The following is a 72,089-nucleotide window of genomic DNA, read 5'->3' as shown; positions in this document are numbered from 1 at the left end:
CCTCAAGTGTCCTTGGCTAGGTTTCCTATTACTCTACTTTTCCTCTGGACACATAAAACTGATGGCATTTGAGGGACTTCTGTTAATAACTCAAGCAGCGGTGTTAAGGGCTTCTCCCCAAAAAGACTTTGGTAGGCTGGATGTAAAGAGAAGGCATCACCTTCTCTAAAAGGGTCCTATTCATTCTTTTAGCAACCCCATTCTGCTGAGGGGTTTTCCTAATTGTTCTATGTTTTAGAATGTCATGTTCAATGCAATAAGCATCAAATTCCATGTTACAGAACTCTAAGCCATTGTCTGTCCTAAGTATTTTAACCTTTTTGTCAGTTTGGTTCTCTACAAGAACCTTCTAACTCTTAAACTTACCTAATGCTTCATCCTTAGTCCTAAGTAAGAAAACCCACACCTTCCTACTGTAATCATCTACTATGGATAGAAAGTAGCTACTACCCCTATGTGATTTTACCCTTTCAGGTCCCCACAAGTCGGCATGCAAATATTCTAAACAGTTGGTAGCCAGGTGAGTTCCCTTATGGCCTGTGTTGCTTACCCATGATACATGTCTCACGAAACTCAAGGGGTACAATGGGATTCTTACCAAACAGGCCCTGCTTTTATAGGATGTCAAGGCCCTTCTGGCTCATGTGACCTAGCCTTAAGTGCCATTTTTCTGTAGCATTCAGGTTAGTAAAAAACAGTGCAGAATTTAAACAATCAGTGTAATAATTTCCACACAGAATATACAGTCCATTTCTTTTTACACCCTTAAGCAATACACTGTTATTTTTATAGACATTAAGGCACCCATTTTCAGCTTTATAACAACATCCAGGTTCATCTAAAGTACCTAATGAAATTAGATTTCTCTTTAATTCTGGAATGTACCTAACCTTAGTTAACTTGACAGTTTTTCCAATGTCTAGTCTTAGGGTTACACTGCCTATTTCTTGGACTTTACACGCATTGTTATTACCCATGTACACAGTTTCTGACCTATTCTCCTCAAAGTCAAAAAACCATTCTTTATTAGGGCTTATATGAAATGAGCACCCAGAATCCAAAACCCAATCATTTATCTTTTCAGTTTTGGAAACTGTTAGAACTTTAGATTCTTCTATATTAGACTTAGAGATTGCTAGGTTACTTTTAGTGTTCTCTTGTTTCTGTCTCTTAAGCCATGCATAGCAATTCTTTTTTAGATGACCAGTTTTGTTACAGAAGAAACACTTCCTAGTTTCTCCCTAGGTTTTACAGTTCAATTTTCCCTTTTTCTTGTTCCTAGGGCCACTATCAGACTGAACAGTTTTGCCTAACTGGTTTAGTTCACCTTTTCCCTTAACAAACAGAGTACTACCAGTTCTCCTATGTACCTTAAGCTCTAACTCTCTAGCTTTTAATCCTGAAACTATTAAGTCCATGCTTGGGATAGTACTAGTGTATTGTAGGGCATTTTTTACAACCTGGTAATCCTCGGTCAGGGAATTAAATAAAATCATAGCTAAACTAGAGTCCCCAAGTTCTTGATCTGTACCCTTCAACACTTGGGTTAGTTTCAAGAACTCGTCAAGATTTTCATCAATGGTCCCAGAGCTCTCTATTTTATATGCAAACAAAACACCTTTTAAGTAAGCTAAGTTTGGTGCAGATTGTAAAGCATAAAGGGATTCGAGTTTACCCCATATCGCAGTCGGAGTTTCATACCTGTCTACTTTCTGCAGGACACCATCGGAGAGATTCATAATGATTAGGTTGTACGCTTTCTCCTCCAACTCTGCTTTCTTTTTCAGTTTCTCCTATGACCATTTGGTTACATCCTTTTCCAGTGTGATGGCTACCTTATTATGTGATAATAAGGCTTTCATTTTTTTCTTCCAACTGCTGAAATCAATTTTCCCATCGAATTGGGTGATTTCAACTCGTGTAGTAGTCATAGTGTTTGGATTTAGGGTTGACACAGAAGAAACCCTAATCTGTTTAGGATCGAATTGGAGTCAATTACAAGAAATTGACATGACAATCTAAGGTTTTCCTAGCCATAGGATCCTAATTTGATTGATTTTCAAGAAACCCCCAATTTGTATAACCCTAGGTTACACGAACAATCAAGACAGAACAAGAAAACCCAATACTCGCTCTGATACCACTGTTAATCTTCAATCAAACACAAACCTAACCTGTTCATCTATCAAACACAAACAACACACAGATCCACTACACAAATCAACCAAGAACAAGAAAAACACAAAGAAGATAGCCAAGATTTATCGTGGTTCGTTTATTCTAATGGAATAAACTACATCCACATTGAGTTCAAAGTAATTTGAGACTCTCTACACTATGAGGATTGAATTCATTACAGATTACAACAAGAAATCTCAATAACCCCAAATCTCTCCTCTCACACAACCCCTCAATCTACCCGTAATCAACACAACCAAGACAACTCAAAACAAGCGTCTAGACCAGAAGAATATACAGCTTCTTTTACCCACAATTCTAACAAAAACTGTGACCTGATTACAACTTGAAGGAATCAATACTAAGCACCCAGCACTGACGAAAACGCGAGAGAGAGAGTGAGTTTTCAATCTGATTTCTACAGTGAATTTCAGCTTTAAATAGGTTGACCATCTGGGCTAATTTCCACCGTTGGATTAGGCTGAGATTAATGGCTAAGATCTATCACTTAACACCTTCTTAAAACTTCAGTGTATTGGAGCTTCACTTAATAAAGAATTAAGTTGAAATTCTAAATAATGTTAGGCTATCCAATTTCTTGTAAATGCATTACAAAAGCACTATAATATAGGTCAGTTCTTGTTGTTTCCACCAAGAAATAAATTGCAAGGCTAAACTAATTTCAGCAGGTCTTACTACGTTATTCGTAACATGTAAAGAATAATTCATATGAAATATATGATTTAGTCTAGGTTTCCGGATTGGATATTATGTATGTTCTTGACCGTGGGATAAGTTAATTAAAAGCCTATGAGCTTTGAAAAATGATTATTAAAAAAATCAATGCTAACAGTTGGTACTGCAAAGACTACGTCATTACCTGGCATTTTAAATTCTCTTTGCTAATTAAACATACTTTATAGTTGGTCTTAAATATAATATTGTTTAGGTCTGTGGTTAACAATTGATAATTAAATAGGCAAATGTGAGCCTATTCCTCTTGAAAGTCCATAAAAATTGGACGAGGCCATCTCATAGTTGATGGATGCATATGGATCAGACATAACCATAATCTGCATTCTCAAAAGGAATCTTGTGCTGAGGATTCCTTAAATAAATGGAGGAATCCTAATATATGTATGACAATGAACATTATAAATTTCCATTGTCACTAGATGGATAAATGTAGGGGGAAATTTTTATTCAATTAATATTTTATGATTAGAAGACAATTCTGTAATACTTTCTCTCTGGCTAGTATATTCGAAAAATAAACAGTATTATAAGAAAATATATAAATATATAAAATTATATATTCATAGATGAGTATGAAATAATGGGCCCATATCTAATTTTTCTTTATATACAAATCTTTACATAATATAATAAAGTCACAAAACAGTAACTCGATAGTGTTGCCAAACCCTTCCGCTTCTTGATGTTCAAGCAACCGCATCGCACCTACTACTTGCAAAAAAAATTGAAAACAATGGAGTGAGCACTAATTGCTTAGTAAGTAAACCCGCTATGCTACCCTTCTCTCTCCTTTGCTTAAATTCTGAATTTCTTTCCTTACATCACACTTCTCTATTTTCTCTGTTCTTTCTCTATTCTTTCTCTGTTTTTTTTTTTTAATTTCTCACTACTCATGATAATAGGCATGGTATCGTGCAGAGATATGATGCAAATGCACAAATGCATAGGATGTGCATTTTCTTTTCTGTTTTTCTACTTTTCTTATTCTTATTCTGTTTCTTTTTTCTTTCTTTCTTTCTTTCTATTCTTTTCTTTCTATTCTATTCTTTGTTTTCTTTTCTTTTCTATTCTTTCTTTCTTTCTTTCTATTCTTTCTATTCTTTCTTTTCTTTTCTTTTCTTTCTATTCTTTCTTTTCTTTTCTTTTCTTTCTATTCTTTCTTTCTTTTCTTTATTTCTATTCTTTCTTTTCTTTTCTTTTCTTTCTATTCTTTCTTTCTTTCTTGCCGATTGGACTCAGTTGAGGCATGGATTTGGAACCCTAGCCGTGTGAGTGTATTCTCTAATTCTGGGTACAGTCCTCATCCACATGCACTTCTAATGGATTATACAATTCTTTTTTTATTTGAATTCTAAGGCCGCTCACTAAAGGCGGCGTGCATGTGGGGCTATGTCACTCATGGGTTTCCCATCGCAACAACCTTCTCTTCTTTTATCTTTTTACACTTCTTAAAATAAAATTTCAGATTTGAACTTCTTTAATATTCTTATTTCTTTCTATTTGCTCTTTAATGTTCTTTAATGCTTTTTATGTATGCATGTAGATGGACTCATGCTTATTATTCTATCTAAATTCACATGTTTGGATGCAATAATGTAATATGGAGTGTAAACATGTCATTCTCTACCATCTACAAACTCATCTCAAGATAACAAAAATCATACTCATACATGCACTTCTCTTTGACATTTCATCAAACAATTTATGTGCACACACAAGCTCTAAATTGGCTACACTTCTCTTCTAAGCCACCAAAATTTGGAACAAAATTCTTTAAGATTAACGCCAAACCTGTCTAGGATTTACACTCCATAAATTCTACTCCAATTCTTCCATAATTCATCCAAACTCTCATCAAACATCAAGTACACAAACACTATTTCTCATGGATAAATTCTAACCATCATTCAACATCCATTCCATCAACAATTCTTCATATATAAGCACATACATGCATAAAAGAAATTCTCTACACAATATTACTCCAATCATAACTAGGGTTGGATTTACTTACCTCAGATGTGAGCAATCCAACACTTTAGTAGTCTTCCTTGATCCAACTCTCTTTCTCTTAAATCCTATGAACACAAATTATAAGAATTCAACACTTTAAAAATTAAAACTCATATCTTAGTGCAAGGATCTTACCTAAGGATGCTTGGGATTGCAATTTCCACTAAAAATAACCCAAAATCTATGAATTTCCCTTGAAAAAGAATTGAAGAAATTGAGAGAATTTGGGGATGAAGGTGGCGTGAAAGAGGAGAAGAAATGGCTAGGGTTTCATTCTTGAACTCTTAATATAACAAAATATTATTTATAGTTTCCCATTTTACCCTTGTACTTTCTATAAAATTCCATCTATGTCCCTTAGTCAATTACCATAATGCCCTCATTTTTATTGCACGAAATTCTATCTCTTTTCACTCCCCACACTTTCAACTAATTATGAGCAAAAAGACCATTTTACCCCTAATGAATTTTTAAGGGATTTTCTACACACTTGTTCAAGATAACTTTAACAAAATTCAACTAAGGGTATAAGGGCATAAGTAAAGCTACGTACCTCGATGTGGGTGATACAAATTTGATGTAAATATTATGTAATATATTTCTTTTTTATATACTGAAGATTTCATGTTATAACATAACGGAGGAATCTTATTTCATTTTAATGTTATAACATGACGCTAATAGCTAACTTTATTCTCGCTGAACTAGGAAACTTTGATGCTCTTCTTTAGGGTTTGTCATCTACTTGAGTCACCCACTTAATTAATTAACGTCAGCCATAACTACAGTTTTTCTTTAATCTGTGAATTAGAAATTGTTAAATAGGCAACATGTGCTTTAAGAGAATATGCATGAAGCACGTCACCATGTGAATTCATGGGCATACAGCTAAAGCCTTTCATTCAGATCAGTGTAATTAAATGGTTGGTAATAAAAAAAAGCTTCCTAACTTTGGGGGCTAATCTTGCTTGCTTCCAAAATTTCTTCTGTTAAGATAATAATAATTAATATATATATATATATACACACACATACATATAGGTTGTTAGATAGCCATCACATATAATCGTCAGCAATGAATGTCCAACAACATCGTTGCTGGCACTGGTGTGATGAATAGTGAAAGGATGAAGAAGAAGTTTCTTGAATCAAGAACATAGAAAAACAGTGTAGAGAAAAACAAAGGAAGTGAAAATCAAATTGCTTTCTTTCTATAACTAACTTTTACAGAATACAAGTGATGAGTATTTAAGCAAAATGTTGCATGAAAGAGTAAACGACACAGTTAAGAGTAAACGATACCATTTTTCCTATTTGGCTAATTCCACATTTGTTCTTCATTCTAACATTCCTCCATAAACCAAACATTCTCTACTCCTCCTATACTATTTTTATCTTCATATTCCCTCTTCATCGTAACATCTTCTTGACTCTCTCACAATTCACCTATCTACAGTTCTCAACTACATTCGCATCGGTAAGCAAAATTGCACTAGGGAATGATTCATTTAAACACTCAGCAAACATAGACAACAGTAAGCAAGTAGATGTAGATAGAAAAAAGCAAACTTAATTGATTTCTTTCTGCATTCGCTTTTCCCTTCTAATGACTCTGCAACTTTTAACTTTTCCTTAGCCACTAACATTCGTGTATCGTAAGCAAAATTGCACCAGGGATTTATTCATTTAAACACTCAGCAAACATAGACAACAGTAAACAAGCAGATGTAGATAGAAAAAGACAGACTTAATTGATTTCTTTCTGCATTAGCTTTTCCCTCCTAATGACTTTGCAACTTTTAACTTTTCCTTTAGCTACTGAAATCTATGTCCAGACAAGGGTTTGGTTAGTATATCTGCCAGTTGATACTCACCCACATATTGTACACAGATTCGTTTATCAGCTACCAACTCTCGGATGTAATGCACATCTATTTCAATGTGCTTTGTTCTTGCATGGAAGACATGGTTAGATGACAAAGCCCTTGCACTCATGTTGTCACACCATAGAACATGAGTGATTGTGATTTCAATTCCAAGTTCTGTGAACAAATTCTGAATCCAAACTATTTCAGTGGCAGCTTGACACAAAGACCTATAATCTGCTTCAGTATAGGACAGAGATACTACTTTTTGCTTTTTTGAGCTCCACTGAATTAAATTACCTCCAAGAAATATTCCATATCCACTAGTTGATTTTCTATCGTTAGTGTCACTGGCCCAATCAGCATCAGCATAGCCTTCTATGACAAGTCTCTTAGCTCTGGTGAATATCAAACCATGGTGAATGGTGCTTTGGATGTATCAAAGTACTCTCTTATAGGTAGTCTAGTGAGCAACCGTAGGGGTCTGCAAGAATTGACTAAGTTTATTAACAACAAAGGGTAGATCTGGTCTAGACAAAGTTAAGTATTGTAGGCTACCCACAACTTTCTTATAAAGAGAAGGCTAATCAAATAATTCACCATTTTCTTTACTGAGTTTTGTTCCTAGAGCCATAGGAGTCTGACAAGGCTTTGAATCTGCCATGCCAGCTTTATTTAGGAGCTCCCGAGCATACCTAGTTTGAGTCAAGAGCAATGAGGAATCATTTCTAGTCACTTCAAAACCAAGAAAGTAATTGAGAGATCCCAAAGTTTTGAGAGCAAATTGTTTATTCAAATCTATCACAATTTGCTCAATAAGATGATTATCATTCCCACTGAGAAGGATATCATCTACATACACCAGTAGATAGATGACTTGGGCTTCTCTTTTGAAATAGAACAAACTGACATCGGAGGTGGAATTCTAAAAGCCCTAAGATAGTAAGACACCTTTCAACTTTTCAAACCAAGCTCTAAGAGCTTGTTTCAAGCCATACAAGGCTTTATGTAGCTTACAAACATGCTTTGGTAAATTTGGATCAGCAAAACCTTCTCGTTGATACATGTAAACAGTCTCGGTTAGTTTACATGCCTGGTGTTTGTTGAAACCCCTTTGCAACAAGCCTTGCTTTATACTTTTGCAAGGATCCATCAGAATTTAGTTTAGTTTTAAGCACCCATTTGCTGCTTACCATATTCATTCTAGGCATGCAAGGCACCAATTCCCATGTCTGATTGTTTATAAGAGCACTATATTCTGTCAGCATTGCATCCTTCCATTCTAGTGTATTTAGAGCCTCAATCGTAGATTTGAGCTTTGCTAGAATTGTCTGAGTTGATAAATAGGCATAGAGATTGGATGAATTCGATTTGCTTTTGGACTTGGTCACCATCAGATGAGCATTCTGTTTTTATGACTTAGGAAAGAAAGGTCTACTTCTAATTGAATTCCTGGACCCTCAGAAGAAGTTCTGCAATTTGGATTTGTTTTGTATGTTTCAGGTGGTTGAATAGAACATGGTGATGCAGAACTTGATTTTAGGATGAGCATTCTGTGCTTGTGACTTTGGAAAAGAGAGATCTACTTCTAACTGAATTTTTGGACCCTCAGAAGCAAGTCTATAGTTTGGATTTGTTGTGCATATGTTAGGTGGCTGATCAGTATATGATGGAGAGATGTTGAATTCAGAGCAAGAAGGCAGCATGGTAGATTGATTTCTTTGTAACATGGAGCCTGGAGTAGACACTGTTGGTGATACATTATACTGAGCTATAGAGACTGATTCACGTGGAATTGTAGGCAGCATGGCAGATTGATTTCTTTGTAATCTGGAGCCTAGAGTAGACACTGCTAATGATACATTATACTGAGCTGCAGAGACTGATTTACATGGAATTTTGGAATTATGTTGACTGGTGGTGATTGATGTTCAGGAGTTGGAACTATACAAAAATCAGTTGAACTTATGGCTGTTGAATCTGATGAGATGACAGAGCAATTTGGAAGCTGCTAGGAACTTTGGAAAATAGGAGCCTTAATCAATCCAGCAACCTTACTATCTTCACATGAAACATTCTTGAAATCAGTTTTGAATGGAAACTCACATTCATTGAACTTGGCCTGCGTAACATTATATAGTTTACCTAAAAAAGACATACACTTATAACCTTTGTGAACTAGGCTATAGCCCAAAAATACATACTTTTCAGTGTGATAAGAGAACTTTTGCTTCTGATAGGGTCTGATGAAGGGATAGCAACAACATCCAAACACCTTTAAATCATTATAGTTTGGTTCTTGACCAAATAGCATTGTGAATGGAATTGAATAATCAAGAGAAGCTGAGGGTAGTCTATTCAACAAGAAAACTGCAGTACTAAAGGATTGCCACCAAAAACAAAGTGGCATAGCAGCATGTGCACTTATGCTAGTCCAAATTCAGTAATGGCTCTATGTTTCCTCTCTACTCGACAATTTTACTGGTGTAAGTAGGGACATGGATGTCTAAATAGTATGCCATGTTGATCTAGGTACTTTGAAAATGTCTTAAACTCACCTCCCCAGTCTGTTTGCAAATATCTGATCTTATGATTCAACTATTTTTCAACCAAACAATGAAACTTTGTAAAGATAGGAAATGCTTCAGACTTAGCTTTCAACTAGTACATCTATATAAATCTGCTATAGTCATCAACAAAGATGATGTAGTATCAAAATCCTTCAGAGGATTTAACAAGGGCAGGTCCCCATAAGTCAGAATACACTAATTCAAGTGGAGCTTGTGGGTGAGAATGAGATTTAGGAAATTGTGCTTATTGCATTTTACCATATTGACAAGCCTCACAAAAGGGTGTTTTATTGCCAAAAGTAACCAGATACATTTATTTTGTTCAATACAGCTCTCAAGCTCTTCTCTTGAGGATGGCCTAACCTAGTATGCCATAACAAAGTAGTACTAAGCTTTGTATCCAGTACAAAATTGATAGAAGTACAATTATTTGCTGCCAAATCAGAATTAAGACTAGAAGGTCCAGTTTGTGAAATTGAATCTTTATTCGTTGCTACATTAAGTTGAGGAAAAAAATCTTGAACTGCAGGTAAGGAAACCATAGATGACATAGCTTTATCAAGAGATCTAGAAGATGGCATAGAAATGAGCAACTGATATAGCCCATCTTTCAGGCTCCCTTGTAGAAGTATGTCTTTAGTTGTTTTGTCCTTTATAAAATAATGTGCAGCATGAATTCAACAATAACATCATTATCCCTTGTTATTTGCGAAATGCTCAAGAAATTTTTGGCTATACTAGGAACACACAGCATATTTCTCAAATTCAACACCTTAGAAGAGATATCAGAAGGTATAAAGTTAATACCTATATGTGTAATGGGGACTATATGTCCATTACCAACCTAGACTTGAGTACGTCCTTGATAAGCTGAGTGAAGAAGCATGTTCTGAGGATCTACAATCATGTGGTTTGTAGCTCCAGAATCTACAAACCAGGTTTGATCATTCAAGGTGTGAGGAGTAATAGGTACGAAGGAACCTTGTTGCTCAGATGGACATGTGATTGCTGGATTAGAGGTAACTTGGCGTGCTATCGTAGGCACCCAGAATTAAAACCTTCCGAACCTAACTACTGAACTGTAAATAGGGTAAGCAAGGGTCGATCCCACNTAATTAGTTGTCAGCAATAATCAAAACAATAAAAACATGTCCGTTTTCTGATAAATTAGTCCCTCTCTTTCATCATTCATCTCTCTTTAAATCTTCCAAAAGAAACTTTATTCCTTGATCTTATTATTGCTACTTAAAAAATAATGTAATATTTTATGTAATCTGATCATGAACCTTTGTTGTAACTTCTGCAATCCAATGAATCGTGAGTTCCAAGAAAATTAAACTCTCTTCTGTGTCTTCTAGTTTTCCATAACATTATCCTGCAACCATGTGAAATTCAGCAGAATGGGTCCAACATTCTGTTTGCCATTTTGTAATAAACAATTAAAGGTTGAATTATCTCCTCAAATCAAATATGAATCTGTCTACTAGATATTGAGGATAGATCTGTGATTTCAGAATCACTCAACCTAATTTTATTAATCGAAATAACATGGTTTTACAAGAGATGCATCATTTGCGTAATTGATTAAGCTTTATTCTTGGTTGTATAACACTCGGACCATTGAAGTTTTGGATTTACTCAATAATACTAGCTAAACCATTAAAGTGTATCAAAGTTATACATGCATATTATAGCGACTCATAGTTTAGGACTCATGCATGTGCCAATAAAGAATCGATCCTATGTTAAAAACGCTATTAATACATGCATATATTTACATTTCACACCTTGAGGTCGTCCCAGTATATTTAAAGTTCACGCTTTTAGATAGTCTCAATGTATCTATAATTTACACTTTAAGGTCATCCCAGTTTATTTACAATTCACATCTTGAGGTCATCGTAATATATTTACAATTTATACTTTGATGTTGTCCAGTGTATTTACAATTCACACCTTGAAGTCGTTTTATTATATTTAGTTATTTATAGTTCACATCTTCAAGTTGTCCTAGTGAATTTACAGTTCACATCTTCAAGTTGTCCTAGTGAATTTATAGTTCACACGTTGAGATCGTCCATTCTAGATTAATGCTCTAGGGGAAATAATACTTTACTATTACTTGCAGAGAGAGAGAGAGAGAGAGAGAGAGAGAGAGACACCTCAAAAGCAAACAGGTTGAGGCCAAGGATTGCCACCCTGATGCAAATAAAGAAAGCCAAGGTGACCTTACGAAGCTGTTTGAATAGTCTTTGTAATCAGGCAAGTTTATTAGTTAATCCACTGAGTTGAAGCCCCTCTCTAATAGTCTTTGTATTGGTTCTTAGTTATTTTCCCATTTTCTTTCTTGTTTTAAAAAGCCACCAACACTCCATGTGCATCATCTTCCCTACCCTCCCTTCTTCCTTCTTTTTTCCAAGCAAAGAATCTCTCTTTTATCTCCAAACAGAAGAAAGAGAGTCTTGTACTTCTAATCATGGACCTTCTTCTGGCATTCCATGTGCTTCAATCACTTCACCACACTTCCCACTATTTTACTTCCCCTCCTTTTAACCATTATTTAACCTCTCCTCTTCAATATATATATAACGCCACCTTGGCACTGGTTCATTGAAAAGATATGTGCACTTTGCAAGCGAGAGTTGCATACAGGAGTTGCTATCAGCTTCAGACTCAAACAGGTTTGGAAATGGAAATGATGGATGGAAAATTCTTACTCTTGACAATGGAGTTGAAATTTCCAAAAGAAGATCAGGGTCACTTCACACTTTTAGAAGCAAGTGGCTGCTGAAATCAGTCTCTCCCCAGCAATTCATCACCGTTGCAAATGCCATAGATGTGATGATGCATTTATTGGTACAGATGCCGTTATATTCCCATTCTTGAACTGAGAACTTATATTAACAGCAGTTTCACTCTGCTTCGTAGCAAGTAATGCTGAAGCTAAGTGATCAAAAAGATTAGAGTACACATTATGTTGTCTTTCAAGTCGGATTTCTTGCTTATGAAGAAGGAATTGAGCTTCCTGTAGAGTAACTTGACTACTTGTTGCAACTAAGTTAGCTGCAACAGCATCATATTTAGGTCCTAGTCCGTCTAGTATGTACAATAACAGTTCTTCATCACTGATTAAGACTCCACTGGCTACTAACTCATCACCAAGTTCTTTCATTTTCAATACATACTCATTCATAGCAAGTGCATCTTTCTTAGTACTTTGTAAAAGACTTATCAAATGTAAAGTTCGAGCCTTAGAGGCTGAATGAAAGTGCAGTTCAAGCGTATTCCAAATATCATAAGCAGTAATACATTTCCCAACATGACGAAACATGGACTCAAAAATAGTAGAATTTAACCAGCTCACTAAGAACTGATTAGTTCGTAGTTAGGGTTACCTCTTTTCTTTGGTTGCTCAGATCCATCTATCTTGTCCATTATAAATATCGGAGGACAAACTTTCTCTCTCGTGATATGGCCTTCAAGTCCATGGCCAGTGAGAGCTGGAAGAATTTGAGACTTCCAGTAATTATAATTTTTGTCACTCAACTTGGCAGAGATTGAAGGAAGTGTTGGCGGTGTAATTGGATTCTCCATTTGAACTGAGGTATTTTCCATCTATTTTTCACAGAGAGGTTTTCGCAAACAGAGACTTGAATTGAACAGAAAACGAAAAACACAGGATCAAATCTTTTTCCAAAGACGTGTGTCTATGGCTCTGATACCATGAAAGGATGAAGAAGAATCTTCTTCTACAAGCTCAAGAAAACTAACAAAGTAGAGAAAGAAAAACAGAGAGCACAAAACTGAAAAACTGAAATGATTCTTTTTCTAACTAACTATACAAGATACACGTGATGTGCTTATAAGCAAACATTGCATGACAAGAGTAAACGACATCATTTTTACAATCAGCTTTTCTCATTTAGTTAATTTCCACTTTTGTCCTTCATTCTATCATTCTCCCATAAACCAAACATTCTCTACTTCTCCTCTTATCTTCATATTCCCTCTTCATCGTAACACTCACTGCACTTTCTTCACATCTCATCTGCAATTCTGTTCTTCACAACTTGTACTGATTTCTTTCTCCATCAAACAACAACTTTAACTGACTTCTTTCTTCATTAGTTTTTCTCTCCTACTAATTCTGCAACTTTTAATAATGAATCCGCAACGAGCTAATGAAGTTAGCGAGCTAATTAAGCGAACAACAGCTGATGAAGCGAACAACAATAGCGAACTGATGAAGTGAACAACAACTGATGAAGCGAACAACAGTTGATGAAACAAACAACAACAACGAACTGATGAAGCGAACAGGACAACAGCTTTTAACCATTACAAAACGAATCTGCAACGAGATGATGAAACGAACAATAACAGCGAACTCAAACAGCTCCTCTAACTTTGATCATTTTCAATTTTTAGCCTTTCTCAGTAAACAACAACTTTAACTAACTTCTTTCTTCATTAGGTTTTCTCTCCTACTAATTCTGCAACTTTTAATAACGAATTTGCAACTTTTAACTTTTCCCTAGCAAAAAGGAAGAAGAATGTTACTTCTTCGTCACGTACGTTATTGAGATTAACTTCTCCCGTAAACATCTAGTTGACACAAGATGTGGTACTCACATTTGATTGATGTGTAGGAACTACGGCAAAGTACATTGCTCGCTGAGGGAGAGGTGGACCTACCAGTTGGAAATGAAGCACGTGTTACTGCATTTGCTGTAGGATCTTATCGTTTGATTTAGCCGATGGACTTGTTTCTTAGAACTGGTGGATTATTATGGTTTTTCTTCAGTTTCTAGAAATTATATTTCTGTGTCCACATAGGACAAATGAGAATATTAGTTTACTAATGGATTATTGTCCTTGAGTATAAATAATATTCTTTATACGCTTGGATTCTTGTGTTAAGATCCTTCAGTGATGTATACAGGATGTTTGATGCTCTACGATTGACACATCATCGGTAACTTCAAGACCTTCGCTGTAATTAAGTAGAAATTCTAAGAACTTATTTTAGTTTAGGATGTGATTATAAAATTCAAACTTCCATTTAGAACTATTATTTCTGGGTATAATTTAATGAAACGAGTTAAAAACTAGCAGTCTGAACCGGGAAACCAAGATTCATAGTACCTATTACAAGTTCAAAGCCTTTTTAAGCAATTCAGGTTATCTCACCTCACATAAAAGACTTAACAGAAGTTACCAAAAAGACATATTGGATACAGTGAATGATGAAGTGTGTAACAAGATATGAATAATATATTATTCTTTCAACTGCAAACCTGAGGAGTTTGGCATTTCCCAAAGTGTTTTCCGGTCAAGGGTTCTGACTAAACAATGATTCACGTTTGCCTGCTCATGGACCAGAAAAATTTTTTTATCAATAATAACAATGAATACGAAAGTTTAAACGTTATACTGTATTACAAAATTATGTATCAAAGAAGATCAATCTAGCTGACAGTACATCCTATAAATATGCAACTGCTTTTATGATGTACATCACAGGGCTAAAGGAAAAGAAAGAATTTCTTGTCTAGCAGATTTGCAATTTCACGTAAATCAGAACAAAAAGAAAACCGTGGTGTTTGAATATCTACAGATCCTGAATATAACAACCAAAATCCCTTGCCGAAAAGAGCGAACAACAGAGTGTGGCATCAACCATCCAAACTTCCCAGCGGCCCCAAAAATATTGTGACATCAACAAGAATGCAAGACTTATCTACCTCTTTAATTGTAGCTTTGGAAGGAACACCAAGTGCAGCTCGCTCCAATCAGCCATCCATCCTCGGACCTAATAAGCAGTTGAACACATAAGCCTCTTACACAGAAAGTCCGAAGAAACAAGATGAAATAGTAACAACCGTTGTCCAGTCCAACATAACCTCTCTTTTTCCATTTTTTAACATCCCTCGCTACTAGAATTGTAAATGGACAGTGATTATCATCAAGATCTATAAATTCAGCATATAAATGTAAAATTAATAAACAACTAAAGCCCTTGGTAGCACAAAGTTTCCAATTCATTCATACCTTTAACATCACCAGATGTTACCAGAGTCTTGCAGAATCATGGATGCAAACAGCTCAGAATTCGAATCAATTGCCTGGAAACAAAAGTATCATATTTGGTGAGCATATTTTATCATCAGATAATCTGTATATATCAGTCACTAATAGCACAGCAAGCCATCGAGTAAAGAAAAAAATAATAGATAAGGTACAATGGTAGGATAATATGATCAGAAATTGAGTCCACAAGGCAACCGAAAAGCAAGTACATATTATGACCAAAACAAACTTCTTCATGAGCATAATTCATGCACCTGAAACCACTGTATACAGAATACGCCTCTCCTTCCCAGGCAGTGAGAATTTAAGGTCTACACTGATATTTTCTTTGGAGTCTAAGAACAAAATGACCACATTGTTTATGATCTCCTGCAGTACTGCTACAAATTCAAAGCAATGTTACGAGAGGAATATAAACTTCTCAGCAGGCATATACAGATAGTGCAGTGTGCTCAAGTGGGAGTATAACACACACCCAACACACCACCACACACCACAAGTAGATAGAGAGAGAGAAAGATAGACAGACAGACAGGATGAAACCTTCAAAGATATCTTGGTAGGATGGATCACAAACTACAACAATTTCCTTCCTTCGGGCATGTGTGAGAAAGTATAGAAACTAGACAGAAAAAGAAAAATAAAGCATGTATTAGTTTCAGCATCAAATGAACAACATATCCTAGACTTCACCTAATAAAATTGGGAACACTGACGTACAAGTAATGCCACTTCTATGTCAGATCCCAACGTCTGTGGTCCCAGTAAGGACCCCTCTCACAATAATATTTGATTCTTCATATTAACTATAACCAACAGATAATTTACTGTAATCAAGTGGTATAAGAATATGCATCAATTGAATGTTCTATCTACGGCCATACAACATTTATCTGTTTTCTAATCAAAATAGATCTTCCAATTGTGACCTCTTGAACCATGAATCGAATATAATTTGTTGCCTGTTTTATGATTGCCAGATATTTGGTTACCATGTCTTGCAAGTAAAAGTAGAAAATACAAAGATACATGGTCCAGCAAATGCAATAATGTTGTATAGTTGGTTCAATTTATTGCTATTTACCTATACAATGCAATAGGTTGGCCCAAGAGTGGTAGATACTGCTTTGGCATGTTCGCCTATTTGAACAAACTAACAAAACCATCATCTGGAAGAAGAAAACGAGAACTATAGATAATGAGTAAATGAAAAACTTGAGCTAAATATGCATATGCATACTGGTTGTGCAAAACACCAACATTAAGAATATACATATAGAGATACCAAAACGTTAATGCATGAATACAGAAAATAACATCAATTAAACAAAGAGATAACACTTGACACAAAATTGTCACTCTTGATACCAACCTATCATAAATTTTGTTGGGTAACTTTTGCGACAAAGAAAAAAGAAATGAATCCAGAAAGTGGAATACAACAACTTATTAAGTAAGGTCCTGTGAAAGCTTAAGCCATCTGCATTGCATCATCATGATTACTTTATAAGAGTCAAATTGTCCAAATTTATGTCAAATTGCATTGACCTAATAACTCTGACTTAATAGATAAATTATCCTTTGTTGGTTGCTATAACCAACCATCTTACATATCTAATCCAAAAACAAAGAATTTGCATGAAAATACACACTTATAAACATGCAATTTCCAAACAACTTGAGGAAACAATTATTGATATGACCTTTGAATTCAAACAAGATTTAACATATTAAAAGAAGTAAACAAATGAAATAATTGAGCATTAAATTGACATATGCAATAATAAATCAAACGACAATGGAATATTCCGAGATTTCGAATGCTAAAACACCCTTTTTCTCGTGCAATACAAGAATAAAAATTCACAAAAAGATGAGACTTACACCCATTCTCTTGCCTTCCCTCCAGCCAAAGAACAACTGAGACACTACACACAACAGAACTCTGTCACAGAACAACACACCAAAGTTACTCAATATAAAAACATAATTCAGTAAGTATATCTGCTTATTTTTTTACAATATTACACTTGGTTAGATTTAAATTGTTTAGGTAACCAAAACATTGTACGCGTAACGTTACTGGGCTGGTATTGTAGCAAAACCCCATTATCAAAAGAATTAAACAAGCCAAACCCACTTTGCATATACGCTTCTAATTTCGATAAAACTACTCAAAATCAAGTAATCCCACTTACATTATCAAGCTTTGCGAACAACTAATCTGGATGGCGCAATTTTTGCCTCCTTGGAAGCCAAAATTTGATTTTTATGGCCTGAAACAACACCAAATTCAATAAAAATCAAACATGTTATGACACACACAAAGTACAGAATCCTCGTTTAAATGGATACCAGATTTGGTGAGAGATGGATGAGGTTGCTGGAAGAGTGAAATAGAAGAAAGTGAAGTTGATTGAAGAAGCCCCATGTTCTTCGTTGTTTGTGAACTTCAACTCACTCACTCAGTGAGTCAGACTTGAATCAGAGAGCCAAAAAAATCAGAAATTGAAACGTGAAAGGGTATTTAGAAGGTGTTGATTCTGTGGAAATCAGACAAACATAAGATCATGTTACACGTAACAACGAAGTCGTGTAACATGTTTGTTTATCGAAAACTCATTTTTGGATTTATAATGTTTTTTTTTTTCTTTTTGGATTAAAAGCTTTTTTTCTTTCTTTATTTTTTTTTCAAATATTTGATTACCTTCTTCAATAACTTTTGAGTGATCAAAACGTTTAGGTAGAAAAAAGGTTAAAAATGATCAAATACTTCACTTGGCTTGTGGGGATGGCAAAACCTGGTCTTGTGTTCGAATTTCACTTAATGGCTACCAATCATTAGGGATGGACGTTTGATCTACTAAGTTCTGTAACCATTTGGAGAAAAAAAAAGCATCAAAATCATACCGGAAATAAGTAGGTGGGACTGGGACAGGTGATTCGCCAAGGGTCCGGGACGGGGTTGAGGAATGGGGTCCCCAGCCTCAACCTATCCTGCGTCCATCTTGACCAATTATATTTGTGAAGTTGGCTCAGACACCTGATCATAAAAAAGAAGAAAAAGAAAAAAGAAAAAAGAAAAAGAAAAAGTTATCAAATACTTAACTTTTTTTTTTTTTTTTTTTCTAAAATGATATTGTTATCATATTATAACTCATTATTCATCTCAATATCAAATAAATAACTGTACTACTTTAATTTAACCAAATTAATTATTTACAGGTAAAATATGTATATAAGGGAGAATATACATTTTTGAAAGAATTTTATTAGTAATTCATGTTATTAATATAATATTATTGGATATAACCCGATATTGTCTTATTAAACTCTTTTCACGCTTTAAAGCATCATGTTTTAGAATTAAAACTAAACCATAGGTATTATTTTGAGCAAAAAATTGGATTAAGATAAAGATAGCATCAATGTGGTCCTTTTGCAAGTGTATCTGGTTTGATATTTGATTTGGATAAATTCAGATAATGAAACTCATATAATCTATGGAGACAAAGACAGTTCATCGGTTAATATCAAATCTAATTCTCCCTGAGACAATCCTAATCCTAATCCTAATCCAAATATCTTTATCCATTAAAATAATATATTAATATCACTATTAGTCTAATAATCATTGCCAAAATATAGCCAGAGTCAAACTAAGCCAGTAATGACTGAGCCAAGCAAGGAGCAGTGTGTGTGACTGGAGCCAACGGGTTCATTGGCTCATGGCTGGTCCAGACCCTTTTGACCACCGGCTACACTACTATTCAAGCCACCATCTACCCTGGCTCTGACCCATCTCATCTCTTTACTCTCCAAGCTGCCTCCAAAGCCAACCTCAAAGTCTTCGAGGCTGACATTCTAGATGACGTGGCAGTTTCAAGGGCAGTGGAGGGCTGCACGGGGGTCTTTCCACGTGGCATCTCCTTGTACCTTGGAAGATCCCAGGATCCACAAAAGGAACTTGTTTGCCTGCTGTACAAGGTACTCTTAATGTGTTGGAGCCTGCTAAAAGTTCAAGGTGAGGCGTGTGTGGTGCTCACGAGCTCTATTTCTGCTCTTGTGCCTAACCCCGGTTGGCCTCGAGATAAAGTGTTTAATGAGACTTCGTGGACTGACCTTGATTATTGCAAGTCTCCAGGTATTCTTACAGACTGGGTAACCGTTTCTTTAATTGATTTGGGCTTAAAGTTGTGTTTTTTTAAATGATAGTGGATAAAGTTTTGATTTTTATCTTTTTTAGGACGACATTGCTGATCTCTTTTGATTGATCTTGTATTTAATTTAATTCTTGCTCTGTGAGATATTGAAAGAAGTAAATTTCTTTTTTTTTTTTTTTTTTTTAATGGAGTATTTTAAAGTTCTGATTTTTATATCTTTTGAAATGAGATAGTTGATTATGATTTGTTTTTGTCTTGTAGAAGTTCAAATGGGAATTCAATAGCAATGTATCACTTTTCTAAGCTTCTACGCTTTTGGTTTAGTGGTTCCTTAAAATGATAACTCGGACCTGTCATTTTCTTAATGTGCATCTGCATTGTATGTTTGTGTCTCTGTTTTTTTGGTCTTCGTTAAGAAACGTTATACCATGTATTACTTTTTTGTGTGATTAAAACTACCCTGTGGATTATAAGCTCCACTTTGTGAGGATGTTTTATGCATGAACTGAGGTTGGCTTTGTGCTGCATTTGTTTTAATGTTGTTTGGCTATGGCAGAAATGGTATCCAGTGTCAAAGACTTGGCAGAGAAAGCGGCATGGGAATTTGCTGAGAAGAATGGGATTGATGTTGTGGCTATCCACCCAGCTACATGTCTAGGTCCACTTCTGCAACCTTATTTGAATGTGAGCTGTGCTGTGTTACAACAGTTGTTGCAGGGTTCAAAGATACTCAAGAGTACACTGGTTGGGAGCTGTGCATGTCAAGATGTTGCAAAGGCACAAGTGTTGCTATTTGAGTCTCCTGCTGCTTCTGGTAGTATCTTTGCACCAATGGTATCTATCAGTTTGGTGAATTTGCTGAAGTCTCCAAACTCTTCCCTAAATTTCCGGTTCACAGGTTTGTATCTCGTACACCCTATGCTATGTATCTAGGCTTGCTGTATCAAAACAATATCCTAGTTACTTGTAATACAGACACAACACATGCATCCATATCTGAAAAGGTGCTATTCCCACTATATAATTTTGGCTGCTTGATGTGAAGTTTTGTATTTTGCCATTTCCAACTGCTAGAAAAGATCCCAATCAAATCTAATCAGAACAGCCTACATTAAAGCTGATCTGGTAACCAACGTCTATAATTTGACCTGCTAGCACTTTAATCTATGTTTGAATTATGATAATTTAGTCATATAGTTTTTAGATACATTCTCTGATGTACTTGGATATGGTTAATTGTTGGTGGTGGTAACTCGGGAAAAGTGTCACTAATGGCGGGAGAGATCATGAGAATAGTTGAAGCTTCATTCTTGTTTTTAAGTCAGTGACATGAGTGGTATATATCCCTTGTCAGGGCCACATGCTTCAATATATTGTTAACTTTTCAGATTCCTGTCCAGAATGTTACTTTGTAGGTATTTAGGTTTGCTGCCTATTTAGTGGTCGCTTACCCTCATCATCTCTTCAACATTGAGACTATTGACAAGACCATCTTAAGCGTCTAATAGGGGAAATTAAATTTTTTTTTTCTTTTTTGATGGTAAAACAAAAGTGGGGAGAATTGAAAAATAATATAATTTGGAAAGCAACACTAAAGTGCTCATTATAAAGGCCTTGGTGGAGAATTAGTCATATATTTTGAGCTTTAGATAATCTATAGATTCAAACATGTGACCCTAGTTGGGGTCATTATTGCACTCTATGTGGTGCATAGGTTGACAGAAATTCAAGTTTTCACTTAAATGATCATGACTTTCTAGTGCCGCCTATCTTGTCATCTTGCTTCCTACTCTTTGAATTGTCCTGTCATGGTGGCTCCCCTGCAGAAAGATAGGGCTTCTTTAGTTGGAAGTTTGTTTGTTTCAAATATAATGTACCTCAAGTATTTCACTTAATTTTTTCAACACCTTTGTGGAGCTTTTCTTTTACTTCTGGTCCAATGGAGTTCCACTTCAGTTTTGAATGGCTATCATGCAACAAAGATTACTCTTCAGATAATTCTGCCAGATTTTTTATTTGTGAAGTATCGAATGCTCTCTATTTGGCCTTGTTGAACAAGCTTTACATTCTAGATGTGGTCCTGGAGTTCTTTTGAAGCTTCGATGTGTTTTATACTTTCATGATTTTATTGATCCATCATAGTTCAGATTGATAGATCACATAAGATACTGCTTTTTACAAAGTAAAGAAGACAAACCTAAAGATAAATTGTTCCGTATACTATTTCTTGCTTTAATACTCATTACACAGGTATTACTTGATTACGCAAATTACTCTACACACTGTTACTGTTCGTGTCTCAAGTAATTCCTTGTTACCATTGGCTTCCTCTCTGGATTTTTGCTGCTGGTGAATAGTGAATGAGCTATAGAATGTTTAAATTTTAAACATGATGTGCATCAATCAATGATTTTCTTCCTTTGTCTTCTTGTGGGCCTCCTTATGGTTCCAAATTGGATTAATCTGATCATTATTAATCATTGAATGTATTTTCAACTAATTTGTTGATTCATTACTTGTCATTTATCATTGTTTTCAGATGAAGTTTCACCATGATCTGTTGTTGTATATTGACATGAGAATAATTCCTTTATATCTCAAGGAAATCAAGAGAAATGCAGTTGCTGATGTGTGTCTTAAAGAAACAGGACAGCCTGGAGGTCTAGTTATACATGACAAAACATAAAGAAATAATGTATGGAGCAATCTAGAAGTTATCATTGTTATTATTGGCCATTTTGAACTTTCTCCATTCTTTGTTAGGACCTTTATAACTTTCTCGATTTTATAATGATTTCTTCCTCTTTTGCCTTCAATTGCATAGCGTTTGCTAGACTCTTTTTTTTTTTTTTTTTTTTTTTATACATCTATTTTGTATGAACAGATAATTTTTGTCGAGAGAGAGGAGGGTACTTGCCCCTCCTTTGAGTTTATGCGCACATTGATATTCCTGTTCACTCTTGTAACTTATATCGTGTAGTATTCCAAAATTTATATCCTTAACTGATTTATATTTTTTTCTGGCATTGATGTGTAGATAGAAAGTTGTATATTTTTCTTTTGTTTCTTTTAATATTAAATCATTGTACAGATTCAATGGGGAAACTCAACCAGGTCTGTTTCTGTGCAAATGCAGCCAAGAGATTAATGAACTGGGACTTGTTTTCACACCAGTTGAAGATGCTGTTTCTGAGACACTTGAAAGTCTTAAAGCTAAAGGCTGCCTGGTGCAGAAAATGTCACATTCTTAAGCCATTTTCTCTTTTATTTTGTGGTTTGAGGTGGGGACCTGTGTTTTGATTACTCAAGATCTTTTCTGATTCATTTCACAATGTAATTAGTTGTCAGCAATAATCCAAACAATAAAAACATGTCCGTTTCTGATAAATTAGTCCCTCTCTTTCATCATTCACTCTCTTTAAATCTTCCAAAAGAAACTTTATTCCTTGATCTTATTATTGCTACTTAAAAAATAATGTAATATTTTATGTATCTGATCATGAACCTTTGTTGTAACTTCTGCAATCCAATGAATCGTGAGTTCCAAGAAAATTAACTCTCTTCTGTGTCTTCTAGTTTTCCATAACATTATCCTGCAACCATTGAATTCAGCAGAATGGTCCAACATTCTGTTTGCCATTTTGTAATAAACAATTAAAGGTTGAATTATCTCCTCAAATCAAATATGAATCTGTCTACTAGATATTGAGGATAGATCTGTGATTTCAGAATCCCTCACCCTAATTTTATTAATCGAATAACATGGTTTTACAAGAGATGCATCATTTGCGTAATTGATTAAGCTTTATTCTTGGTTGTATAACACTCGGACCATTGAAGTTTTGGATTTACTCAATAATACTAGCTAAACCATTAAAGTGTTATCAAAGTTATACATGCATATTATAGCGACTCATAGTTTAGGACTCTGCATGTGCCAATAAAGAATCGATCCTATGTTAAAAACGCTATTAATACATGCATATATTTACATTTCACACCTTGAGGTCGTCCCGAGTATATTAAAGTTCACGCTTTTAGATTGTCTCAATGTATCTATAATTTACACTTTAAGGTCATCCCAGTTTATTTACAATTCATATCTTGAGGTCATCGTAATATTTTACAATTTATACTTTGATGTTGTCCAGTGTATTTACAATTCACACCTTGAAGTCGTTTTATTATATTTAGTTATTATAGTTCACATCTTCAAGTTGTCCTAGTGAATTTACAGTTCACATCTTCAAGTTGTCCTAGTGAATTTATATTCACACGTGAGATCGTCCATTCTAGATTAATGCTCTAGGGAAATAATACTTTACTATTACTTGCAGAGAGAGAGAGAGAGAGAGAGAGAGAGAGAGACACCTCAAAGAAAGCAACAGGTTGAGGCCAAGGATTGCCACCCTGATGCAAATAAAGAAGCCAAGTGACCTTACGAAGCTGTTTGAATAGTCTTTGTAATCAGGCAAGTTTATTAGTTAATCCACTGAGTTGAAGCCCCTCTCTAATAGTCTTTGTATTGGTTCTTAGTTATTTTCCATTTTCTTTCTTGTTTTAAAGCCACCAACACTCCATGTGCATCATCTTCCCCCTACCTCCCTTCTTCCTTCTTTTTTCCAAGCAAAGAATCTCTCTTTTATCTCCAAACAGAAGAAAGAGTTTTGGGTTTGTTTGCAACAATTTCGGGTTTGTGGAAATATAGTATAATTTTGAAAAGATTACATTAATCCTAATTAAGCACTAATTACCCTTAATCAATAATTTGGCTATTTAGTTAACACTTTAAAACTTGATAGCCTTTTAATTAAATGTAAACTTCAAATGTCTTTTTAATAAACTCCCCCCTTAATCAATAATATGGCTATTTAGTTAACACTTTAAAACTTGATAGCCTTTTAATTAAATGTAAACTTCAAATGTCTTTTTAATAAACTCCCCCGAAAGAGAGGCATATTTTCAAAGGGTCATTAAGGAAGGTCCCCATCTCCTCAAACTAATGGGAATTATCTATTCTTTTGGCTTGTTGCTGTTTCTATTTTGTTCTGTTAAAATCCCATTTCTATTTGATCAATACAATACAGCTTTAATTCTAGAATTGGATTGTCATATTTTGCATTTTGGACTATTTTGTGGCTGGGTTTGTTTTAAATTAACAGAGGTTCCCATCAGACTGCTCACTGCTCATGCGGACTTGTAATACTTAGGATGCTTATCTAGCTCTTGTTGCTTAGATCTCTTTATGGGCCACTAGAAGCATTGTTTTAAAAATCGACAGATGAGAGACTCGGTAAGATGATCAGGTCGTGGGTCAACCGATTGGACCAGTTGGTTGGACTGATGATATCAGAATACTGACATCAAGCTCAGATAAAAAATAAAAGATGAACCTGGAAATTTTAAACCCATTTTTATTATTCAATATAAAGTAAGGAAATTAAATTAAATAGAAGAAAAAATAAGAAAAAAGGCACGAATTTACAATCCAAAACAGTCACCTAAACGAACCTCAAAAAAGTCTATACAAAAAGAGTAATACTAGTCTTACAAAAAAGCATACAAAAGACCATATAAAGAGTCAAATCTTTGACTCTTTGTAAGGTTAGTATTACTCTTTAAAAAAAGATGGTGGCACAAAACCTTTGGAGGACTTCAGAACCAAAAAAAACTGCACATGTTGTACACAAACAACATAGCCCCCAAAAAAGAGCCCAACATCAGCACCGCAAAAGCAAACTCCAGCAAAGGATCGCAACTCCAAACCGAAGGAATCCCAAAGCCACAACTGCAGACTTCCAACAGCAGAGAGCTGCAGTAGAGAAGACTCCAGCACCCCTGAAAAGCGCCCAAATCCCGGCACCACAACTGCATGAATCCAGAGCAGAGAGCTACAGAATTGAAGACTCCAGACACGCAAAAGAAGAAGAAGCTGAAGGGAAAAGCCAATACAACCAGCAGACCCAAACAGAAAACTCTTAACCAAGAGGGGAACATACCCAAGCATCAGCACAAAGAAAAATCCAAAAAGCTATTGACGTTAGATGGGTGCTCTGGTGTTTGTTTCTTTGCTTGTTACTCTACCAGTCTTCGAACTTAAATAAAAACTGACCTTGATGAGTTCGATCTCCTTCCTAGTTCGTTCTCCCTACTCGCGTGGTGCCGGTATTGCCGAAGTCACGATGAAAGTGGATGCTGCACTTTGGAGATGAAAATGGAAGCTGCGGTTTGGAGAAGAGGAACGAAATGAAGCAAATTAAGTTTAGGAATTGGTTTTTTAGGGATTAGATTTGCTAGTTGGTGAATCGGTTTAAGCCCTGGCCGGTCGGACCGGGTTGACACTATTCATCCTATCTAAAGCGAGTTTTATATTATTTTTGATTTTTATATTAACCTGAATCAGAGTTAAGATCGGGTCTCGATCGAATCAGTCGAACCGGATGGTCCGGTCTGGCTTCTAAAACAGTGACTAAAAGTTGAATTTTTTGGTTTCATTACATTTAACAGTTATGCTTACATGTGTATATTACTAAAATGATATGTACAATTCATCTTGTGTTACTATTACGTTGATTGTATACCACGTCCTTATTGGGATCTTGACTATATTGCATGGATGACGTGGTACAAATAGTTGTACTTCAGACTTTCCTGGAATTACCCAATGGATTTACTCACTTTATATGGTGCTGTTGGTTGGATGGACTTTTGACCCTCAAAAGAAAAACAGAAGGATGAAGTGCATGTTCAATGAAATGATCTGCAAGACTAGAAGTGCTGAAAGTGGATTTGCATTAATATCCAAAGTTTTACATGAATTTTTTCTCTCCTTATTTCCCTTCTTTTCACTGTCTTATTACATCTTTCTCTATGCTTGCCAAGGGAGAATTTTGCACAGATGTATCCTAATACAAGGCTTACGGATTCAAAATTATTCTAATATGTAGTTCAAACTGAATGGAAACGTGAATACAAAAAGATAGAGAATGAACTAAACTTTATTTGCAGGCCCCAACCTCATATTCAAGATTCTCTCTGCAAGTAACAAATCATCGGGGGTTGTAACCTGCATGCCAGAAACACAAAATCAATGTGATTACTTTTTTCATGCATAGTGTGAATTGATACATGTTTTGGAAACTAATATATAGAAGAGAGCTGCCCCTACCTTGATGTTTGTGTAAGATCCTTCAGTGATGTATACAGGATGTTTAAGATGCTCTACGATTGACACATCATCGGTAACTTCAAGACCTTCGCTGTAATTAAGTAGAAATTCTAAGAACTTATTTTAGTTTAGGATGTGATTATAGAATTCATAAACTTCCATTTAGAACTATTATTTCTGGGTATAAATTTAATGAAACGAGTTAAAAACTAGCAGTCTGAACCGGGAAACCAAGATTCATTAGTACCTATTAACAAGTTCAAAGCCTTTTTTAAGCAATTCAGGTTTAATCACCTGCACATAAAAGACTTAACAGAAGTTACCAAAAAGACATATTGGATACAGTGAATGATGAAGTGTGTAACAAGAATATGAATAATATATTATTTCTTTCAACTGCAAACCTGAGGAGTTTGCATTTCCCAAAGTGTTTTCCGGTCAAGGGTTCTGACTACAAATGATTCACTGTTTGCCTGCTCATGGACCAGGAAATAATTTTTTTATCAATAATAACAATGAATCAAGAAAGTTTAAACGTTATACTGTATTACAAAATTATGTATCAAAGAAGATCAATCTAGCTGACAGTACATCCTATAGAATATGCAACTGCTTTTATGATGGTACATCACAGGGCTAAAGGAAAAGAAAAGAATTTCTTGTCTAGCAGATTTGCAATTTCACGTAAATCAGAACAAAAAGAAAACCGTGGTGTTTGAATATCTACAGAAGTCCTGAATATAACAACCAAAATCCCTTGCCGAAAAGAGCGAACAACAAGAGTGTGGCATCAACCATCCAAACTTCCCAGCGGCCCCAAAAATATTGTGACATCAACAAGAATGCAAGACTTGTATCTACCTCTTTAATTGTAGCTTTGGAAGGAACACCAAGTGCAGCTGCTCCAATCAGCCATCCATCCTTCAGGACCTAATAAGCAGTTGAACACAATAAGCCTCTTACACAGAAAGTCCTAAGGAACAAAGATGAAATAGTAACAACCCGTTGTCCAGTCCAACATAACCATCTCTTTTTTCCATTTTTTAACATCCCTCGCTACTAGAATTGTAAATGGACAGTGATTATCATCAATGACTATAAATTCAGCATATAAAATGTAAAATTAATAAACAACTAAAGCCCTTGTAGCACAAAGTTTTCCAATTCATACCTTTTCTACATCACCAGATGTTACCAGAGGTCTTGCAGAATCATGGATGCAAACAAGCTCAGAATTCGAATCAATTGCCTGGAAACAAAAGTATCATATTTTGGTTTGAGCATATTTTATCATCAAGAATAATACTGTATATATCAGTCACTAATAGCACAGCAAGCCATCGAGTAAAGGAAAAAAATAAATAGATAAGGTACAATGGTAGGATAATATGATCATGGAAATTGAGTCCACAAGGCAACCGAAAAAGCAAGTACATATTATGACCAAAACAAACTTTTCTTAATCAATGAGCATAATTCATGCACCTGAAATCCACTGTATACAGAATACTGCCTCTCCTTCCCAGGCAGTGAGAATTTAAGGTCTACACTGATATTTTCTTTGGAGTCTAAGAACAAAATGAACACATTAGTTTATAGATCTCCTGCAGTACTGCTACAAATTCAAAGCAATGTTACAGAGAGGAATATAAACTTGTCTCAGCATGCATACACAGATGAGTGCAGTGTGCTCAAGTGGGAGTATACACACACACACACACACACACACACACACAATGAGATAGAGAGAGAGAAAGATAGACAGACAGACAGAGATGAAACCTTCAAAGATATCTTGGTAGGATGGATCACAAACTACAACAATTTCCTTCACTTCAGGCATGTGTGAGAAAGTATAGAAACTAGACAGAAAAAGAAAAATAAAGCATGTATTAGTTTCAGCATCAAATGAACAACATATCCTAGACTTCACCTAATAAAATTGGGAACACTGACGTAACAAAGTAATGCCACTTCTATGTCAGATCCCAATGTCTGTGGTCCCAGTAAGGACACCTCTCACATAATATTTGATTCTTCATATTAACTATAACCAACAGATAATTTACTGTAATCAAGTGGTATAAGAATAATGCATCAATTGAATGTTCTATCTACAGGCCATACAACATTTATCTGTTTTCTAATCAAAATAGATCTTCCAATTGTGACCTCTTGAACCATGAATCGAATATAATTTGTTGGCCTGTTTTATGATTGCCAGATATTTGGTTACCAAGTCTTGCAAGTAAAAGTAGCTAATGCAAAGATACATGGTCCAGCAAATGCAATAATGTTGTATAGTTGGTTCAATTTATTGCTATTTACCTATACAATGCAATAGGTTGGCCCAAGAGTGGTAGATACTGCTTTGGCATGTTCGCCTATTTGAACAAACATAACAAAACCATCATCTGGAAGAAGAAAACAGAGAACTATAGATAATGAAGTAAATGGAAAACTTGAGCCTATAATATGCATATGCATACTGGTTGTGCAAAACACCAACATTAAGAATATACATATAGAGATACCAAAACGTTAATGCATGAATACAGAAAATAACAATCAATTAAACAAAGAGATAACACTTGACACATAAATGTGCACTCTTGATACCAATAGCATACATAAATTTTGTTGGGTAAACTTTTGCGACAAAGAAAAAAGAAATGAATCCAGAAAGTGGAACAACAACTTATTAAGTAAGGTCCTGTGAAAGCTTAAAGCTATCTGCATTGCATCATCATGATTACTTTATGAAGAGTCAAATTGTCCAAATTTATGTCAAATTGCATTGACCTAATAACTCTGACTTAATAGATAAATTATCCTTTGTTGGTTGCTATAACCAACCATCTTACATATCTAATCCAATTAAACAAAGAATTTGCATGAAAATAACAACTTATAAACATGCAATTTCCAAACAACTTAAGAGGAAACAATTATTGAATATGACCTTTGAATTCAAACAAGATTTAACATATTAAAAGAAGTAAACAAATGAAAATAATATGAGCATTAAATTGACATATGCAATAATAAATCAAACGACAATGGAATATTCCGATGATATATCGAATGCTAAAACACCCTTTTCTTCGTGCAATACAAGAATAAAAATTCAAACAAGATGAGACTTACACCCATTCTCTTGCCCTTCCCTCCAGCCAAAAGAACAACTGAGACACTTTTCTTTTTCACGACAACAGAACTCTGTCACAGAACAACACAACCAAAGTTACTCAATATAAAAAACATAATTCAGTAAGTATTATCTGCTTATTTTTTTACAATATTACACATTTTGGTTATATGTTAAATTGTTTAAGGTAACCAAAACATTGTACGCGTAACGTTACTGGGCTGGTATTGTAGCAAAACCCCATTATCAAGAGAATTAAACAAGCCAAACCCACTTTGCATATACGCTTCTAATTTCGATAAAACTACTCAAAATCAAGTAATCCCACTTACATTATCAAGCTTTGCAGAACAACTAATCCTGGATGGCGCAATTTTTGCCTTCCTTGGAAAGCCAAAGATTTGCTTTTTATGGCCTGAAACAACACCAAATTCAATAAAAATCAAACATGTTATGACACACACAAAGTACAGAATCCTCGTTTAAATGGATACCAGATTTGGTGAGAGATGGATGAGGTTTTGGAAAGAGTGAAAGAGAAGGAGAAGTGAAGTTGAGTTGAAGAAGCCCCATGTTCTTCGTTTGTTTGTGAACTTCAACTCACTCACTCCGTGAGTCAGACTTAAATCAGAGAGCCAAAAAAATACAGAAATTGAAACGTGAAAAGGGTATTTAGAAGGTGTTGATTCTGTGGAGAATCAGACAAAACATAAGGATCATGTTACACGTAACAACGAAGTCGTGTAACATGTTTGTTTATCGAAAACTCATTTTTGGATTTATAAATGTTTTTTTTTTTCTTNGATGTTAGGGTTTCATTTTGATATGCTAACTCCTTGATTTGCAGGTTTGGATCGGGTATTACTACAAGACGGCCCAATTTGCCCAGCTTGTGTGTGCTGTGCGCCTGCTCCACCAGGTGGATGTTGCCCTTGCTTTTGCCCTGATTCTCCTGATCAACCCTAGCTCACTCAAGCAAAGGATCTCCATGAATAAATTATGAGAGTACTTGATATATATGAATAAAACAGTCTCCATTTATAGTTGTATTTTGATATGGATTCATCATCTTGAATCCATATCTTGTTTTCCATTATTATGTATCCAAGTGTTTGTAACACTATAATTTGGAATAAATTATATCTTATGTGGGTGTGTTATGCATCAATTTAAAAATTATTGACAATATTGATGGTAATTAGATGAAATGTATAGACAAATAAATACATTTTAATCTAAATTTTGTTGAATAAACAAACGAGTGATTTTAGTATCATCCTTCTCATCGAAAATTTGTCTCAATATTACAAAGGTGATTTTACTTTTGTTCTAAATTAAAGCGTATTTTATTTTTGTTATACCTTAATACTATATAATGTATTGCTCCAAGTATTTTCACCGTATTAGAACTTGATTATTTCTATTAATTAACGAGTGATGTTATCGGCTCAATTATTACTAATTTTTAATTACAATTTTATTCCTTAATGAAATTACTAAATAAGGTGGTAAAAGATTATAAGTATGTAAAAGTTTTAATTCCACTTTCAATTATAAACCCTAAATCTATTTGTAAAAAATGGAGACAAAATTTATGCAATTAAAAGAGTTTGATTAAGATCATGTAAGTACTAAATCTTTGCTTTATTACTTTTCTTTTTAATTAGTCTATTTTTTTCTTCTTTTCCATTTCTCCAAAATTTATGAGTCAGTTTGATGCATTCAAATTTCTCAATTATTATTCTTACATTCATGGAAATAGAACCCAAGGTTTTAAAACCTGGCCCGAGGTGAAACCCGGCAAAGTAGCCAGGTCCTAGGTTGACCGGTTTCACCGGCAAGTCAAGCCAATGATGTCAACATGTAAAAAAGTTTAAAATCTAGCAAAAACACCCTTAAAAATTACATAAGTTCTTACAAGTTTGAAATCTTGCAAAAATACCCCTAATTACACCACCGGCATCGACAATCCAGGCCAAATAAGGCTTGTTTTCAGGGTCAACAACACACCCCACCACAAAAACTCTCCCCTCAGCCTTCTAACCAAAACCTATCTCACCCCACCCTCCTTCTCCTCTTTAAATCAATGCTTTTCTTATATGTCAATATATTTTATTTGATTTTACTTTTTTCACTTTCTCTCGGGAAAACTTAAGTGAAATTTTATAGTTTTCAATTCCTAGTTAGTAAAAACGCGTATTATACGCGAAATGTACGAACATCAGCATAATTCGCATATAAAACACACGTATACATATTTTATAAAATATGCCATATAATTCGCGTATAATAAGGCTTCCCGTATAATTCGCGAACTATTAAAAAAAAAAAAAACAAAATCTCACCCCCAAAACGACGTTGTTTTAGTGGGGTTTTTTACTAAAAATTAAAACAGATCGCAAAACCTCCTCTTCTTCTCTCAATCGGAAACCCAAAACAGTCGACAAACTCCCACAAGTTTCCACAAGCAATCAACTCCCACAATCAACACACAACAATCAACTCTAGCAAACAAGCTATCAACTCCCATAACCGACTCCAACAAACAAATTTCCATAAGACAGTTGCTCAGGCAACAGAGACGATTGCATAGTCACAAATTGGGCTGCAGTCACAAAGGGTGAGGAGCGGCGAGGCTGAGGACATCGGCGGACCCAATCATGTGAACCAATCACAAGCACAAAACACAAAACCCAAGAACGGTGTGAGGGGGCGCAGATCTTGGCCACACGCAGTGGCCAACTGTGGTCAGTCGTCGGTCGGCCAGAAATGCAGAGGGAGAATAGAAGAAACAGAAGAAGAGGGAGAGAAGAGAAGGGAAGAGAAACAAAATAGACATAAGTTTATACAAAAGAGATGAAGGTTTAAGAAGGAAGTGAAGAGAAGGTGGAGAAAACAAAGAGAAAGAAGAGAAGAAACTTACAGAAGAAAGAGAGAAGAAAGTTTTGAAAAGAACGAGAAAATGAAAGAGAAGAGAAAGGAGGGAGAAAATTTAATAAAATATATAGTTTTAGATGGTACATTTGTAATTTTTGTAAACTGACTGCAGGGTGTATTTGTAATTTTTGTAAATAATTGGTTTTGTTATAACTGTGTTTGATTTGACACTATAGTTGAATCTTGGCTAAATATTGTGTTTGAGTTTGGAGACTATAATTTTGAGTATCAGTTATATTTATATATTGTGTATTTGTATTATTGGTTAATTGAATACTTTGCATTTGAAATGTTATATTGATTTTAACCAGGTAGTCCATAAAAGTGTTAAAATTAAGATTGATATTGCTATATTTTTCAAAACGTATTATTGACAATACACCGTATTAAACCCGTATATATCCGTACCGTATTTTTCCCATATCTAAATTTTATGGCCGAATTTTTATAAACATATTTTTCACCGTTTGCTGTATTATACCGGTAACATTTTTTTGCCGTACCCGTATCTACTAACTAGGGTTTTCATTGCCTAATGGAAGTCCAGAGGCCTCTTTAACCTTTAAAAGATTCTTCGATGAATGACTTGTTCTTCTTCAAAATGAGAGTAAGAACATAGCACTAAACTTTGAGTTATGATTTGCGTTTTCTTCTACACACATTTTTCGATCATTTCTCTTTTCATCTACAACCTATGCTTCTTAGGCTCTATGGATTGCTGTTGTAGATTCTCCCAATATAATTTCTCTTTGACATGCTTCTTTATATATACTCTCTGATATGGGTTAGATTTAACCTCTTATGCTGTCTACCTGCTATCTCAAAGAAAAGGGTACTTATTTGGTTTTGGATTTATTGTAGATGCTATTTTGAGAGGATACCACAGATGTAGATATGTCTACAATAAGATCGATGTTATTGGTATTGATCATGTGGATAATTTAGCCTAGCAGCCAATTCTGTTGTCATTAGCTGCAATCATGAAGGTATGTTCTGCGCTCAATATATTTGTTTAATGTAAATGAGGAATGAAAGATTATATTATTATATACGCAACTTGATGCACCACTGGAATCTAATGACATGTAAAAGCCTTATGACCAGCTATTTTCAGTTCTTCTCCTTTGGCCACTTAACAACAATATCGGATTTATCAGAGTAATTGTCTGATACATTCTTCTTCTATTATATCCGATATGTCCTACATGCAATTTTTTGGCCCGCAAACACATTAATGTGACATCAAGTGTTATGATGAAACTCCGAAGTACTTTGAGCATGATATCGCGTATAAATTTATTTTTTTATGTGAGTGGGTTTGAGGAACAATAACGATTGTTTATGTTCCTTGTACGGTTTAACTTACACAGACTGCTTGCAAGGATGTGGGATGAAATGGGAGTAGTGAGAGTTTATACAAAACCACAAGGCCAACAACCTGATTTCAGTGAACCTGTAGTTCTATCTGTTGTGTGTCAAATATCCTCCTCTTATTGAATGAATACATCTGTTTTTTAGTGGATTATTTCGGTGCAAAGTTCCTGGTTTTTGTTTTTGTTTTTGTTTTTTTGTTTTTTTTTTTTCACCTTTTCTTGTTTTCTCTCTTCTTGTACTTGATAGGATAGAGGTGGCTGCACAGTGGAAGAAATGCCGGCATACGATACGAGCACACACATTGAGCACGGCAGAAAGAAGGTAAACCCAGATGGCAGTGTTCCCATCTGGTGCGTACAACCGGATGGAATGGGTAAATTTAGTAAGAACGACATGATTATGTTTCAGGGAAGTCCAATGCAAGAGAAAGGTAAAATAAAGTCTAAACATCAACGTTTTTGTCTCGTTCCTTTGAACATGTTAAAATATGACATGCAAAAAGTTCTTTTGCTCTGCAGGCTGCTTACGTTGCTGTAATGAGAAATGCTACCACCACAGATAGACGTGGCTTCGAGTCCCTACCCAAGTTTTACAAAAAAGTTTATGCAGTACAAGAGAAGGAACTGATTTTACGTAAGACTTAATAAAATTTGAATTAACGATGGTCTTGCATTCATCTCTTATCTGTGATTTGGACTTCTGTGTGGATTTGATGTTATATATTTGCCATGACACAGAGGCTATAGCATGTTCTCCTGACCCGGATATGGTTGCAAAGGTTTTGAACTTTTTGGTGTCTGATGAAGTCTTTCTCTTCTCTAAGTACGCTTCGTGACAGCTTTGAATTTCCTTGTTAGCATCATGTTTACAAAGTTCATCTCAAAATTCTTTCAAGTTCGAGATCAAGACGATATTTCTGTAGTTGGAGGAATAAGCTTAGAAGGCCAGCATGAAGATGGTTGCAGGTATGAATAGTATTGATATCGCATCGGGGATTTTAAAATAATCGGCTCTGGGTGTTATGCGGATTTTGAAAATTAATCTGAATCATCTACAATAATGTGGAAGTCTTCTTTCATCCTAAAATTAATATAATCACATATCTTTAGTAATAAATGCAGAATTGGGACCAAATTTAAAGAAATACAGGTCAGGAATGGATTGGATTCGATATTATTATAGCCCCGTTGCTTTCTAACTTCTAAGTATATGCCAACAGTTGATGGATTGGATTTGATATTATTATTGCCCTATTGAACTGTAAGTTGACTCGGTTATTTTTCTTCTGCAGTTTTGCAGCAATGAAAAGGCTAATGAGGTTCAATCATTTTTCAGAAATCATGTGAACCCTGGAATTGACAAGATTTTGATGTAAAGCATTAAACAAGTCCGAATCAAGGCAAGATGGATGAAGGCATCAAGCAAGAACATTCTCTTCCAATATTACTCATGCAATTAGCTCATAAGGTATAAAAGTATATTTCATGATTTTAATACTTAAGAAAAGCAAGTAAACATTACCATGCTAGATTATTTGTCTGTGTTATAGCGTCAATAAAACAATATAATGGTGCCCTCAAATTACTAGAAAACATACAGGAAACTTGTGCATATTTTTACATCAAGAATCTATAGGTGTGTTTGTTTTATTATTTTAAGTAGTATTTTTGAAAAAGTTAAGTTTGATTATTATCACGAGGATAAGATTTGAATTCGAAAATGTGTTTAGTAAGATTATTTTTTAACTCCCTAATTTGTTAATTTAGTTAAACATCTCTTATAATAAAAGTTTTAAAATTAACAAAAACACGCACATTCACCCATTAAATGTCGGCAGCAGGCCACCACCGTTAAAAGGTGGTCGAAAGTCGTCAGAATGACGCATGATCAACTGATTGGGGGTGTTTTATTAAATTAACAAACCTTAGGGTTAAAAAAATCTAAATATTTTAAGTTGAATAGAATATGATTAGATTTTGAGAATAGTGAAACAAACATGTATTTTGAATAGGATATGATAGGAATAAGGGAAACAAACACAGCGTTGTAGCTTCACGTTCATCATAGGTTTTGAAGATCATATGGTGATCTTATAAACTGCATTCTCTCTTTCATAATGTAGATTGTAGAGTTCTTGGATCCCAAAGCAAAATACCAAAGTTTCTCATAATCTTTGTCCAATGGAAGCAAATTTCCCAAATATCTCTCTAAATTCTCTCTATTAAATGCCTAAAAAATATTCAAAAAAAATCAAACATCTAAAATTTTCAAGAACGGCTGATTTTGGTTCCACCATGCCAAACATGAATAGCCCGTGATCAGACGGCTGTGATTGCATGTCTTCGAAGAAAGTGCAAAATGCTTGAGGATATGAGATACGGACAGCAGCATAAGTGAGAGTTGCGCCTCCAATATCATTTTAGCAACTATCTGTAGCGTTGTCTTTCTATCAGGGTAAGACAATGTACGATGCTTTAAGATCTTTGCCGCCTCCTACGAACAATATGAATTCAAGATTCAGTCATGTTAATTATTAAAGCCAAATACAGTATCATAAATAAGCACATGCAAAATGAATGACTAAGCTTAGACTTCAATAGTCTCATGTAACTTAATTCATAATTGTGTTTTTGGCAACTGTTACATCTAAAAAAAATTTAATATTTTTTAATAATAATCGACTTCTACTTAGCATTAACATTTTGAAATTGGGATACCGTCTAACAATTAATGTCATAATCCCCTGGGGAGCTATGCTGATATGAAAAAAGTTGTACCATGGTACAATCACCTGTGTTGAATAAAACCTTTAAGTTTTTATGTTCTAGAGAGCTCATTAATAAAATCTTTCACTTCTTCTTGCATAACCTAACCAAATAAAAATAATTTTTATGAGATCTAGACTAAATGACTAATCAAATAAAAATAATTTAGTGAGATTAAGGACTAAAGGAAAGATTATAGTAACAACTTATGTGATTTAAACTGACACTAGTCGCATTCGGCGGTGTATGGTAAGGACAGCCAATGATAAAACCTTTGAAATTATAGTATGAGATATGCATAAATAAAGATTATAAGTTACTATCATGATACAATTTACAACTAAATCATTATAAACACCATAAACACAAGATTCACCTCAACGGAAGGCCTACCATAATAATTCAATACATAATATAACACTTACTCACTAATTTCTACATATTAACACCCACATAAACAAAAATTAAATTACAGCACTAAATTATGCAAACTCATACCGTAAGCCGCTCCAACATACTCTATTCCTTCGTCCAAACCAAGCAACTACCCTCGGTTTGAAACAGCCACTCCAACATACTTTATTCCTACGTTTAAACCAAGCAACTGCCCTCAGTTTGAAACAACCACTCCAACATACTTTGGTCCCACGTCCAAACCAAGTAATCGCCTTCGTTTTGCAGCATTTGTCTTAAGGATAGATGGAGCATTTTAAGCAGATAAACATGAACAATGTTATATATTTCAAAAAGAAAAAAAAAAATTGCTAAATCGTAGTTTTGTGACACCTAAGGGGGGAAACCTCCCCAGCGCCCCGACCTTTGAGACACAACACAGGATTGAGGGAAAGCAAAAGAACCAAGGAAGCAAGTTGGTCCGAACACCCTCGGTCATTAAAAAAAAAAAAAAAGAACCAAGCAAGGATGTATAATCCTTCATAAATCAACCCACACCAGAGCAACAATGCCCTGCAAAGGAAGCCCGAAAGCCTAAACCCAAAATTCACCATTCTCTAACTAAATAAATGTGTTTGTTTTGTTATTTTGGGTAGGATTTTTGAAATAGTATTGTGGAGTTGAGTTGGGTTATTATTACGAGAATAGGATTTGAATAAAATGTGTTTGGTAGAGTATTTTGACCTTGTTATTTGAGTTGAAAAAATTGTTGAATATTTGTTTGGTATATTTTTTATAATGATTTATTAATACAATATTTTGGTACATTTTGTCAAAATAATTTATTATTATAACCTAAAAACTTATCAATTTACATTTTAATATTATTAAACATTTGATTGGTAATTTTGTAACCACTAAATTTTTTAAAAAAAATTCCTATATTAATTTCAAGTACTAATCCAACTGTTTAAAAATACCACATTAATATGACAAAGCTACTAATTATCAACCCTTAGAATCGTTTGTACACCTACACTCCATTAACAACTATGACATGGTCATATGTGTTGCCCACATTTCAGTCATTATGTTATCCCGTAGAGTTGCCATGTCATCTATAATACCTTGCTATGGTTGACTCGATCCCTCTCCATTTCCACCATCTTCTGCCCCGTTTTGGCCATCAAAATATACTTGCTCATTACTCGTATTTTCAGTATATCGTTAGGAGATAAGGTCCTCCATATTGTACATTCTGATAAAATTATGAAGTACACAACATGTCATAACAATCTTCCCGTGTTTGTCCAACGGATAACTGTTAATTCCACTAAGAATATGAAACTTAAAACACCAAAGGTTCTCTTGACAACATAGCGGAGTGATGCATGTTTGTAGTTAAACAACTCTTGTGACCCATCCGATTATGGTGGTGATTATGAATATGGTAAGCCACTCGCCTATGAGGTGTGAGGAACCCCTCTCTATTTGGATAACCCGCATCAACCAAATAGTATTTTCCTATAATAAAATCACACATATTATTTGAATTTCAAGGCCTCAAAAATGGAGCCAATATGCTATAATATGTAAAGAAGATACTTATACCTAGTGGAGGATGTGGGAATCCAGAATTAGGATCATCAAGAACTGAATTTAAAACTCTTGAATCATGTGTAGATCCTTCCCACCCAGTGACGACATAAGTGAACATCATCCTAAAGTCGCATACAACCATTACATTCTGTGACAACGTTCCTTTGCAATTCCAGTTCCTATAGCCTAACTCCTGTGGAACCGAAGCATAAACATGTGTGCCATCAATGGCTCCAATACAGTCTTATCATAAAAATTGAATTTTAGTAATATCAACCGACTATCAACATTAATAACATAATGAACTTAACCATCTACTAATATAAAACATAATGAAGAAGTACCTTAAAGAAAGGGTAATATTTTCGGTTGGTCGATATTTCCAATGGAACATCACTAAAGTCGGGTGGCCTGATAAACTCTGTCTTCAACTCACATATTGTCTCGCAAACTTCGCCAACATATCTAAAGATCGTCTCACCCGAACGTTGGAAATCCTCCATCATCTTTATGATTGTCTCATTTTTACCTACGATTTTGACTTGTTCTTCAATACTCATCCTCCTGGTTGCTCACAATTTCCCTTACTGTGCCAAAATGTAACATAAGTTTGTAAAACAGTCTTTGTCCATGTGGCATTTCTCAAAGATTCTGTCATCATGACCATTTGGCACTTCCAACATATAATCATGACTAGTTAATACAGATGTATGTCAAAAGTGACACCCATCTGTTTCCAATGTGGCAACAGCGCATAGTGGAGCTGTTATATCAATCAGTATTTCTTCTTCGTTAATTGCAATACTTTGTCTTCTTTATGTTCGCCTAGATGACGCCATTTAAACCTGTACATTTGTAAAACATTGATCATCATTTAACAGTTATTGTAGTACTTAGCAAAATATAACATTCAATTTTTAATTCTAATTACAATTCCGAACTCATATGAAACATGTTATCTCACATAAAACAATATCACAATGAATAAGTTCATACAGTAGTAGACATTTGGGTACATTTTTTAAATCAAGGTGCTAAAAAAAAGTTTGGGTTAGCCGTAAAAGGAATAAATGCCCACTGGTGAATACAAAAATGTGGGCAAATACTTAAGACATACAGGGTCATCTACAAATTGCGAAAGTGGTTATAAATCCAATTAGCCTTTTCCTCGAGCGACAGTTTTACGAATACCTCCCGCCACCTTGGATTTTGATGTAAGTACTTGACAACCAACATGTAAAACTCGTGGGTACTTGCATGGCCGTCAAGATGTCAATACAATGGCTCATGGAAAACATATCAAATGGAGCACTGGTGTTCTCTTCATCCCTTCATCTCCACTATGATTGTTAGCCCTCGATCCCATACTCCTCTCCACAAGCACATCCGTTAATCTGCCAATGACATCCATAAGTGCCTGTCTTAGGCCGCTTCTCTTCCTCCTATTTCTTGGTCTTGCAATACCAGATGAGTTTGATCGTTTTTTCCCTATCTTCCCATTTGGATCAAGTTTGAAGTCACTATCATCAATGTCAACTAGTCCCTAATCGGAAGAAGTGAAGTTCTCGACAAGTTGGGACATAGATGTGTACGCATATCTCCCTGTGGTAGTTTGCTTCTCAAATATGACTTCATAAAGATCCTTGTGAGGAAGTCCTTTGTGGAAGAATTGTTGCACCTGTGGGTTTTGCTGGTAATGAAAAATAAACATATATTAATATCTGTCAATCCCCAAAAAAATTCGTAAAAGTATGTTGTCGTAGGTTAATATGAATTTAAAATTTTAAAATTTACCTTGATATATTATTGTCAAACCTGTAAGGGACAGGACATGCTGGAGTTTGCGACTCATGATCCCAATCAATGCTCATGTGTTGAAGCAATTTCTGCGATGCTTGATATACTTTTCTCAAGCGAAAGTACTTAGAAGTTAGTTGTGTAAGTCATCTAACATATCTTGGTAATATGCAGTTTTTATTGAAGTATCGCGGGAAGTTTTTGCACACCTAGATAACAGAACCAGAAATTCGTGGGTAATCTCAACAAGCTAGTTAGCATTATTGCTCATCTAATAACAGTACGATGAGAACAACAACCAAGATTGGGATACCATAATAATTAGCAAACACATTACCAACACACATACGTACATTTAAACCTCATAAACTAAACACAAATAAATTGTTACCTCATTCGATCCAACACTACTTGAAGCCATCAATGCAGGGGAAGCTATAGGAAATGTTGAACAACAGGGTGTATGATGAACTCCAAGTCTGGAAAAATGTCGAAACTTCCTCTTCTGCTGAAAGTAGTAATCGATCCTGTGATAGCGGGCCACATTATACTAACTTTTGTTCATATGATCGTAATTTGTTCTTATGATCAAATAATGATTGCGAATCTGCAAAACAAATATATAAGTTAGACAAATCCCAAAAAAAAATATTTGGAACAATCCCCAAATTTTTTACTCCTAAAATTTCTCCATGAACTCACCACACAAAACTCACCACTCACCACTCACCTTTTTTTTGAACCTTTTTTCTGCAAATATTTTTACTCCTAAAATCTTACCACTCACTTTTCTCTTACTTTTTTCTTTTTTCATTACCCGTATTTTCTTTTTTCTTTTTTCATTACTTGTACATTCTTATTCATGTTTATTGTTTTTTCTTCTTTCCAAACACTCGACTCCCCCTTCCCCAAATCCTGCAGCTCCCTACTTGCCAAATCCTCCTCTAGTTCTCAGTTGCAGGAACCCTCGAAACCTATAACTAGTTTCTTTTTAATTTTATAATTTTTATTTTATGAAAACAAATTTGTTTAAAAAAAAAAAAAAGATGCCATTACACCAACAAAACCCATCAAATTCACACCTTCTTCTGTAACAAAACAACTTGGGTTGGTGGTGAAAGGGATCTGGTGCTCACTTCACGAATCCTAATAACACACTCTACTAAAAAAACTTTACTAAAATCACTCACTCACACACAAACAAACACAATACATAAACAACAAAACCACGCAAACAAACATAATACATAAACAACAAAACCTGAGGCGTATGTGAAAGAAGTCGGAAGCTGTGCGCCTAAATAGTGCAGATCGGCTCGACTGAGATTATAAGAGGTTGAATACAGGTGAAAGAGAAGTTGCAACGGTGGTTGGTGGTTGGAAGAAGACGGATTGAAGAAATAAAAAAGAAAAAGAAAGAAATAAAGAAGAAATAAGGAAAAGAGAAAAGAGAAAAAAATTGCAAATGGCAATTGGAAGAGAGATTTGTCATGGTGGTTGGTGGTTGGAAGAAGACATATTGAAGAATAAAGATGAAGAATAAGAAAGAAATAAAGGAAGAAAGAAGGAAAAGATAAAAAAAATAAAAAAATAAAAAAATAAAAAAATAAAATTGCAGATGCATGCCCCAAAAATAGAACGGTTAAATATGTCGGGAATAACATTTCTTGGATACAATTCTTGGGGTAGTAAAAAAAATGCATACTTTAAAAATTGGAGCCCAAATACTGTCAGAAATAGTTGCCCAAACGCACCTAAAATTGTCATTATTTGACATTTTTGTCCTCCTTTTGATTTTTTAAACAAGGATTAATGTAAAATTAACATCACAGAAAATACTATATAGGTTGCATTTGGTTCGGGGTGGTATAAGATTAATCCTGTAATCTTTTATTGCAAATAGTGTTTACTGTTGGTAATATTAGAGGTAATTAGATTACCTTCCTAAAGGGTGTTAATATAAGATTACCGACGCAATCTTAATTTTTACCCTATTTTGCCCTTAATCTTTTATCATTTAGGACACATTTGCCCTCATATGTCTACCAAATAGCAATTGGCCTAGACCCTCTATATTTGAAAATATAGCTAAAACACCCCAACTACAAAAAGTTTAAAAGTTAACAAAATACCCCCCAACCACCCAATACCACCGCTGGTTGCCGGCAAAAGTTGTCATATCGGGGCAAGACTGGTGGGATCTTGTCGTTCGTGTGCCGATAAGGACGTTTCTTGCTAGAAACAACCAAATCTAGTCGTTTCACGGCCAAAGATGTGGCCGTGAAATGCCATAGATCTAGCTATGAAAATGCCAGATCTTTGGTAGTGAAATGGTCACTGTTTCACAAGTAAAGATCTGGCCTTTTCATGGCCACATCTTTAGCCATGAAACGACCATATTCATGACCAGATCTAGCCGTTTTTGGCCATAGATCAAAGATCCACTACTGGATTAGGCTTATAGTAGTAGGACCAGCCAGATCTCACTAATCGTGAGCCATTATGGTGGCTGTTGATGGTGCTGCCAACAATGGCTTGGATGGATGGGGGGGTGATTTTGCTACAAATTACAGTTTTATATGGCTGTGATGTTTTAGCAAAATTTCAAATATAGGGGGTTAAAAGAAATATATTAAAAAATAATAGAATAAAATAATAATAAAAATAATATTATATTAGTATTTAAAAATGAGGGCAATTTAGTAATCTATATAACATACCCACTCATTTATCCTAACAACCAAACATATTATTATAATATAACCTCTAATTTATTCCAATCAATCAAACACATTTCTCTAAAGATTCCTTGGTAATATATCTTTCCAGTAATACAACATTTCTTGAACCAAACGCACCCATAGTATAATCATTATTGTCGTTCTCCTCCTTGTCATCACATATCATCGCATCATTAAAACAAGAACAAAATGAAGCTTCTAAAAACCAAAGGGGTGAACTTACCCTTCTACCCAAACTTGAAACACAAAATCAAAGACAATTAATGATAAGTGGATTGAAGTGGGGATTACCTACTTAGGGGACCAATAGAGAAAGATAGTCAATCAATTTATAACTTCTTGGAGAGTTAAGCATTTTCTTGTAATAATGTTTCAACAATTTTTGAGACTTGCATTTGCAATCAATTCTAGGCATCTCTTTTTTGGTTGATTTTGATTTTAAATTTTCCGCTACGTTCCTCATTTTGTTTTCGTTTTGCTATTTCTCTATTGTTTTTCTTTAGTCTCATTTTGTGGCTGATGCTCGAGGACGAGCATACCTTAACTTTGTTAGTATTTGATAATCCTAAGATTATACCATATTTTTTATACTCTTTGGTAGGATTTTGGATATTTCTTATTAAGCTTTGTGCCTGAATTGCAACTTAAATTCGGATATTTTACGTTTCAGGCCAAAACATGTAATTTGATCAAAACCAAGCAAAATTGAGTTTCTGGACCCGGAATCAAGAGAAATTAAGGAATTGGAAAAATTCTGATGCGGATTGGAAGCACTATGAAGCTTGTTCCTATCGGAGATCACAAAGATCAAAGACTCAAGTGAATAAGCAAGCGGAGGGAAGTTTTATAATTTTAGAAAAGATCAGCAAAATTCACCGCGGCGAAGATAATTCTCTGCCATGGCAAGCTAGTGAGACCAAATAAAATTGTTATTATTTAACATTTTTGTCCTCCTTTGATTTTTTAAATAAAATTAACGTAAAATTAATATCAAGAAAAATACTATATAGTATAATCATTATTGTCGCCATCCTCCTCATCATCACATCATTAAAACAAGAACAAAATGAAGCTTCTAAAAACCAAAGGGGTGAACTTACCCTTCTACCCAAACTTGAAACACAAAATCAAAGACAATTAATGAAATTATAAAAAAATATATTAATTTAAATGAAATAATTTAAATCTGATTAATAATTAAGAGAAAAAGGCCTAGAAAATTTTGTGTCTCACTTCCCTAATACTAAAGGTTGTTAACACCTACATCAGTCATGTTTTAGTCTACAATAATGCTACGGACATCGGATTATACACCAAATTGTTTCACCAAACTTGTATCCCGTGACTCAGACCATCCACGAAATAAATTTGAAAAATATTTTGTGAGTGAACAGCTGTTCATCAACTATGGACGATCGTTCACTTACGATGGACTTTTTTCCATATTATATAGACAGGAGTCCATTTACTATGGACGGGAGTTATGGACGCCTGTTCATCAGCAAATGGAGAAAAAAACACATTAACAAAATAAAGGACGGTCGTTCATATGTTATGGACGGTCGTCCTTACATAATGGATGGGCGTCCACATACAATGGACGCCCATCCATAATTGAAATAGTATACCACAGGGAAGGGATGATCATCCATAACTGATGAACAACCGTGCCTTCCTTGCAGTATACTATTTCAATTATGGACGGGCGCCCATTGTATGTGGACGCCCGTCCATTAGTTAGGGACAACCGTCCATAACATATGAATGGCCGTCCTTTATTTTTGGACGGGCGTCCACATACAATGGACATGAGTCCATATCAAAAGGACAATCGTCCATATAATATCGACGACTGTCCACAATATAATAAAATATTTTTTTAATTTACTTTTTTTATTATTATTATTTGTCCTAAACATTAGCTTCTCCAATAAGACTTCTCCAAAATAAGCGCCAACATTTTGCAAGCGAAAAAAAACAAAAACTTCATTTTGCCTTCTGCTTCATCCTTCCCGCTTCATTGTTCCCGTTCTTTGCATATGCATTCTTCTCGTCTGTGGCTATCAGCAACAAGCGGTTTCTTCCTCAACAACCAACTACCGTGACAAGAAAGAATGCCATAAACTTTTCATAAAACAATCATTTAGGGTGGAAAGAGAGATAGGAAGATCAAAATTTGTTCATATTAGAAAGATTTGTTGAGGTTGTTAAGTGGTGTTTATTTAACTTATGCATTTATTTAGTTTTGTATTCTATTTTGGATTGAATATATGTTACAATAGAAAATAACTGATAGAGAATATTTGTTGGTAATTATTGTGAATCAGATTCATGAACGTGTACACTAGTATTGGTTTTGCATTAAATTACAGAATATGGAAGAATCCAGTTTGCCTCATTTCAATGATTTTGAGGTAAATTGTGCTCGAAACCTTAACTTTTTCATTAACATGATTTTAAATTTATTGTATCTTATTGTTTCTTATGATGTGTTGTATTAGTACATTCTAATTTTGTCCGTTATAAAACTATTAAATAATCAAGAAAATGAACGTGATGAATTAGAAAATATGGGATGTATAGAGGAAGAAGTGGAGCCTCATATTGGAATGGTGTTGGATTCAGTTGATAGTCTGGTGAAGTATTACAAATGGTATGGTAACAAAATAAGATTTGAAGCAATGATACGTACGTCAAAGAAAGGCGATGATGGAGAGATGAGATATGTGACAGTGGCATGTTCTTATTCTGGGAAGGAGAGATGTAAATCCAGAAATACCTTAAGAAAGCAACCTATTGCCAAAGCAGATTTTAAGAGTCAGATTAGTGCAGCTTTGAATGGTGAATGCATATGGGAAATTAAATTAGTTGTACTTGAACATAACTATGATCTTACAAGTCTGACAAAAAGAAGATATTTCAAGGTTAACTGAATGATACAACCATATGTGAAAATGAGGCTTGAAGTTAATGATGTGGCTGGGATTAGACCGTGTAAAAATTTTCAGTCATGTTCAATTGATGCAGGAGGTGTAAAGAATTTGATGTTTCTACAAAAAGATTGTACGAACTACATTGAAAAAGTGAGAAGGCTACGACTGTGAGTTGGAGATGCTTTGGCAGTACTTGAGTATTTTATGAAAATGCAAAAGAAGAATTTAAATTTCTGGTACATGATTGATGTAGATGAAGAGAGTCGATTACAGAATGTGCTATGGGTTGATATTAGATGTAGGGCCGCATATAAAGAATTTGTTGATGTTGTCACCTTCGACACAATATATCTGACGAACAAGTATGATATGCCATTTGCTGCTTTTGTGGGGGTTGATCATCATGGACATTCGAAGTTGTTAGTTTGCGGGTTAATTTCCCATGAGGACACTAAGACATTTGTATGGCTATTTCGTTCTTGGCTTGAATGCATGAATGTTGCTTCTAATAGAATTATCACTGATCAAGATAATGCAAAATGTAGTTGAGATTATTTTCCCTAGTACAAGACATAGGTGGTGTTTGTGGCATATAATGAAGAAACTGCCTGAAAGTTAAGAGGGTATAAGGAATATGAAACTATAAAGTTTAAGTTGCAGTGTATGATTCCTTTACGCGTGAAGAGTTTGAACAACGGTGGAGCCAATTTGTTGATGTGCACAACCTTCACGAGAATGGATGGTTATATGGATTATACAAAGAAAGAGTACGATGGGTGCCTGCATTTCTTAAAGATACTTTCTAGGCAGGTATGTCTACTACCCAACGTAGTGAAAGTATGCATGCATTTTTTTATGGGTATGTAAACTCCAAAACTATTTTGAAACAATTTGTGGAACAATATGATAATGCATTGCAAGATAAAGTGAAAAAAGAAATGGAGGCTGATTTTAGATCTTTCAAATCTTGGATACCATGCATAATTAATTACCCTATTGAGAAACAATTTCAAAGTGCATACACAACTACAAAGTTTAAAGAGATTTAGAAAGAGATTGGGGAAGATTTATTTTGAATTATCTTTTTTGAATAAATGTGACTCATACGAGGAGTATCAAGTTTTGGAAGATGTTTAGTTTGGAGATAGTAGTCATCATGTCCCGTTTGTTGTATACTTTGAAGAAAGTTCGTGTGATATTCATTATACTTGTCATTTGTTTGAATTCAGAGGGATCTTATGCAGACATATAATTATGGTGTTGATTCATAAAAAGGTTTCACATGTTCCAGAAAAGTACATTTTACGGCATTGGAGGAAAAATATAAACAGATGTCATACGAAAATTAAGGTGAGTTATAATAGGTGGAGCACCAACATTGAAGGACAACGTTTTGATAAGTTGTCTAATTTAATGCTGACAGTAGCCGATATGGCATCAAACAATGAGGAAGATTATAATATGTTGACGGAGTTTATGATTGACATGAGAAAAAAGTTGGAGCAAAAGGAAAGTGAGGGAGGGCTTGTACAAAAGTGAACATCTCTTCCACAACTGGTTTGAGTAGTAAAGATGGGGATAGTCGTCCGAAAGAGGGGAATAGTCTAATTATTAGTCCACGGTAGTTCGTAGCAAAGGTCGTCCTCTATGTAACAGAAGGCAATCGAAGGTTGGAGAAATTGTACGTAGGGTTAAAAAGAAAAAAAATTACAAAAACAAAGAATTGGTATGAGTTATACACCTATTCTTACGTGATATTTCTTTTTTGAAACATTATTTACTTATTTGAAGTTTAGAATAATATCGACTTGATTATTAATGTGTTATGCTACTTTTTAGGAAAAAGATCATCAGTAGAGTGAGAAAAGGAACAATTTCTTTCATCTACTTTGGTGGCCGATGCGGAAACTCAAGTGTTATCGAATGATGTTGTTACTACCTAGGTATGTGTTATGTATGTTGTATAATTGTGATTGGCTTAAATTTTCTATAACATGTGCTAAATTGTGGTTGTTAAACAATGACAGATGCCCACTGATCCGGTTCAGAATCTCGCAGGACAAAGTAATTTCTATATTGAACAGGAGTTTGTAAATGATGAACATGTCTCATTGGGAGATGTTAGATATTGTTGACAGGTTGAAGCATATAGAATTGTATTTGGTAGAAATTATTCATGCTTTGGTTAATTTCTGCCGATTGCAGTTGAGTTGTATGTTGATTCAGTTGTTTTGTTTTTAGTATTTTGGTCATTGGTTGTGTATGAGTAGGCTATCTGCTATAGGGTTGTGAATTCATGATAATGATCTTAATGTAACTTATTATGAATGTTTTCAGTATATATTATCGTCACATTGTAAACTTCAGTTGTAGATGGAATTTTGGATATGCATTTCATTTGAGATTTGAATTTTGATGTCTTAGGATGTGTCTAGTAATATATATACATATGCATTCAAAAGAGTAGTTGAGATATGTATAAACAAAAGGCAAATCTATTTATAAACAAAAGACAATCTTTATCAAGAACATCTGCTGAAATCAATCTATTTATAAACAAAAGGCAAATGTAACCTTTGTACATAAAGCTTAGTAGTTGAAGTACATATAATCATAATTAACATTCATAGTGCATTCCCCAAGAATGTTGACAAGGAGGAGGTTGTTGAGAAATTCTTCATCATGGTGCAAGGGGATGGAGGTTGACTGAAGGAGGAGGAGGCTATTGAGAAGTTCTTCATCATGCCGAAAATCTCTGTCATGCATTCCCCAATGATGTCAACTGTTTCTTCTATTCTTGATGTGAATGAGTTGAAATCACTTTGCAATTAATCATGTTGTTCTTGCATTTTCCTCTCAATACATGAAAAATGCTCCTTTTGAAACTTTTCCATCCACTCAAATCTGCTTTCTATTTCGTCTAAAGTATGAAAAGTCATATCTTCTACATTCTAAGATGATCCAAGTTCAATACTCATTCTTCTTCTTTTGTGTACATAAACTTGTCCTTCAAAATCAAATCTTATCCAGGTTGCTAAATCTTATGGTCTCACTATAAAGTTCTGATTCTTTAATCTAAAAAACATTGTATATGCCAAAAACTCATCAGTATCTATCTCCACAACTTCCAAACTACCAAAAAACTCATAGATCAAATGCTTATATTCATCATATCTAATACTCACCAACCTGTCTCATTTCAAATTATGAATCCAACCATTGATTTCATCACCTAAACCTAAACTTGTTATAAGTCCGAAATCCAAACTTTTTCCAAGGCAAATATCTCTTTTCGACACCTCCTCTTATTGTTTTTTATGTTACAAGTCTTGAAATTGGATTCTAGATGACGATGTGCCTTCATGAGGAATGGTTGTATTTTTTGCTCTCACCATTTTCTGCTTTCTTCTAAAACCTGTATATATAAAAAATTCATAATCATAATCAGTCATAACTAAATTTATCATCATAATCATCAAGTGACAGCAAGTTATACATACGATATAGATGTAGGGCATAAGGAGGAAAAAATTGGACTACTGAACTGTTCATAAAATCAACACTAGTGAAATTCATCTTAAATTTGTGTTCAAAAGCAATTGTATCTTTTTAAGTTTTGGCATGAGGTAGTTGGTCGCCATGTTAAAGACGTTTGATTTTGAGCATATTAAAGATAGATGTCTTGTTATGAATTCTAGGTGAATGAAACATGGTGGTAAATTAGAACTAGGCTATCAGAGGTTTTTGTTTGCATGTTATTCGAGATACTACCAAAACATGGAGAAGCATGAGGCATGCTAACACACACAAATAAGACATCAAAGAGAAGATAAAGAGGTAACACTTTTACAGATGGTTAGGAAGTAAATCCCCCAAAAAACAATCCCACAATCAAACTCCTCAAACAGCTGTACTCTAACTTAGAAGTGTTGAAGGAGATGGTAAACATTAAGCAAAGGCAGATTTCTCTATCAGAGATTGATTTTCAACCAAGACACGAGGATGCAGTTGTGAGGGTGAGCTGCCCTTTGGATACTCACCCGGTTTCTGGGGTGATGAAAACATTCAATGAACATCATATTATATCTCAAGAGTCTAATGTGTCTACAACAGATGACAAGGTTATTCACACATTTTCCATTTGGACCCAAACTGGTGCTGCCGAACAGTTGAAGGAGAAATTGGTTGTTGCTTTTTCTAAATAATATGATTGTACATTAACTTGTGTTTATTAAGGGGCACACTCCGCATGCCAAGTCATGAATGGCATCTCCTTATAGAAAAGTTTAATAGTCTTGTGGCTGACAAGCTGGTGAGTGTCTTTGTTTGCATTAATGATTTGTACTCTAACTTAAAAGTGTTGAATGAATATTTTTCCAATACAGACTGAAAAACAATCTAAAGGAATAATAAAACAAAAATAATTGCAATAGCCCTCTCTATCAATTGAAACACAAATCATAGTTTTGCTTATACATACATTTCTTTAAAGTGGCTTTTAAAAGCAAAATTACAAATCACAATTGCAGGTTGTTTGACAACATGTTAAGAGGATTTTGAAGTGAGATAATGCAAGAAATCACAATTGCAAAATATAAACACTTCTATTTATCAATCACATAAACCAGTCCCACCAAATTAACTAGATTTCTCTTTATCAACTCAATTCAAGAAATCACAACACAAATAATAAAATGTATGTATTCTGAAGACTTAGACATTGATTATTTATTGGGTTTTGACTGAATATTGCATTGCATGTGTGATTATTCTGGCATTCCAGAACGCCCATAATCATAATTTTGTTTCTATTTTTTTTTTCCAATGCATGTGACTGCATATTTTAAACCTGTTGATGGTGGAAAAGCAACCGGCCCGGCCCGGCTCTTGGCGGGTTGGCAATTTTGGCAAGCCTAACCACTTTGTTGGAATTGGCTGGCCCACCTCGGCTTGCCAACCCTAACCCAACGGGTTATGCTGCAGGGCGGGCTGGGTTAACCCTTTTTTTAAATTTTATTTTTTGTTTTATTTTATTTTCTTTTATTTTGTGTAATTGTTTTTAGTTAACTTTTCAAATATCAATAATTCAATTAAATTAATTTTTTTCTTTGTTAACAACTTAACATTTCAAATATTAATTCAATTTTAATACAATAAAATTGTAATATAAGAAAAATTGGATTTATTCATTTATCAAGTTACAATTTACAAAACAACTAATTTGGGGGTTCACTAGGACCTTCATCATCCTTATCATCTATATTATAAAATTGAAATGATTCTATTAAAGTATCGTCAACAACCTCGTATTGATCTTGAAGGCGCGACCATTCCCAATCTCGAAGACATGTGAGGACTTCAATCATTTTTTTCTGAAAGTTTAGTCCTCCTTTCATTTAAAATTCTTCCACTTGCACTAAATGTTTGTTCGGATGAGATGGTTGAGACAGGAACAGCGAAAACATCCAAGGCAAGTCTTGATAATACCGAAAAAATACATTTTCTGGTTTTCTAATATTCTAAGACATCAAAGTTGGCTATTTGTTGTGGATCTGCTGATAACATTTTGGGGGTTTCCAAATATTGTTGAAGCTCATTACTCTATGACTGCATGGAAGACAGTATATTCGTTGATGTTGTTGGTGCTTCTGAAGAGGAGGTTGTGCTTTGGGTTCGAGTCCTCTTCGGCCTATTTGTTGAAAGATCTCGTAAATAATTGTGATTATGTACTATATTTTTTATACTCTATATTTAGTTAGTTTAGAAGTTTATGAGCTGTATTAGTAATCTTAGGAATCAATATTTATTTTCTTCTATATTAGGGTAGTAAGTTGACTAGTATATTTCTTCTTAAATAGGGAGATTAGCTGCCTTTTTTTGTTCCTAGTTAAGCTCTTTAAATAGCTATACATCAATATAGAAAAATCATTCAGCCTTTTTATATTTTTTGTTCACTGTTTTATGGTATCAGAGTTAGAAAACAAAAAAAATCCTAGGTTTGAATCCTTTTTCTTTTTATCTCTAAAATGTCTGAAGTCACGTCTGGGACAAGCCAGCCTCTTCAGCCATCTCAGTCCGAACCTCAGAGAAATACATCTGAAAACCATCCCATTCAGATTACTACAATCCGACTAAAGGGTGATAATTTTCTTCGATGGTCACAATCTGTTCGCATGTATCTCCGAGGAAGAGGAAAGATTGGCTATATCACAGGTGATACTAAGCAGCCTGACGTGAATGACAATACTTATGCCATTTGGGATGCTGAAAACTCAATGGTAATGACATGGTTGGTCAATTCCATGACTGAAGAGATAAGTGCAAACTACCTGTGTTACTCTACAGCCAAGGAATTATGGGACAATGTTACAGAAATGTACTCTGATCTTGGAAATCAATCCCAAGTTTACGAGTTGACCCTACAACATGGAGAAATTTGCCAAGGTGAGGATTCTGTGACAAAGTATTTCAATTCTCTTAAACGGATTTGGCAGGACCTGGACTTATTCAATGATTATGAGTGGAAATCAAAGGATGACTGCAACAAGTACAAGAAGATAGTGGATACTGGTCGAATCTTCAAATTTCTTGCAGGTCTAAATGTTGAATATGATGAGGTCCGTGGCCGAATAATTGGAAGAAATTCCCTTTCACGTTGATATAAAATACCCTGATTAACTGGTTGACCTACAGCAGAATGCACGAAAGAAATCCCTTAAAGAACAGTCATAAATTAATGATGCACTTCAAAACCAATGCTCTACTATTGGAGGAGTTACATGATAATTAAAATCTATGTTTAGCAGGCAAATTAGCAAAAACTAAGGTGTTTTACGAGGATGTGTTCTTCTACACTTGCTGGGATAAGGAGACACTACATCTCAGCGCAAATCAGAGAGAAATGATTCAATTAACATAGTGAGATTAAAGTTGTCTCAATCTTTAAAGTTGCCACAATCTATAAAACAATACAATAAAACTGAAACCACAGCAAAAATCTTCATGGTATCTTTGGTAAATCATATATTTGTTAACTTTTCACTAGAAAAAAAAAAAAAAAAAGATTGATAATCAAAGTAACTTCCAATCCATAGATCAAACCAACAATTTATGTGTTAGTAATCTAGTTTTAATTAAGACATCAGTACCACAAAGACCTCTTATGAAAAGATCTCAAGCACATTCGGATAAGTTTCTTAATAATAAAATGGCATAGAGGAAACCAATTTTCTTTGAAGGCAAGTTGGTAAGTAATTCACAAGCTCACTGATTTTCTATGGCTTATTCAAGTGCTAAAGTTCGGTGTGAATTATGTTTAAATAGACAATCAGCATTCACATATTGTACATGCTAGAAGCAATCAAATCTTCAAACATGAGAGTATTGGAAGTTGGTAATACTTAGCACGGGAGACAATTAGAAAAAACCACTGTAATAATAAAACTAACAAGATCAAAATTTAAAATAAAACCCCAAGAAGATGGGAGTAACCTTGACAAAAATTCATTGGATCAAACAGGTGAAAAAGACAAAAGAAAAACAAATCTGTTTCAAGGTGAAGTACAAGATGATCTCCTAAATCAGAAGACGGGTAAAGAAACTAAAACTACTACAAAAACAAAGTAAAATTAACAATAAAAAACAGATGACTTGATGATGGTTATGCAACAATAAAAAAAAATTGTTGTAGTCAATAATTATGTACAGTAGAACCTCTTTACAATCATAATGGTAGAGACCAAACTAATTTTTACTATGAGAATTACAAAAATTTTGTCAAATGTTTTGACTTACTTATCCAAGTGCAAGTGTATAGAAATAAAGTAATATATTATTATTTGGCAATTAGACAAGAAAAAGAAGGAGATAATCTTGAGGATGATAGTATAGAAATACAAAAAAAACTGTGTCGAAAAGCTCTAAACATGCTTAAGAACTTAGAATATTCTGCTTCAACAAGAATGTGTCATGATGAGTTATTACATACCCGCAAGTTCAAAGATGTGATAACAACTCTAAACATAAATTATTGTCCAAACAATTTAGATAAATATTTAGTTATCTTAAACTTTTAATGTAACACAATATATATTTGCAATATATAAAATATTATTACTATCTGAAAACAAAATATAAATTATTACAATGTGGAGTTTATTTTATCTATAATTGGCCCATGTTAGGACTAAATTTTTTATGACCATATGGGGTTATCCTTTATAGAGTTTTACTATAGAGAGGTTCTATTGTATATTGCATAACTTTTCGATAAGAAGTAGGCCAAAAGCAACACCTTAATAAATCATATTTCTAATTTAAAACCATTATTTTGATGTTCAATTTAGACATTAAAAACGTGGCCGTTTTTTCTTTCTTATGATTGTTATACAGCCACTTAATATTCTTTAGCATCCACATCAAATCCTGACTGTATTGCCAACTCTCAGTTAAAAAAACACTTATGGTTTCCCACACCATGAAAGGCTCTCAACCACAACGATAGAGCATTACGTTTCATAGAATACCGCCAATAATAACAACAGCATTACTTGAGCATATAGAGTTTTCATGTTCTCAAGAATCTGTGTGATTAGCTACACATTAATTCTTAATTACTAGCACATCGTAAGACGTGGGTTAGATTTAGGTTTAATTTAACTACAATGTCCCCAGTTTCCAAAAGCGCCATAATAGACCATAGTTACACCTTTTGTTGATATATAGATAAGTACTTCTCCGAGCTTCCCATTTAACCAGCATATGGTAAGCTGCATGAAATTAGTACACTCCATTACCAAACTGCAACAAATTCCTTCTCATAAGATAAAAGTTAAGAGGAAAAACAGATGTATCTTTTTTCCAAGGATCCATCCATAGGTTATTTATAATGCTACTACACATGCAAAACAAAGCTATGTATGAGCTAGCTAGTTAAAACTCACCCCAACTTGAGAGAAATATCAGAGCTGTCTGAGTCGGGTGGAGGGGGGCCTGAGTTGCCGTTGGTTACAGACTCTGAAGACTGGCCTTCCTCACAGAGCATGTTGTCGGAATCATCAGCCGCTGCTTGTCTTTGCGCGGAGGTGATCCCCGCCACCTTCGGTTAAACTCTCATTAAAAAATGCAAAGCAAAATATTATATGAGATGGAGCACAAGAAGTTATGATGAGTGTTCATACTTGCTGCCTCAAACGCTCATTCTCTTCCATCAATTGCTTTCCCTGCAAATGTTGGATTATCAAATTCAAGAAAAGAGAACATGAGAGAAGACAAGGCAACCAGTAAAAGTTAAAATATTGCAAGTATTATCAAAATAGATTTATTCTCAAAACTGAATATGTTCAAAGTTTATCATTCACTATGTTGAAAAATATACCCTATCACGGCTGATAAAGAAGAGTTTAGGTATCTTACCCTTCTTTCAAGTTCATCAATCTCTTTCATAATCTTTTCACCCTGCATATTAAGTTAAATAAGTAAAAATATGACCATGTACTCTAAGATTGTTATCATGCAAGAATTGGGAAAAACAAAATATAACTATATGCAAACCTTTTTCTCAATCACACGGCTCAATCCAACTTCAAGAGTCTTTTCGAGCTGCTGCAGCTCTTCTATGTTTAATCCATGGATCTCCTCTCCCCTTAAATTCCTGTTTAACATGGAAATGGGGTTTTGTTTCAGTATGCACATCACAACAACTAATCAAATGCACAAACCAATCCATACCTCAGCTGCTGAGTTTTCTCTGCAATCTCCTTGCTCAGTCTGGCCATGTTGTTGCTCTCCACCAACTACAATATATATCTCATGTTATAAAAGTCGGCAAAAGAAAATGGAATGTAAAATTCGATCACACAAGCTTAAGAAAATCAAATTTAGTATTACAACGACTGTAATATTCATATCAATATTAATGTCGTATGAAGCAAATGACAAAGAAAGAATAATACGAATATGAAAGAAAAACATAAAATCATGCTGAAGTATCCATACATGAGTCAAATGGAAATCTTCAGAAACAACCTTGATTCTTGAAAAAGAAACAATATATCAGTTTCCGGAAGCCCTAAAGAAAATCACTTCTGGCTAGCAGTTGTTAGATAATTAGAATTTCTTTCATTGAATCAGAACTCCAAAATGAACCAACTAAAAGAGTGGATTAACAATAATTTAGCACGTATGAAAAATGAAAAAAGTTTATCAGAAAATCCAATAGCAGATATAAAAGAAACAAAACAATCCATAAAAAAACGTACTTCACATGCCTGCAACTCAAGTGATGGGGCTTCCATTTTCTCAAGGTTCTTCGAGTGGATGCGATGCCTCTCTATAATTTCCTTAACACTTCATATGAACAAAGTACCACATAGTCAATTACTGCATTGCTAGCAACGTTTTGAATTCCACATTCTAAAAGCACATATAAGACAAGTATTACAGTGAACAAAGATATTCTGCTTGATCTCAATGCCAAAGACAAGACAAGAATATATTCTTTTACCTCATTTGATTGTCGAATGGAAAAATTGTTTTTCAGCAAAATTCCATTATCACATGTAGATAAGGGAATTTAAGCACAAGTATCCTTAGAACATATATTATGAACAATCCACCTATAATAATGCAGGAGTAATTTGGCAGTTTCCACCAAAAGAAATCTAATGACATCAGCTTAAACATATAATTAAGTTTTGTGATGAAGAAGACATCACTTATTGCAGTTAACATTCTATGTGTAAGTGAGTGAATCACATTGAATAAGTACTAGATAGAAAATTTGTGGGAATTGAAACAGGCTCACATAAGTGAAAACATTTAATCCCATACGATGCTATTTAAGAAACAAGAGAGTGTTACGCAGTCTATTGCAATATAACAGCTAATAAGAAAGCAAGTATATTCCACTCACGTTGATATAAAATACCCTGATTAACTGGTTGAACTACAGCAGAATGCATGAAAGACTATCTCTTAAAGAACAGTCATAAATTAATGATGCACTTCAAAACCAATGCCTCTACTATTGGAGGAGTTACATGATAATTAAATTCTATGTTTAGCATGGCTAAATTAGCAAAAACTAAGGTGTTTTACGAGGATGTGTTCTTCTACACTTGCTGGGATAAGGAGACACTACCATCTCAGCGCAAATCAGAGAGAAATGATTCAATTAACATAGTGAGATTAAAGTTGTCTCAATCTTTTAAAGCTTGCCACAATCTTATAAAACAATACAATAAAACTGAAACCACAGCAAAAATCTTCATGGTATCTTTGGTAAATCATATATTTGTTTAACTTTTCACTAGAAAAAAAAAAAAAAAAAGATTGATAATCAAAGTAACTTCCAATCCATAGATCAAACCAACAATTTATATGTGTTTGTAATCTAGTTTTAATTAAGACATCAGTACCACAAAGACCTCTTATGAAAAGATCTCAAGCATTTCGGATAAAGTTTCTTAATAATAAAATGGCATAGAGGAAACCAATTTTCTTTGAAGGCAAGTTGGTAAGTAAATTCAACAAGCTCACTGATTTTCTATGGCTTATTCAAGTGCTAAATGTTCGGTGTGAATTATGTCTATAAATAGACAATCAAGCATTCACATAATATTGTACATGCTAGAAGCAATCAAATCTTCAAACATGAGATGTATTAGGAAGTTGGTAATTACTTTAGCACGGGGAGACAATGAAGAAAAAACCACTGTAATAATAAAACTAACAAGATCAAAATTTAAAATAAAACCCCAAGAAGATGGGAGTAACCTTGACAAAAATTCATTGGATCAACAAGGTGAAAAAGACAAAAGAAAAACAAATCTGTTTCAAGGTGAAGTACAAGATGATCTCCTAAATCAGAAGACGGGTAAAGAAACTAAAACTACTACAAAAACAAAGTAAAATTAACAATAAAAAACAGATGACTTGATGATTGGTTATGCAACAATAAAAAAAAATTGTTGTAGTCAATAATTATAGTACAGTAGAACCTCTTTACAATCATAATGGTAGAGACCAAACTAATTTTATTACTATGAGAATTACAAAAATTATTGTCAAATGTTTTGACTTACTTATCCCAAGTGCAAGTGGTATAGAAATAAAGTAATATAATTATTATTTGTTGCAATTAGACAAGAAAAAGAAGGAGATAATCTTGAGGATGATAGTATAGAAATACAAAAAAAAACTGTGTCGAAAAGCTCTAAACATGCTTAAGAACTTAGAAATATTCTGGCTTCAACAAGAATGTGTCTATGTTGATGAGTTATTACATACCCGCAAGTTCAAAGATGTGATAACAACTCTAAAACATAAATTATTGTCCCAAACAATTTTAGATAAATATTTTAGTTTATCTTAAACTTTTAATGTAACACAGCATATATATTTTGCAATATATAAATAATTATTACTATCTGAAAACAAATTATAACTTATTACAATGTGGAGTTTATTTTTATCTATAATTGGCCCATGTTAGGACTAAATTTTTTTATGACCATATGGAGGTTATTCCTTTATAGAGTATTACTATAGAGAGGTTCTATTGTATATTGCATAACTTTTCGATAAGAAGTAGGCCAAAAGCAACACCTTAATAAATCATATTTCTAATTTAAAACCATTATTTTGATGTTTCCTAATTCTAGACATTAAAAACGTGGCCGTTTTCTTTCTTATTATTTTATGTACTCAGCCACTTTAAATACTACTGTAATTGTTGAAAGATCTCGTAAATAATTGTGATTATGTACCATATTTGTTATACTCTATATTTAGTTAGTTTAGAAGTTTATGAGCTGTATTAGTAATCTTAGGAATCAATATTTATTTTCTTCTATATTAGGGTAGTAAGTTGACTAGTATATTTCTTCTTAATTAGGGAGATATAGCTGCCTTTTTTTGTTCCTATTAGCTCTTTAAATAGCTATACTCAATATAGAAAAATCATTCAGCCTTTTTATATTTTTTGTTCACTTTTTTTATTGATCAGAGGAAAAAAAAAAAATCCTAGGTTTGAATCCTTTTTCTTTTTATCTCTAAAATGTCTGAAGTCACGTTGGGACAAGCCAGCCTCTTCAGCCATCTCGTCCGAACCTCAGAGAAATACATCTGAAAACCATCCCATTCAGATTACTACAATCCTGACTAAAGGTGATATTTTTCTTCGATGGTCCAATCTTTCGCATGTATCTCCGAGGAAGAGGAAAGATTGGCTATATCACAGGTGATCTAAGCAGCCTGACGTGAATGACAAACTTATGCCTTTGGGATGCTGAAAACTCAATGGTAATGAATGGTTGGTCAATCCATGACTGAAGAGATAAGTGCAAACTACCTATGTTACTCTACACCAAGGAATTATGGACAATGTTACAGAAATGTACTCTGATCTTGGAAATCAATCCCAAGTTTACGAGTTGACCCTACAACTTGGGAAATTTGCCAAGAGGATTCTGTGACAAGTATTTCACTTCTCTTAAACGATTTGGCAGGACCTGACCTTATTCAATGATTATGAGTGGAAATCAAAGGATGACTGCAACAGTACAAGAAGATAGTGGATACTGGCGAATCTTCAAATTTCTTGCAGGTCTAAATTTGAATATGATGAGGTCCGTGGCCGAATAATTGGAAGAAATTCCTGCTCCAATTGGTGAAGTTTTTGCGGAGGTAAGGGAAAGAGAGTCGGAGACATGTGATGTTGGGAAGGAAGACTGCAGTTCAACCGCGTCCATGGAAGGATCAGCGCTGCTATTCCTGAAGCCCAGTAGCAGTGAACTTCTCAAAACCAGCGTGCAGAAGACAAAACAACCTGCAATGTGACTACTGTGGAAAGCCACGCCATACTCGCAAAAATGCTGGAAGTTGCTATGTAAAACACCTAATGGTAAGGAAAAAAATCGGTGAACATAGCACACCTACAGCAATGAGGCTGAGTCATCTCCATTTAGTAAAGGCAATTAATTATCTCTTAAACTGCTGAAATCTTGCTCATCATCTAAGGCTCCTATGGTTCTATGGCCCAAACAGGAGTAATTCTTTGGCTTTATTTGTTCTAGGAAGTACTACTCCTTGGATCATAGATTCAGGAGCCTCTGATCATATGACAAGCTGTTCTCAATTGTTTGATTCAATTATCCATGTTCCGTTTCGAAATCAGAAAGCTAATGGCAGTTTTTCACCTATTGCAGGCAAAGGAAACATTAAAATTTCAGAAAAAATATCTTTGAAATCATTTTTACATGTTCCAAAACTTGCATGTAATCTTCTTTCGTTGCAAATTGTCTAAAGACTCTGACTATTCCATTCTTTTTTCTCCTTTCAATTGTGTTTTTCAGGACCGGAACTCGGGAAACGATTGGAACTGCTAGAAAATAAATGGGTTGTACTACTATGATGAACTGGTTCTGGATAAAACCTCATGGTTAGGTAGTACAAGTTCAAGCTTTGTCTTAGATCAAGTTTGTTGGCATAAAAGATTAGGGCATCCTAGCTTTCCATATCTCAAATCTTTATTTCCTGAATTATTTAAAGGAATTGATTGTTCAAAACTTCATTGTGAAGCTTGTCATTTAGCTAAAAGTCATCGTGTTTCATTTCCAATAACCATATTCTGCTTCAAAACCATTTTATTTGTTGCTAGTGTGTGTTTGGGGCCCATCCAAAGTTAACACACTTCTGGAAAAAAATGGTTTGTAACATTTATTGATGATCACACACGAGTTTGCTGGTTTATTGTTGGAAAAGAAATCTGATTTGAACAACATTTAAGATTTTTTCCACATGTTGAAAATCAATTTCAAACAAAAATTGGCATTCTAAAACGATAATGGGACTGAATATTCAACAAATATTTGAGAACATTTATTTTGGAAAAAGGTATTCTGCATCAATCTACTTGTCGTGACACACCACAACAAAATGGTATTGTTGAAAGAAAAATAGGCATTTACTAAGTTGCTCGGGCACTTATGTTTTCCATGAATGTTCCAATATCTTTGGATAATGCACTCCTAACCTCTGTTATTTAATAAACAGAATGCCATCTCGAGTTCTGAAATTTCAAACACCTTTACAACTTTGAAAAATTGTTTTTCCACATCTAAGATAACAGCAGATCTCCCTTTAAAGTTTTGGATGTGTTTGCTATTGCATGTCCCAAATGTGTTTCGCTCAAAACTTGATCCCAAAGCTGAAAAATGTGTTTTTATTGTTTATGCTTCTAATAAAGTGGGTACAAGTGTTTTAATCCAGTCACAAAGAAATTTTTTGAGAGCATGGATGCAGGTTTGTCGGGATCACTCTTTTTTTTCAAAAAAAAATTTCTTCAGGGGGAGAACTTAGTTGAAGAAAATAATTTTTGGGAAACTTTACCCATTTCTTTAACTAATTCAATATGAAACTAGTGTTAGCACTATTAATCCTACTTTGCCAGATGTTACTTTATCAGAACAGGGGAGAAGTACTTCCAACGGATCATAATCCAGTGGATCATAATCCTCAACATGAGCTGCAAGTTTACTAGAAGCAATTCCATAAAGTTACTACAGCCCCAGTTATTCCTTCAGCAGAGTTCAATCAGCTTTGCCGAATAATGCCCTACAACTCAGATAACCTCCCTCTACTTCCACTCCTTCTGACCTTGTCTTCCAATTGCTTTAAGAAAAGGAATCCGAACATGCACTAAACACCTATCGCACAATACTTGTCATATGAAAAACTGTCAAAATTCATAGAGCATTGTGTCTAGGATTTCTATATGTTTGTTCCAAGACTGTTCAGAGCATTAATGACCCGAGCTGGAGATTAGCTGTGATGGAAGAAATAAATGCTCTTAAAAGAATAACTTGACGGTCATTGATCTACCCAAAACAAAAGACGGTTGGGTGCAAATGGGTGTTCACGTTGAAGTTAAAGTGATGGAAGTGTGAAAGATACAAAGCGGACTAGTAGCAAAAGGATTTACTCAAACTCATGGTATTGATTACCAAGAGACTTTTGCTCCTGTTGCTAAAATTAACTTCTTAGAGTTTCTTTCTCTGGCGTTAACTTCACTGGCCACTTCATCAATTGACTAAAGAATGCGTTTTTGGACAATTGCAAGAGAAGTATATATGGACTTGCCACCCGGATTTGAAGGAAAACTTGGAAAAGGCAAAGTGGTGCAAATTAAAAAAGTCTCTATATGGACTAAAGCAGTCCCCTAGAGCTTGGTTTGAGCGTTTTGGTGATGTTTCAAAGACATGGTTTCCTCTAAAAGCCACTGATCACACCCTGTTTTTCAACATTCCATCAAGGTAAAGTAACTATTTTGATTGTGTATGTAGATGACATAATCATGACAGGGGATGATTCTCTTGAGATTAGCAACTTGAAGAGGAAACTTGAGTCGAATTTGATTTAAGGACTTGGGAAAGCTGAAATATTTCCTCGGGATGGAGTTTGCAAGATCCAAGGAGGGAATTTTTGTCAACCAACGCAAGTATGCTTGATTTACTCGAAGAAACAGGAATGACAGGTTGTAAGGCAACAGATACGCCAATCGACCTAATGTAAAGTTGAAACAGCAGCAGCTAATGAGGTATGGACAAAGAACGTTATCAAAGATTGGTAGGTCGACTAATCTATTTGGCTCACACTCGCCCTGACATAGCTTTTGCAGTGAGTGTTGTGAGTCAATCATGCATTCACCTGGACCTACTCACTTTGAAGCCGTTTCAGAATTTGAGATACCTCAAAGAACTCCTGGAAAAGGACTTTCTTTCAAAAAGGAGAACATCTTCTGATAGAAGCCTACACAGATGCAGATTGGGCAGGAGATGTAAATGATAGAAGATCCACCTCAGGTTATTGTACCTTTGTAGGCGGAAATCTTGTTACTTGGAAAAGTAAAAACAAGGTGTGGTGGCAGGAGTAGTGCTGAAGCAGAATTCCGCTCTGTGGCACATGGTTTCGTGAAGTGTTTGGATAAAAAGACTCTAGAAGAATTGAAGATGCCTATACCAGCACCTATTAAAGTTTACTGTGACAACAAGGCTGCAATCTCTATAGCTCATAATCCAGTTCTACATGACAGAACAAAACATGTAGAAGTTGACAAACATTTCATCAAGGAGAAGATAGATAGAGGTGTGATATGTATGTCCTACATACCCACTGCTAGCCAAACAGCAAATATACTAACAAAAGGTCTACCCAAGGTGCAACATGAGAATCTAGTTAGCAAGCTTGCCATGAGTGATATCTTCATGCCAGCATGAGGGGGAGTGTTGAAAGATCTCGTAAATAATTGTGATTATGTACTATATTTGTTATACTCTATATTTAGTTAGTTTAGAAGTTTATGAGCTGTATTAGTAATCTTAGGAATCAATATTTATTTTCTTCTATATTAGGGTAGTAAGTTGACTAGTATATTTCTTCTTAATTAGGGAGATTAGCTGCCTTTTTTTGTTCCTAGTTAAGCTCTTTAAATAGCTATACATCAATATAGAAAAATCATTCAGCCTTCTTATATTTTTTGTTCACTGTTTTTACTATTGAATGTACTCCAGGAGTATAAGCTTTCACTTGTTTCTTCTAATGCAACTTCTCTAGGTATTTCACGTCTTTGCAAGTTCCCATACTTGTTTTCATAATGGAAATATACCTCTGCAGGACAATCTCTTACCTCTCCTAAATGTGTCTAAACCATTTTCTAAACCTACTACTTTGATTCTAAGATCAAATATAGCACCTAAACAATAAAGAAAAGGAATGGACTTCCAATATTTAAAAAAAAAAAAAAATTCATTGCCTTTATTGGTTCCTTTAAAATTTCATTGTTTTTGTTTTTTGTAAATAACTCTGAATTTTTTATAATTGTATGAAATATTAATGGACTAGTAGGATAATACACACCAGAAAGTTGTAAAGTGGATTGGTAAAAAGTTTTAAGAAAAGAATGACATATTTTAGCTATATGCCAATCATTTTCTACCAAATAATGAGGACCTCTATTATTTGCTACAAAATAACTAATTAAATATACATAAGGTAAACATGAATCAAGCATTAAATAAGCACTATTTCATCTAACAGACATGTCTAATGCAAAAATTCCAGTAGACATATTTGATTTTATACAAGCATCTTGAAATTCAGCATTTCTTTTATTATTACTAGTAATCCAAGCTAAAGAATCCGTTATTTTATCAATATTTTCTTTAATTGTTTTCATACCACTTTTCACAATTAAATTAATAATGTGACATGCACAACGTTAGTGAAAAAACTTCAAATTGTTATAAAAATGATAATTAATTTTAAAAAAATTTATAGCTGTAGTATTAACACTTGTATTATCTAAAGTTAAACTTATCATTTTATCAACAACATCATAATCTTCTAAAATTTCAACAATTTTATTATAAATTTGTTGACCACTATGATCCACATCCATTAATCTAAATCCTAATAAAGATTTAATTAATTTACATTCGTTATCAAAATAATGACTAGTCACACAAATATAATCTTGTTTAGCTCTACCACTCTAAATATCGACAGTTAGAGCCACACTAACATGACAACTATGTATTTTATTTTTTTTTAATTCTAATTTCATTTTCCCAAACAATTTTATTAAATCATTTCTAGTTGCAGTTTTATAATAACTTTTAAATCCAGGAAAAAATGAATTTTTAATAAATCTTTCAAAATATTTATCTTCAGCCATATTAATAGGTTGATCAATTGTAGCAATATATAAAGCTAATTGTTCCCTATATATATCAGAATTATAACGCCAAGTAGTACCCATATTAGTTGTTTGAGTTTGATTGGTTTCTTTATTTCCATGTTGAGCAACATGTTTATTAGCATGCCTTTTTAAAGTACTAGTACCATTACATGAATCAGCTTTATAAATATTTTCACAATATTTGCATTTTGCTTTCTTGACTTGAACTCCATTTTCTGTCTTGTAAAACTTGTCGAAATACACCCAAATGTCTGATATGTATCTGTCTTTGGTTTCGACAGCAATTGATGAACCCGCTTCAGCTTGAGATGAAGTTGGACTAGGATGACGATTACAAGGACAACTTCTAGAACCATCAGGAGCTGTAGGTATAGCAGCATAGGGAGGAATCGGGGCATATTTTGAGGTGTATCGGATTCTGAGACTGGGAAAACAGGACTATTTGAATCTCTTGCATTTATGTTAGTAAATTCAGCGGGACTAAGACTGGGATAGTAGTTTCCTTCATCATTGAAATTGATAGGAGAGAAATATCTATCCATTGTAGTTGAAAAAAAAAATTGATGTAGAAGAAATAAAAAATTAAAGAAGGAGAATTGGAATATGGAAAATTGGACATATGAATTGAAAATTGCAAAAACTAATAAAAATTAAAATAAGAGCAATTTGATAATAAAGAGAATAATTGAGAGATTTCAATAGAGATAGAGATTAGAGAAAATGAGAGAATGAGAGAATTTGAGTTGTGAGAAAATATGAGAGTTTAGGGCCAATTTATAGAAAACAAAATGGGAAAAAAATGACGAAAAAGACCCCTCCAACTACTATAAAACGGCTATATTTCAAGGGTAAAAGGGGAATTCAAAAAATTTTTTTTTTTTTTTTGTTTTTAATTTTTTTTTTGGCCAACCTGCGAGTCAACCTAGCGGTTGGTGGGCCTTTCTGAAAAACGACAAAATGGCAACCCGCGGGTTGCCAGGTTACCATATATCAACCCGGCCTGCTTAGGGGTTGCATGTGGGTTAGGTTCAACCCGGCCCACCTTATTGGCAGTCCGGGTTGAACCCTCTTTAATGCCCATTTGTTCCACCTTTAAACCTGTTAAACGTTTCAAGCCACAATGTGTCTTCTAATTTTCTGTCCAACTAACTACATACATTTCCTCCTGTAAATAATTAACCTCCTTTGTTTCTCAAACTGCTACCATTATCATTCATTTTCAAATCGTTCCTTTTCTCCATGTTGATTATATTATCATAGTGCTTTAACAAAATGGGTAACATTCAAGAATCAAGATAATTGTTTCAGCAAGGAAATAAACTAATGAATGATTCAAGCTGAGAAGTAAAAGGGGATGAACAGAACAAGATGTTGCAAGCCATGACATAAATAGGACCAAGATTTCGAGCAGAAATATTGTCTAAACTCTTAACAAAATCCTAATTTTCAGGGTCAAACTGAGCCAGTCATTTATGAATATAAAAACATGGAGTTCCAATTACTAATCTCACTTCAAAACTAATGGGAAAAAATCTCATGGAAAATTAAGGAGGCCATGGAAGATCACAATGCACGCAGTAACCATAAACAAAACATTATATTTGCCTTTAGGTGTTCTAAAGTAATGTTCTTCAGAATACATACATTTTAGCAAATCTTGGTAAATGTCACCCTAACTCCATTCAACACAAATTTCAAATCCAACACACTTCAGTAATAAACGTATTGCAAAAAGGCATTCTTACAACTAGAAGTGGAAAAGTAACCCGCCCGGCCCGCGGCGGGTTACGTAATTTGGCAGGTCGGGCCTAACCCGCTCGCCAACAAATAGGCCTGCCATTGTGGAGGAAATGGCTGGCCCAGCCCGGCCCGCCAACCCTAACCCTCGGGTTAGGCGGCGGGCTAGGCTGGGCTGGGCTGGGTTAGCCCTATTTTTTATTTTTTATTTTATTTTGTTTTATTTATTTAATTTTTCAAATTAAATAATTAACAATTATAAATGAATAAATTACAAATGTAATTGTTTTTAGTTAACTTTTCAAATATCAATAATTCAACTAAATTAATTTTTTCTTTTGTTAACATTTCAAATATTAATTCAATTTTAATACAATAAAATTGAAATATAAGAAAAATTAGATTTATTCATTTATCAAAAAATAAAATAAGAAATTACAACAATTATTGCCTCATTAAAAACCTCACCAAGAAAACCCAATGGAAGAAAAACTTGGCAAAGAAAAAAGACTGCAATAATTGACAATTAATTTACAAATTACATTTTACAAAACAACTAATTTGGGGGTGGTTCACTAGGACCTCCCTCATCCGTATCATCTATATTATAAAATTGAAATGATTCTATTAAAGTATCGTCGACAACCTTATATTGATCTTGATGGCACGACCGTTCCCAATCTCGAAGACATGTGAAGACTTCAATCATTTTTTAAGAAAGTTTAGTCCTCCTTTCATTTAAAATTCTTTCACTTACACTAAATGTTTGTTCAGATGAGACGGTTGAGACAAGAACAACAAAAACATCCAAGGCAAGTCTTGATAATACCGGAAAAATACATTTTCTGGGTCTCCAATAGTCTAAGAGATCAATGTTGGCTCTCTGTTGTAGATCTGCTGGTAACTTTTCAGGGGTTGCCAAATATTGTTGAAGCTCATTACTCTGCACCTGCATAGGGGACAGTACATTAGTTGTTGTTGTTGGTGGTGGTGGTGGTGGTGGTGCTTCTGAAAAGGAGGTTATGCTTCGGATGCAGGTCATCTTCGGCCTATTCAGTGCACCTCAAGAGTAGAAGTCTTCATTTATTTCTTCTGATGCAGCTTCCCTGGATATTTCACCTCTTTGTGGGTTCCCATACCTGTTTTCATATTGGAAATATACTTCCAAAAGACTATTTTTTACCTCTCCTATTTGATTGGCATATACTTCGGTTTGTAAATTTTCACATAAATTGTCAAAACCATTTTCTAAACCTGCTAATTTAATTCTATGATCAAATATAGCACCTAAACAATAAAGAAAAGGAATGGGTTCCCAATATTTTTTTAAAAAAAATTTCCATTGTCTTTATTGGTGCTTTTAAAATTTCATTATCTTTGTTTTTTTGTAAATGACTCGGAAATTTTTATAATTGTATGTATTATCAATGGACTAATAGGATAATACATATCAAAAAGTTATAAAGTGGATTGGTAAAAAATTTTAAGAAAATAATGAAATATTTTAGCTATATGCCAATCATTTTCTATCAAATAATGAGGACCTCTATTATTTGCTACAAAATAACTAATTATATTAGCATAAGGTAAACATGAATCAAGCATTAAATAAGTAATATTCCATCTAACAGGCATGTCTAATGCAAAAGTTCTAGAAGACATATTTGATTTTATACAAGCGTCTTGAAATTCAGCATTTCTTTTATTACTACTAGTAATCCAAGCTAAAGAACCCCTAATTCTATCAATATTTTCTTTAATTGTTTTCATACCACTTTTCACAATTAAATTAATAATATGACATGCACAACGTTGGTGGAAAAACTTCAAACTGTTATAAAAACGATAATTACTTTTAAAAAAATCCATAGCTGTAGTATTAGCACTTGCATTATCTAAAGTTATACTTATCATTTTATCAAGAACATCAAAATCTTCTAAAACTTCAACAATTTTATTATAAATTTGTTGACCACTATGATCCACATCCATTAATCTAAATCTTAATAAAGATTTATTTAATTTAAATTTATTATCAAAATAATGACTAATCACACAAATATAATCTTATTTAGCTCTACCACTCCAAATATCAGCAATTAGAGCCACACTAACATGACAACTATGTATTTTATTTTTTAATTCTAATTTCATTTTTCCAAACAATTTTATTAAATCATTTCTAGTTGCAGTTTTAGAATAACTTTTAAATCCTGGAAAAAATGAATTTTTAACAAATCTTTCAAAATATTTATCTTCAGCCATATTAATAGGTTGATCAGTTGCAGCAATATATAAATCTAACTGTTCCCTATATACATTAGAATTATAACGCCAAGTAGTACCCATATTAGTTATTTGAGTTTGATTGATTTCTCTATTTTCATGTTGAGCAATATGTTTATTAGCATGACTTTTTAAAGTACTAGTACCATTACCTAAATCAGCTTTATAAATATTTCCACAATATTTGCATCTTGCTTTCTTGACTTGAACGTCATTTTCTGTCTCGTAAAACTTGTCGAAATGGGCCCAAACATTTGATGTGCGTCTGTCTTCGGTTTCGATGGTAGTTGATGAACCCGCCTCAGCTTTAGATGAAGTTGGATGAGGACAACAATTACGAGGACGACTTCCAGAACCACTGGGAGCTGTTGGAATCGGGGGCATATTTTGAAGTGTATCGGATTCTGAGACTTGGAAAGCGGGACTATTTGAATCTCCTCTTGCATTTATGTTAGTAAAATCAGCGGGACTAGGACTAGGATAGTAGTTTCCTTCATCATTGAAATTGATGGGAGAAAAATATCTATCCATTATAGTTGAAAAAAAAAATGATGTAGAACAAATAAAAATTAAAGAAAGAGAATTAGAATATGGAAATTGGAATTTGGAAAATTAGAAATATGAATTGAAAATTGCAAAAACTAATAAAAATTAAAATACGAGCAAATTGATAACAAAGAGATTAAGAGAATAAATCAATAATTGAGATATTAGAGATTAGAGAATACGAGAGAATGAGAGAATTTGAGTTGTGAGAAAAATGTGAGAGTTTAGGGCCAATTTATAGGAAAAAAATGAGAAAAAAATGACGAAAAAGACCCTTCCAACGGCTATATTTCAAGGGTAAAGAGGTAATTTGAAAAAACAAATAAAATTTTCAATTTTTTTAATTTTTTTCGGCCAACCCGCTGTTACACCCGACGAAAAAGACCCCTCCAACGGCTATAAAACGACTGTATTTCAAGGGTAAAAGGGTAATTTAAAAAAGCAAATAAAATTTTCAATTTTTTTTAATTTTTTTTCGGCCAACCCACGGGTCAACTCGACGGATTGGCCATTGGTGTAACAGCCAACCCGATGGGTTGGCGGTCCTTTCTTTAGAAAGGACAAACAGCAACCCACGGGTTGCCGGGTTGCCATTTTGCAACTCGGCATGCCTAGGAGTTGCTACCGGGTTGGGTTCAACGCAGCCCACCTTATTGGCTGTCCGGGTTGAACCCTCTGCATTGCAGACCAGGTTAGGATTGACTCGCCTAACCCAGTCCATTTGTTCCACCTCTACTTACAACCAACCAACAAAATCTTTTCATTCATCCAAAAAAAAAAAAAATTGAAAAACCAAAGTGACTAATTACCTTACAATAATAATGGCAGATGAGGAACTTGAAGAAGAATCATGGCAGATGAGGATCTTCGAAGAAGAAGAAGAGAGCAGCAGATGAGAACTTCGAAGAAGAGCGCAGATGAGGAATTAAGACGAAGAAGAAGAGCACAGATGGGGAATGAAGACAAAGAAGAAGCGGCTGTGTTTTAATTTTTTAAAATTCCCCCAAATTTGTGTTTTAACTTAAAAAAATTTTATTTTACAATATTGACGATCGTCCATTGTATGTGGATGCCCATCCAAAAATAAAGGACAGTCGTTTATATGTTATGGACGGTCGTCCCTACATAATGGACGGACATCCATTGTATGTGGATGTCCGTCCATAATTGAAATAGTATACCGCAAGGAAGGGATAGCCGTTCATCAGTTATGGACGACCATCTCTTCCTTGCGGTATACTATTTCAATTATGGACGAGCATCCATTGTATGTGGACGCCCACCCATTATGTAGGGACAGCCGTCCATAACATATGAACGGCCGTCTTTCATTCTGTTAATGTGTTTTTTCTCCATTTACTGATGAACGGGCGTTCATATTATGTGGACTCCCGTCCTTCGTAAGTGAACGGCTATCCATAATTGACAAACAGCCGTTCACTCACAATATTTTTCAAATTTATACGTGACTGGTCTGAGTCATGAGACACATAGTTCAGTGAAACAATTCAGTGTGTAATCCCAATGTTCGTAACATTATTGTTTAGTCTATTCACTTCAAGTTCCAGGATAACGAAGCCTCTACAAATTTTCTTACCATTTCCCTGTTTCTCTTTCTCCAATCAATTCCTCGCTCTTAACTTTTATTATTCACTCTCACTAACAGTTAAACAGGAAATTACACAAATAATGTATTTTTTTATAAAGTCCTCCACCTCTTTAAGTTTGTTATTAAACTTTTATTTCAAAAATAGCATTGCGTTTCATAAAAAATTTAGTTTCTTTTACCTTTTTTTTTTATAAATTAAATCTTTTAAAATAATATAATTATTTAAAAACAATGTGAATAAACTAGAAAACAAATGAAAATTTTGATTCCAAGCTCCAGCAACTCAAACGGTATCCCAAACAAAGCAATCCCACCACCATAAAACGCCATAAAAACTCATTCACACTTCCAATCAAAGAAAAAATGGACCCATTCCATTCCAAACAACAAACAATCAAATAAAAAAAATTTAGAAAAACAAGAAACGTAAAGATCTTGAAGCCAAAGATCTTAAAACATCGTTATTTGTCTTACCTTGGGAGAAAGACAACGCTAGCCATAGGAGAATAAGAAATTGGTGACGACCGATGACATTTGGGTGTTAGGAAATAAGAAATTGGTGACGATGGATGACAAGGCATATTGGGTTTTAGATGTGATTGTTGTTGTTTTGGAGGTTTTAGCTGTGGCATTTTATGCGGTAGCGAAGGTGGTGGTGGTTGCT

General features: G+C 34.3%; 2 protein-coding genes, 1 long non-coding RNA gene and 1 pseudogene across 4 annotated transcripts; 1 reads left to right on the top strand and 3 right to left on the bottom strand.

Moving 5' to 3' along the window:
• Window positions 1-15,833: 15,833 nt before the first annotated feature.
• LOC116121883 lies at window positions 15,834-23,006 on the top strand (annotated as a pseudogene).
• Window positions 16,066-17,371, bottom strand: LOC116121901. The gene is made up of 3 exons (XR_004126798.1): window positions 17,357-17,371; window positions 16,557-16,612; window positions 16,066-16,094 (listed from the first exon to the last, which is right to left on the bottom strand). It is a non-coding gene; the product is annotated as an uncharacterized LOC116121901 (long non-coding RNA).
• Window positions 23,007-26,410: 3,404 nt separating the features above from the next.
• Window positions 26,411-30,712, bottom strand: LOC116121892 (2-C-methyl-D-erythritol 4-phosphate cytidylyltransferase, chloroplastic-like). Its single transcript, XM_031407798.1, has 12 exons — window positions 30,446-30,712; window positions 30,284-30,366; window positions 29,951-30,022; window positions 29,132-29,187; window positions 28,586-28,665; window positions 28,289-28,371; window positions 27,975-28,052; window positions 27,665-27,733; window positions 27,208-27,276; window positions 27,051-27,097; window positions 26,804-26,894; window positions 26,411-26,701 (listed from the first exon to the last, which is right to left on the bottom strand). Exons 1-12 carry the CDS (start codon window positions 30,522-30,524, stop codon window positions 26,627-26,629), a joined length of 882 nt encoding a protein of 293 aa, XP_031263658.1. The 5' UTR covers window positions 30,525-30,712; the 3' UTR covers window positions 26,411-26,626.
• A 24,260-nt stretch (window positions 30,713-54,972) lies between these two features.
• Window positions 54,973-57,453, bottom strand: LOC116118914 (MADS-box protein SVP-like). Of its 2 annotated transcripts, none has more exons than XR_004126256.1 (7): window positions 56,759-57,453; window positions 56,220-56,284; window positions 56,043-56,142; window positions 55,905-55,946; window positions 55,670-55,711; window positions 55,433-55,580; window positions 54,973-55,258 (listed from the first exon to the last, which is right to left on the bottom strand). XR_004126256.1 is itself a non-coding variant. In XM_031404893.1 (7 exons), exons 1-7 carry the CDS (start codon window positions 56,783-56,785, stop codon window positions 55,240-55,242), a joined length of 450 nt encoding a protein of 149 aa, XP_031260753.1. In that variant the 5' UTR covers window positions 56,786-57,439; the 3' UTR covers window positions 54,973-55,239. The 2 variants fall into 2 exon arrangements, 1 of the variants encoding a protein (XP_031260753.1); XM_031404893.1 differs by having other exon boundaries at window positions 55,433-55,587; window positions 56,759-57,439.
• Between the last annotated feature and the right edge of the window lie 14,636 nt (window positions 57,454-72,089).

This window comes from Pistacia vera, unplaced genomic scaffold (genome assembly GCF_008641045.1).
Source record: "Pistacia vera cultivar Batoury unplaced genomic scaffold, PisVer_v2 Contig102, whole genome shotgun sequence".
NCBI lineage: Eukaryota > Viridiplantae > Streptophyta > Magnoliopsida > Sapindales > Anacardiaceae > Pistacia > Pistacia vera.
Note: the sequence above shows the minus strand (reverse complement) of the source record. Positions and strands in the feature narration are given on the sequence as shown.

Coding starts and splice junctions, on each gene's coding strand:
- LOC116121892 (XM_031407798.1), bottom strand. CDS start 30,524: ATGGGGCTTCTTCAACTCAACTTCACTTCTCCTTCTCTTTCACTCTTT. Junction 28,372..28,585: donor CTACCAAGATATCTTTGAAG/GTTTCATCTCTG, acceptor TTTTGTTCTTAG/ACTCCAAAGAAAATATCAGT. Junction 27,098..27,207: donor GGGAAATGCAAACTCCTCAG/GTTTGCAGTTGA, acceptor TTTTATGTGCAG/GTGATTAAACCTGAATTGCT.
- LOC116118914 (XM_031404893.1), bottom strand. CDS start 56,785: ATGGAAGCCCCATCACTTGAGTTGCAG. Junction 56,143..56,219: donor GAGAAAACTCAGCAGCTGAG/GTATGGATTGGT, acceptor CATGTTAAACAG/GAATTTAAGGGGAGAGGAGA. Junction 55,588..55,669: donor ATGAGCGTTTGAGGCAGCAA/GTATGAACACTC, acceptor GTTTAACCGAAG/GTGGCGGGGATCACCTCCGC.